Source organism: Aptenodytes patagonicus, chromosome 7 (genome assembly GCF_965638725.1).
Source record: "Aptenodytes patagonicus chromosome 7, bAptPat1.pri.cur, whole genome shotgun sequence".
In the NCBI taxonomy this organism is placed as follows: Eukaryota; Metazoa; Chordata; class Aves; order Sphenisciformes; family Spheniscidae; genus Aptenodytes; species Aptenodytes patagonicus.
In genome coordinates this window covers 43,930,475-44,001,420 of record NC_134955.1, presented here as the reverse complement: position 1 = coordinate 44,001,420, position 70,946 = coordinate 43,930,475, and the positions used below count along the sequence as shown (strand labels likewise).

Here is a 70,946-nt window from a genome sequence, read left to right as displayed (position 1 = left end):
TATGTGGCTGTAGGGGACATATATGAGAACACGCATTAAAAATGAGTGAAAGGTCTCTTTATGAAATTAAGTATCTTTATACAAATAACTGCTTAGTTAAAAAATACTCAGTTCTTACTATATTCATATCCAGTGCTTGATACCCTACTGAATTTGGGCATTTCCCTGCCTCACCCCCCATGCTGTAAAATCTACGGTAACCCCCATACATCTTACTATTCCTTGCATTGCTTATCTCTGCCATCTACTAACAATATCTGAAAAAATACAAAAGTGAAAAAGCCTTTCATAGGAAATTCAAACAGGTAACAATTTACGTTGTTTATTTGATGATATGATAGAATTTTCTTTTTATATTGTAAGGCTTACAGCAAAAATGTGCGCTATTTGGAGGCACTGAAAGTAATTCTGACATTGCCTTTTTAATACCTCACTGTAAGTCAATATTTCTGTTGTCAGGTTTACTTCATAGTTACTTAGAAAACTAACGATTGGAAAAGAAACTTGAAGGTGCTGCTGATTATTTTTAAAAGTTCCTAAATGTCAATTCAGATGATAAAAAAATATACCAACGTCAATTTCCTGCTGTTAGCTTAATTTTTATTCTTGTGTGAACAGGCTTAGGAATGTGCCTGTAGCTGTAATCATGCCTTCTCCTCTTCCACCTCTTTATTTTTAAAAACAGCTGTGTCACTGCAAATCCCTACCATCTGCCCACCATCTTCTGTAAAGCTTTACGGACAATCTCCACTTGTACCTTTTAGTATCTATTTTTCCCCTCTCTTGTTTGTGATTGTAGGGATTTGATTTAGAAAAACTAAACGCTGTAATACTATGCTCCTCAAAAGCTTTTCTATTATGCAGAAAGTTAAAAGCATCAGTTACTCTCTGGTGAGCACAGCTGCAGGGTATACATTGGCTTGAAAAAAGAGATGTGATTTTGACAACCGGTTTAGAGAGCCTTATTTGTGTCTGCTTCCTCTTAGTGGCAGCGCTGCTTTCATCTGTGACCTTCTATTAAGGCTAATGCGAGAGCTAAGCTTTTCTTCCATTTTAGCTGTTTCAACAGAAAATTGAATGTGCATGTAGCAAACAAGGTGCAGAGAAGCAGAGGAAGGTTTAGAAGAAGCAGTTTTTCATAAAGACCTGTACATCTGAGGGGGGGAAAAAAGGGTTACAGCACAACAAAACAAGGGTTACAGTTACAACGAAAGGATTTGTTTCCTTTTAATTTCAGCATGAGCTTGCAACTGTAAAGACTGGCTTATGTTATCTTTTGCTCTGCCTGAACATACTGATTCCACAGTCTCAACTGTCTCCATGCTTTTAAGGAATGAAATGTGAACACACAGCTCTGGATCGGTGAAACTCGTTTTACTCCTATAAATATGAAGCCATGCCATAATGGTGCTTTTGGTTAGCGATATCGTATAGGTGGTGCACCTCAGCTGCATTTGAACAACCCTTTAAAAATGCGTATTTTTTTATTATACCAAATACAATAATTAAGCTATTACATTGGGAGTGAGGATGATCTGGTGTAGTTCTTAATTAGGTGACTGCAAGTGACAAATATAATTTATGGTCATATTTTAGAGTCTTAGCCCTGTTGTTTAAGCGTGACTTAGAGATGAAACGCTTCCCGGTCTACAGAATTCATTGCCTGCATAAATTCTTTTAAGAAGCAGTAGCATAATTTTAGCTCTTTGTTGACTATTACTGATGCAGAATCTGTCACCTGAAGGTTTTTATTCTTCTGCGTTGGTGAATTCCCTTTGTAGTGCTGCATTGTTTCTCTGCATCCACACTTCAAAATCAGTTCCCAGAACTCTCCTTCCAAGTAACCAGAATTCCTAAACAACATTTATTCTGCATGACTAAAGTAGAAAGGCATCTTGTAGAATGCCCATAGGAAACAAATGCATGGCATTAGCCTACGTGGCCACTGAACATGTTTGGCCCTGCATGCCATCGGTGACTGTTGGGTTACTCTGATGAGAACGTCAGCCCACTCAGGTTTGTGTGCAACAGCCCAACCCAGAAAATTTGTGGAACCAGAAAAGAATGTCTTAATTTTTCTCAGATAAAGGCTTTACAAGCTGGCTGAATGCCTTGTTCACTGGTAAGGCTGAATGAAACAGCTATCAGGGTCACAGTGATAACCACTTGTTTTTAAAATTTTTTTACCTGTTCTGACAAAAACACCTGGCTTTGATTCTAGCCAGTTTTATAGATTTACTTTGACAGGTGCAATGGTTGGAAGTATCTTCAGGACAAGCTATATTTAGATATATAACCTTTTGATAATTCTGGTAGTTGCTTTGGTCTCATTATTATTTTAATTCAGTCACTTCAAATCCATTACAATTTTAACTGCCTGGAGTTCAGTATTGCCAATATAATGCTCACAACACAGCATAAACAACATTCAAAAGTCATCATCGTCAAAATCAGTACTAATTTAAATCAATTTTATTTCTATAGCCTGGTCTCAGTTTTGCAAGGAGGATGACAACTCTCTTAAAAGTGAAGTGGTCTTCCAGTGAGCTCCTGACTGAACACCTGCCATAGAGCTTCATGACAGGGTTGAAGAAGTGTTGGAGCATTCACATAGAGCAGTTTGCTTTGCTTTCTTGCGTAGTTGGATAAATTTCCTATCCTGGGATATGTTGAGGTTACTGTGGCATCAATGTCTAAAGCATTTCACCTCCTTTTTCATTCTGAATAGAATGGACAGACTGCAGTTATAGCTTTTTCTTATGGTAATACTGTCAACCATCTCAGCTATGAATTTTGTTTTTTCCTGATTACCAGAAGGGAGAAAAGAATGCTTCTCATAGCACTGTGCAGCACAAGGCCAAAATACAGCACCGGAATTACATGCAGGCATCATAATTGTTTTCAGCTATTGTGGCTGTTGTAGCAGGTACAAAACGTGATCTGGTCAAAATTGAGTTGTGCATGTGTCTTGGTAGACTCCAGAAAAGAGCTGTGGTGAGAGTCTGAGTTATCTGGCACTCTAGCTCTGTCCCTGCAACATCTCTGTAACATCACGAGGCTATGCCTACTCTAGAATTTCTCTTTCAGGAATCGTACACTGCTGCGCTACCCTACTTCAGAGGTCAGAGTGACTGATAGCTCAAGACATCTTCAGGAACACTAGGACTGCTGTTGCTCTAATAGTGAAATACAAAGTCAAGATATTTCCAGTAATAGCTTTGTGCACACCAGGTTCAAGAAGCACATGGCTCTGTGTTTATCTGCATTTATCCTGTGCACAAAGTAATAATGATACATAAAAATATATTTAACAGTGATAGTAAGTCAGAATCTTACTTTAACTTAACAGCTGTTTTCTCTGGAATATAGTGAGGATAAGATTTTTCCAAAGTTTTACTAATTAATATACAGGAAATGGAAGAACATATTTTCATGTATGTGCTTTAAATATTATTTGTCTAGATATTTAAGGAACCTGGAATTTCCTGCTTTTACCTCTTCTTTTTTTTTTTTTAGAAATTGTGTTAATAACCACTCTTTCCGCTGTAATAGCAAACTGTGGGAAGATGAGAAGAGTTATTTCTCTTTGCATCAGCATCTTACATTGTGTGCAAATACGGATCCTCTCAGTTTCTACTTAAAATAGTGTTGGATCACATTCAGTGGTTAACAGACAAGAACATAGGATTTTTGTAAGTCATATTTTACAGTATTAATATGAACATTCATATGTGTTTGAGCTATGAGATGAAAAATTTTAATTACCTAAGGGCATATTTTGGGGAAAAAAAATAGTAACTTTTTAAAGCTTCTATTTTTCTCTGCTAATAAGTTGCCCATGAAGTTCTGTTCTTTCTGTTTTATTAGTTACTTGGTTTTGGTGTTGTGCTGGTTTTGGCTGGGATAGAGTCAATTTTCTTCGCAGTAGCTAGTATCAGGCTGTAGTTTGGATTTGTGCTGAAAACAGTGTTGATAACACAGGGATGTTTTCATTATTGCTGAGCAGTGCTTACACAAAGTCAAGGCCTTGTCTGCCTCTCACACCACCCCACCAGCGAGTAGGCTGGGGGTGCGCAAGACGTTAGGAGGGGACACAGCCGGGACAGCTGACCCCAACTGACCAAAGGGATATTCCACACCATACGACGTCATGCTCAGCGTATAAAGCTGGGGGAAGAAGAAGGAAGGGGGGATGTTCGGAGTGATGGCGTTTGTCTTCCCAAGTAACTGTTACGTGTGGTGGAGCCCTGCTTTCCTGGAGATGGCTGAACCCCTGCCTGCCCATGGGAAGTAGGGAATGAATTCCTTGTTCTGCTTTGCCTGCGTGTGCGGCTTTTGCCTTACTTATTAAACTGTCTTTATCTCAACCCATGAGTTTTCTCACTTTTACTCTTCCGATTCTCTCCCCCATCCCACCGGGGGGGAATCAGCGAGCAGCCATGTGGTGCTCAGTTGCTGGCTGGGGTTAAACCACGACAGTCCTTTTCATACTGTTTACATCATGCTCAGGTCCCACACTATCCAATACATCCTCATTAACCACCACCCCCCCCTTCCCATCCTTTGACACAGTACACAGATATCATTCCCTTAGTCTATGGACCACCCTTGTAAAATGTCCATAAAATGTCCACAAATGTCCACAAAATGTCCATTGCGTCATTTAGGCCGTAACTTTGGGCTCCATCTGTTACGGTGGTCACTCAGGACGGGAGAGGTGGTGTGTTGTGTGGAGTTACGGGGCACCAAAGCCAGCTCAGGTCGGGTCACCGCTGCACTTGCACTTGCACTGCTTCTTGTAAGGTTTGTCCTCCATTGGTTCAGGTGGTTCCTGCTATAGGAATTCCTATAACATGCAACTCAAATCCCGGGTTACAACAGTTTAAAGGTATTTCCATTGCAATCTCCGCCCCTGGCCCCTTGGGACCAGACCATCGGGTTTAACACTGCAATGAACTCCTCCCCTTGCCCCTGCTCGGGCTTGGACTTATCCACAGGCTGCAGTCCCTTAGGGATGTACCTGCTCCAAGTGGAGCCTTCTCTATGAGCCACAGTCTCTCCAGGGCTATACCTGCTGCGGCATAGACTTATCCACAGCCACAGTCGCTCTGAGGTGCACCTGTTCCAGCGTGGCCTTCTCTAGGGGCCACAACGCCTTCAGAGATACACCTGCTCCAGCGTGGCCTTACCCACAGCCACAGTCCCTTCAGAAGTAAACCTGCTCCAACGTGGCCTTACCCATGGCTGCAGTCCCTCCAGGGCCGTACCTGCTCTGTCGTGGGCTTATCCATGGCCACACGCTTTGAGGTGCTCCAGCATGACCTCATGCACAGCCACTGGTGCTTCAAGGTGTACCTGCTGCAGCACGGACTTATCCACAGCCACAGATGCTTCGAGGTGTACCTTCTCTGGCATGGACTTATCCTTGGGCCACAATCCCTTCAGAGGTATACTTGCTGCGGCACAGACATAACCACAGCCACAGACGCTTCGAGATGCACCTGCTCTGGTGTGGACTTATTCACGGCCACAGATGCCTCGGAGTGTCCTGCTCCTGTGTGGACTCATCCACAGGTCACAGTCCCTTCAAGTCGAGTTCCCACTGGAGTTCCAGCCTGTCCCGTACAGCAGCACAGGCACAGCAGCGATGCCCTGGCCATCTGCCAGCCCAGGCGCATCGCCATTGCTGTTATCAAAATGTTCCCAGGCACAGCAGAGTAAGATGATAAGCAATACGGCAGTGCAGCAAGCAGCGAAAGCAAAAAGCAGCCACTAACAAGCACTAGACTCTAACATACAGCGAGGCAAGCAAGCCCCATGGCAAGCACAGGAGCCTGCCGATTAATACCTGAACAGCAATAGCAGCTATAAGTTCAGTCTAGCACATTCCAATCAAACCTGTCGTTATCTCGAACCCTCCGAGCCCCACATCGGGCACCAAAAAGGACTGTTGTGGTTTAACCCCAGCCAGCAACTGAGCACCACCCAGCCGCTCACTCACTTCCCCCTGGTGGGATGGGGGAGAGAATCGGAAGGGTAAAAGTGAGGAAACTCGTGGGTTGAGGTAAAGACACTTTAATAGGTAAAGCAAAAGCCGCGCACGCAAGCAAAGCAAACCAAGGAATTCATTCCCTACTTCCCATGGGCAGGCAGGGGTTCAGCCATCTCCAGGAAAGCAGGGCTCCATCACACGTAACGGTTACTTGGGAAGACAAACGCCATCACTCCGAACGTCCCCCCCTTCCTTCTTCTTCCCCCAGCTTTGTATGCTGAGAGTGACGTCATATGGTGTGGAATATCCCCTTGGTCAGTTGGGGTCAGCTGTCCCGGCTGTGTCCCCTCCCAACATCTTGTGCACCCCCAGCCTACTCGCTGGTGGGGTGGGGTGAGATGCAGACAAGGCCTTGACTGTGTAAGCACTGCTCAGCAACAACGAAAACATCCCTGTGTTATCAGCACTCTTTCCAGCACAAATCCAAACCACAGCCCCATACCAGCTACTGCGAAGAAAATTAACTCTACCCCAGCCAAAACCAGCACAGGTGTTCTCACTTTCCCCACACTGCATCGTGTTTCAGTCTAATATGGACTGGATGAAATTGTTATCAAAGGAAGGAGGTATTATGTATATAAAATATACAGTTACTGGAGGAAAGAGGAAACTGTTTGCTTGGCCCAGTTTTATGGAGCTATTTCTTTCTACAGGGATGGGATCACAGTTAAGGAAAAAAGATGAATGGGTATGCTGAGAGTATTTAGGAGCCCTCAGTGGGAATGAGATTATTATTGTAGTGCTTAATCCTGAAATAATCATAGACCATCTCATCAACCTTGCACCAGTATTTCAGAGAAATGAATATTCTAGCTACTTTATGATATTAGTCTGAGATCATTTTCCCTTGTTATAAACTTGGACCTCTCCTGATAAATACAGAATAGAATATTTATACCTATGATGAATGTTTCGCCGTTTTCACATATGTTATGTTTTTTAAAAGATGATTCATAACTACTGGAAATGTAGTTCTTCAACATCTTTTACGGGGCTGAAAATTAAAGTGAAGGTTATAGAAGCAACCACTTCACTTAATCTATTTTGGAGAATTGCTATAACATTATCAGGCTTGCTTTTCCATCTGTTGGGCACAGTGTGAAAGAGTGCATAGAAAGGGTGTTGTGGTGACATAGTATCTGTTATGACTGACGTTAAATGCATTTAATGGTAGGGAAGTTACAAGTCATGCTGTATGCAAAAGGAATAAAAAATATTCTCAGATCAGAATTTGTCATTTTCATAGTAACATTTTGTTCCCTTTGAACAGGTATAAGTGTCCTGCTGTGTCTTTGTTCCTTAAAGAGGAAAATGACAAAATTGAGCCTTTCCCCTCCCTCGGACTTGCTTTCTGTGTCCCTTCTCCTCCAAAGCATTCTCCCCCTCTCTGGCCTACATGGAGAAACTGCTCACCTGCTCCCTCTAATCCTCCCATTTATCTCAGTTAACTCAGTTTCTCCTCCTCTCATCACCGCCCTTTTTGCTCCCTGCTAGCTCTGATTCTCCTCTGGTCCTGTTCCCCCATATTAGCAGTGTGCTTTAGTCTTCATCATAAAAACAGAGTAAACAAGAAAAAAAACCCCAGCAAAACACTTTTGATCTATTTACTGGTTTCTCTTGTTAAAAATATGTAACCTTATGAAGAAATTGTTCAGAGTAAACTTGGCTACAGTTTACCAAAGTGGTGAACAGTTTGAAATAATCTCTCAAGGTGTTTGAACAGTTCCATTCTGTCCACAGGATTTAACTCTGAAATCCAGACTCCACCATTTAGATGGGGAATTGCCGTATTGGGTTATTTTATGCTTCCCTCAGTGCCAGAAGCCTAAACTGTCCTTTTTTGCAATCATTAAAGCATCTGGTTTCAGCTGTTAACTTCCACAAAAGTGGTAAGTACTTACAGTGTGGGGAGATGCTACAGATGCATGAATTTATGGTATATTGAAAACTAAAGCTGCAGAAATAGTATGAAATAAACTGTGTATCAACACAGAAACCTGAAAGTTAATTGCACGGCTCATTGGTTCATAGTCAAATGCACTGCTTCATAGTCAAATCAAGAAAATCTCAGTATTATAAAATGTATAGAAAACCGCTACAAGGATTAAAGGCCATATTACAACCTTACATGTTCAAAAAATAAAAAAAAGGTTCAATAAATCATGAAGTAGCCTTTTGTATAATCAGAAGTTATATTAACAGAATATCTTTTAAGAGTTTTCATCTGCTTCCTTTTCTGAAACCTTGTATTATGCTTATTCATCTCCTTGGGCTTTTCTCTGCAGTCAGAAGCACTAGAAACCGACAGCATGGCAGTGAGGACTTATTTCCTTTTCCTGATCTTAAAAGGAAAAGAAAAAAAGTCTGATGAAGAGATATATGAAGTAGGGCCATCTGAGGGTGCTGTTCGACAACATAGTGAAGGCAGTCTAATGACACGTGTGGGATGAGAGGGGGATTCCTGCAGAAGCTGGGCTGAATGCTCCCCCTCTTTTCTACTGGTGCTTATACCTGCCTGACCAGGCAGTGAATTCAGGAATCTACACTTCTCACTTATTTTGGAAAGGTTATTTTTTTGCTTGTTTAGGAAGGCACAATGCCTGGAATTTTTCAGATGTTTGTGAGAATGGCCTCGGTCTTGGTAGTTCAGTATATGGTATGCAGGGTGTCTGTGGAGGACCTAAGCTTACTTTGTGTTCATGACAGCCACCGTGCTCCTGCGTGTTGCTCTGTGCATTTCCAGGCGACGCCGGGCTATTGTATTACTTACATCTTGTACAGTAAGTCCAGCTCTTCCAGGAAGAATTGGACATTCTCTGTCTGTGTATTACACAGCAGACGTGTACACTCACAGTATATTTAACATAGACCACAAGCATCGGATGTTTGAGTCTATGTGTTGAGGTAGTGAATGATTCTGACATAGTCACACGTGTGTCTGCTGGCAAATCTCAGGCAAAAATCTGGAAAGCCTGATGATCACTTGCATCTCAGCTTCTTGTCATGTACATACTTTAAACTGCATATTCTTCAGTACTCTGACTCCTGTACATATATACATATACACATATATACAGCAGTGGTGAAATTCAGTCCATCAAATCTCAGCTGCTGATAATGCCGCACAAGACATGTAAAGGCATTTTAATATTTAACTTCATGTGAAACTTGGGAGTTACACTACATCAGCCATGTGCATGCCTGACTCCAGCTCCTGCTTCCTCTCTTCACTCCTTTTAACAGTGTTCTGGCCACCCTTCCCCCATGAAGATCCATGATATGAATTAACTGAATTCCTTAGATTCTGAAGTCCTGACTACAAGCTTTTCAGAGACTGGGAGTCCTGCCATGCCATAGTATTCCTAAGGGTGTAGGCAAGCGTGCTCCGTGCACAGCACGTCACAGAGCTTTGAATATCCGTGGGCCAGCACTTCTAGAGAGTTTGGGTTTTGCTTTGTTCATTTAGTTAGTGAGACAAACTTTGCTCAACTCAGCTTTCTGTTAGCATTTCAGGTGAATTGTATCTAGTGGTGTTTTGAGTGGAAAAGTAAATTACGAGTTTACTACAGAAAACAAGAGTAATAGGCAAAATAGCTCACCTGATGTGTATTTGGAATCCAACCGGTGCACACATGTGCTAAGTATAAATGAAGTTGGGTTTTTTTGGTCAGGATTGATGTAATCCAGGCATAATCAGGGGTAGCTCCATTAAAATCAGTGGAAGTTAGAAATGCTTATTACAAGTTCTTTAGTGTCTGGAATCATTAGAACAGTATGGTGTGATGTTAATGGCAGCAGGGGAATGCTCAAAATATTGAAGACAAATATTTTACCAGCATGGTGCGTATTTCAGAGCATGCATCACAGATTTGCAGCTTTAGACAACAAAGATAATATAGTCCAGACTGAAATGTGATGGGTCTCAATATATACAAGAAATGCAGCCATGATTCTTTTAATCAAAAGGTTATTTTAAGTATGCATTATTAGTTTAACCTAATAACCCTCACTTTTTAAACGCACAAAATGCAGTGATAAACGCTGTTGTTTTATCATGTGGCCATTTATAGCTATTATGACCTTTTTGGATCAGCACCCATGTACTGTCTCCTCGTGTTCTGTATGTGCACAGAAGCGCACCTTATTTTTGTGAATTTAAGTTCAGAAAACAGCATTGACATCAAGGCCCATTTGTAAGGCAGAAGCTGGGCTCTCCTGTCTGAGTCTCCCCGGTGGCCCAGTGTAGTAAGGGTACTTTAAATGTGACTAGCATACACTGACAGCACTGGATTCAGCACAAACATTGCACAGCCCAGTCTTATTGCCATATTAACTAGAAAATGGGTGAGTCCACTCCATTTTTTATACAAAACCAGAAGAAAAACCATTAGAAAATCCACCCATTATGGAAGAAGCCTGAATTCACCTCACTCTCAACTAGTTATGGTTCTAATGCACATGTTAGTGCCCTAACCAGGTCTGTGGACTCCAGTCTCTGTTTGGACTGCAGGTTAGGCATTTCACTGGTATTCCTGCATGTCAGCCTGGCCTGATGGCCAAGACTCATCCTTTGACGCTGCCAAAGTACCAACGTCACCCTCTCAAGTGCTTTAACACACAGTCACCCTCACACTGAATGCAGCAGAACTTTACATCTTGAAGGACACTGTTTACTGGTTAGGGTCTTGTTTGCCTGGTTTCTGCCTCCAGAACTGTACAAATGTTTTGATGAAGAAGTCACCAGTTAGTGATTAGGGAGCAGACACCTAGAAATCAGACATGGTGATGTCTGTATCATCATGGTGATGATGTATCGTCACATCCAGCTCACTTTGCACTTCATAGATTCAGCTCTTAAAGATTATAACATGAACATCTCCACATCTAACACATACCTTACTCATGTTATTTGTCTGTTTACTACTTCTCTTTAATAAGCCTGGTGGGTTTTTTTCAAGAATCAGATTCAGTTGTCAGAAGAATTCTTTATTTATTTTTATGGCATAACATCACTGTGTGTTTAATTTACTTCCTCCAGAAATCACCTCTCGATCACTGTCTTTGATCAGAGGTGAATGTGTTTTTCTCAGCCAAAGCTCCAATGATGAGATGCCAAGAAGTATTTCCATACACTCACAGTCTGGGAAGTGAGAGAGGCGTCCCTGTAAGCTATTTCTATAAAAATCAATTCCTGCTGCAAATACAGCAATACCTACGTTGCCAGGGCTTGCAGAGTGGACGCACTGAACAGGTCAAAGCTATTTTGTTCACTTCTTCCCACATGGGAACTGGCTGGTCTTGTGCATTGCTGCAGCATAGGGCTGCCACAGCCAAAGGAACACAGACTTCCCCTACCCATATTCTGGTCATATGATGTTCCACAGCACCTGAAATGTCTGTGAGTCTGATCACAGAGCTCCAAACCTGCAGTAAGCAGATGTGGTACAGGTCAGGACTCCATGCTGTGCATGTGAAAGTTTGCCTATCGTTTTTCTACGCAAATCCGGCTGACAGGGAATGGAGAACCTGATGCTATCCAATGGGTCTTTCATTCCAACCACTTGCTATTGCCAGCTGTCAAGCCATATAGCCCCCCACCCCTTTTTCCCCCCCAAATTTAGCAAGTTCACCTTAAAATTAGCTAATTTTTTTCCTTCCACTACTACCATGGAGATGATGTTCCAGAATCCTGCTTTGATGTTTTGAAGCCTTATTTTAATTCCAGCCTAATATATTCTTGGGCATTTTATTTTGTACCTGTATTGTTCTTTACTTTGAATAGCCTTCCCTTTCCCTTTTTTTAGCTCCTGATGTTAAATTCTCTTCTTTCATATGTTCACACTGAGATTATTTCTGGTAAAATAGCCTTCTTCATCCCCTTAATTATCCTAGCAGCACCTCTTGGTACCTGGTCCAGTTTGAATCTATCTTTCCTGAACATGTTTGACCAGGCCTTATCACTACATGTTATGAAGATACTAATGCATTCCTTTCTCTGCATCGCAGGATCCTATGCCTTCTTCCATTAAAGTCTGATATATATCACGTGACTGATACATCTATTTCTTTCTCCTCCTCTGCTCTTTCCTCCTGCTTATAGAAATTTCTTTTGGCTCTTAAGATCATCACTTTGCATTATTCACTACGAAATTCCATCCTATTTCTGTTACTGCAGTCTTCAAGGTCATGAAGGTCTTCTTGTGTGATACTCCAGTCCTCTTCTGTATCAGTAGCACCTTTTAGTTTTGTGTTGTCAGCAGATTTCATTAGCTCATTTAGTTCCTATTTTTTGTGCCAAGGTCATTAATGAGAAGATTAAATAAGATTGTTCCCAGAGTGAATCTAGGAAACTCCATTAATAATTCCCCTTTCTCCTGACAGAAGACTCCTCTTCAGTCAGTTCCTTATATGCTTTACAGTTCATATGTTAGTCTTGATTTTCATCTTAATTAATGTTATACAAAATACATTCAGGAGTCCAGCAAGATTAGGTCTAGTGTCTATCTCTGTAAAGAACAGGCAATCATTTTATCGAGTAACTATATCAAACAAGTCTAGAGTAATTTATCAATGATAAGTGGGTATTTTTATCCCACTTCCATATCCCTCTTTCTCTTTTATTACGTTTCCCTTCCAAATGTGTCATAAAATCCTGATCATTATTCAGCTCAGACATACATGCTTTGGCAGCTGCCTAGTTCACTTATTCCCTTTCTTGAATATATCTAAAAATTAATATTAAGAGATCAGTATCTCACTTTCATTGTTAATAAATTAAGCCCCAAATATTTGGTACTTCATTCAAAATAAAAATGCTAAGAATTAGAACAAATTAAGTGATTTTCTAATATTCTATAAATAATTATAAAACAGTGTCTCAGAAATGTACAAAAGAGGGAAATATGAAAACAATGAAACAGCTATAAACTTTATTGTGGGTGGCATTCACAAATTCTATAAGCATCATTTAGCCAACTTTCAACCATGGGGCATGCTGTTATCTTACTGGAGCAAGCCCTACATGACAGCCTTGTTGCCCGATATGAATCAATAGCTGGCAGCACTTCAGACTAAGCTGTGACATTGCACATCCTTAAAATAAATTTCAGCACTGATGTGTTTTAGATTCAGAACCAGATGTGAACTGCAGGTGACCCAAAGAGGAGGGGGTTAGAAGAATTGCTAGAATGCTAGGAGGGGACTTGAGCTGAAAATGCGTAGATTCAACGAAGAGCCTTACTGAATCTGATTGAACCTTACTTGCTCTTGTTATTTGCTTTAGGTCATCACAAAGATCACGCAGGTCACACACAATCACATCTCAAGCAGCCAAAACATTTTATGATTCATGTGAAAGACAGAGCCCCGTGTACCTTAGGGCATTGGTTCAGAATTGTTGCAGAGGGAAGAGCATCACCTAATGAACCACCAGTACGACACCTTGCTGTCCTTTCCCATACACTTGTCCCACAGGCACTGACTTGGTATAAACTCAGTTCTGTTGTGCTTGCAGGATTTGATACAGTATTGTACCACTACAGCACACTGGGGTGTTTTATGGAGCAGAAATTAATGTACATTCTAAGATAAAGTAGTCATGATTAAGCAAAAGTGTTAGCTGTTGGTGGCTCAGAGCTGATTTTGTGACTGTACGACTGGGAGACAGGGTTAGATGTCTGTCTAAGATCTAAGAAAGAGCTAAGAAAGGTCAGCCCAGACTGGAGGGGGAATCCATTGCCAGGACGCATTACTGGAACTCCTCGGTCTTCAGTGCTACAGTTGGGTGATTATATGGAGATGTAAAATAAGAAATACAGCAAAGAAACTCTTTTTCTATGAGATGTGAAAGGCGAAACTTAACCTAAAACTTTTATTTGGTGCATTTGCAATTGGGCTTTACACTGGTGTCTACCTTTGTCCTAAAGCACTGATTCTCTGGGTGGGGAGATTTCAAAGTGCGAATTCCAAGAATAGCATTGCCTTAAATGGTGGGAAATGAGCTGCATTGCAGGTTTGGTAAATCTGAAGGTTTTGTTCAGCCACTTAGTCATAGCTGCCCCCTCAAGTGAGAAATAACAAAAGGAATTTTTTGGGGAAGGTGCGACTAGAACCAAATATAATGATCTGAAACTGTATGGGTCCTTTGTGTTTTATAAAAGAAGCAGAAGTAGAAGATTTCCCATTGTAGAGTATTATCAAATGACTAGAGCCAATAAATTGTACATAATGATCTTGACTTCATGTAATCAGCAAAGCTCCATTGACTTTAATGGAAAAACATTGATTTGCACTAGCAGAAGAGCTGAGTGGAAGGAGGTGCATTCCTGACTGTCTTGCTCATGTGGGTAATCTCCCTGAAATAATTCTCAAAAATAAAGATTATTAAGGGTCTGTGTTTCTTTTGTAGCTCCATTCTGTAGGTCCTTATACTTTCAGTGCCAAAGCTGTCTTTAACAGCCCTAGCGCAAGGAACCCACTCCAGGGGAGGGTCTGAGTTTATTCCCTTTTTTTCCCTGGCCTCGATGAGGACGCCTCACCAGTCCTGAGGCCCAGCTCCCTGCTCCGCTCCTGGTATGTATTGCTTTGTGAACTTGTACCACAGGGGCAGAAAGCTAACAGGAAGGCCTGGGAACTCAGCAGCAATGAACAGGACACTGAACCCCCTGCCTTTTGCATGGAGTCAAACACTGCCCTGATTGATAGAAGAATTTTTGGTGGCCATGGTATTCCATGTATCAGAAGGATTTGGCCCTACATGTCACAGTTGCTGTGATAATTGTGGACAGATCTGAACACAACAGTTACGATAACACAGGTGACCTTCCCAAACCCAAACTAATGTTCCGGACTTGTTTTTGTACCTTGGGAAGGAGAGAGCTTGTTCCCAGCGGGAGGACTGGAAGCATTTCCTAGGCTGGTTCCCATCGCTCAGTTCCCGCTCACAGAACCACCCATGTGGCCCAGCATTCCCTTTGGCCACATGTAAAATTCTCAGTGAGGCTGGTTCACCTGTTCACCACCAGATCCACCCACTCAGATGCAAAAATCCATAAGTCAAAAGGCACGGGTGTGGAAAAAGAAAAAAACAAAGTCAAAGCACCAGTGCTTTCCTTTCTTCCCTCCACCATACGTTGACAAGCTGGGACAAAAAGCATCTATAACACTGCTCGGTTCTTCTCTGAAGACCTGATCCTGTGACAGTGCTCAGGTCTTCTCTGAAGAGCTGATCCTGGACCTGCTCATGAACATTACAGGTATCTCTCTTTCTGACCACACGCAGTACAGGTCAGTGTCTCAAATACCGAACGCTTCAGTTCCCCACATTGCAACACAAGGCTTGTTTGCTCTCAAATACAGAATTACAGTTCTAATTTCTGCCTACAAAGATATGACCTCTCACAGTATCATATTATCTTTGCCTTGACTGCGGGACTGTTGCAACTCAATAAAGTGCTAATGGAGATCCAAATGCTATTCCATTAGCCTTGATTCCAGATTATAGCCTGGTCTGGTCGACATCATAAAGTTGTGCTGGCTAGAGGCTGATGGACAAGTGCTTTTGTTATCTGTAGCCATGCACGCCTTGTGCAGACCTCCGTGGTGATGCAAGCTATCCCAGCTGAATTTGTGCTGAGACAGGCTCAGTGCCTTTGCCTGATGGCACGTACCATGCATCAGTGAAAACCACCACACTACTCTAAAACACCATAGCAGGGGCCACATGAATTTTTCCTGGTGTGCCCACTGAGTTTTCACAGCAGGGTGCTTTATTGTAATGTACCTGTGGGCTCATCTTCACTGAAGTGCAGCTTGAAAGAATCCATTAGTAATGCCACAAGAGGTTTCCTGATTGGTTTAAGCCAATCTAAAACTGCACTGCTGCTGAAAAGTGGGGTGCTACCCTTCATACTCTCCCTATGTTCCTACTGTGCTGGCTCAAGTGAGCTAGCTAGAAACTGATCCTGCAAGAAAAGCAGGTAAATTGGGTCAGCTCCCTCATCTGTCTGCCCCTGGGGCTGCACTGAGGGAGTGCTGGGACAGCAGAGGGAGTTGCGGCACAGGCGGAGGCGTGACTTCCCCTCCAACAGCAGCATGGCCTTTGATGGGCTTAATCCAAACTGTGCTCTATGGTTGTTTCATGTTCAGCATCTCCAGATCCAGAGAGACGATGTGATGAACCAGACAGAACTGGCCTGTCTGGAAGCATGGGCTGCAGCTCAAGTGCTGGCAGTTACACTGTGGGAATCACTTATTCAGTGCAGCTATTACAATCGCCCTGCACCTCTTGGCTGTTTTGCAGTGAGCACCATCAGTCAAGTCAAGCTGTCTCAGGAGATGTTAACTCAAAAGCAGACAGCTGGAAGTGAAACTGCAGTGAAGCCTAACAGCGAGTGCTCTGTGCGGCTGCATCTTAACCCATGCCTCTTATTGCAACTGGCTATCCAACACAATTTAAAATTAACAAGCATCCACATCTCCATGGCTGTTAAGTCAGGAAAAAGAGAACCAAGAGGGTGATATGCTTGGCCAGCCAATGTCTACGTGGCCTGAATTTTGGTTTTTTTTCTGACTTACCCCTCAAGTCAGTCCTAAGGCCTCTGGCTCTGAAGATACTATATAGAAAGGAACACATTTGGATGCAGCATAGAATTTTATTTTGTTTTCTGGCTGGACCATGGGCAAGCAGGCATTTGAAACTGCGAATGAAACATAGGATGTGTCTTAGGGTGGCTGCTCCCATGCAGCTGTGCTGTAATATGAGTGTCACAAGAGATTCACCTGGAGATGGAAGCAGCTTTGGTTTTGAGTCAGATGTCATCATGTTTGAAGAGCTGCCCCGGCCATTAAATAATGCCTCAGCTGATTGTTGTTTTAATGCTGGTTGATGGCATCTATCAAATTCAGCTTTTTCTCTGGTAAACATATCAGAAATAATGTGGTTTTCTTTTTTTTCTTGGCTTATCTTTGATCATTTGGAATGAGACCCCTTTGGTCAGAAAGTCTTTAGGATGCTGGTCAGATAAGGCTCACCTGATATGTGTAGGAAGACAAAGGACACCCAGTTATTGTTTGGCAAGCTTGTGAATGTTGCCTCAAGCAGACCAGGTCAGTGGTCATCACATTCTCTCATGCTGCAAGGGATGCTCTGATACTACTGGCATTCATAGCACGTGCTAGGAGACATCCAAGGTTTTCAGGGGAGAACTCAGAAGAGTGTGGCTACCTGCCAGACATGAAAGAGGGCAACAATGAAATTCAAGTGAGCAAGAAGCCAGCAAGGAGCACATTAGGAAAACAGAGGACTGAATGTAAGACTGAGAGTAAGAAGACACAAAAATGGAATGAGCTGGGACTGATTACAGAGAGGACCTGAAGGCTTGGGAGTGAGGGGAGAGGTGTCATTTTGCGATGGGCTGGAGAGAACAGACAGCTGCCCTCAGGCAAGACCAAAGGAAATCCGGGCACAGAATGGGGTGGTCTAGCAAAGAGAAAGGGAAGAGGCAGGTTGGAAGGGGAATGAGAGATTAGGAAGGAAAAATGCTAAATATTAAAAAAGAGGAAAAAATAATTGAAAAGCAAACAAAAGTATTAGGAGAAAAGGAAGTAAGGTAACAGGGAGCAAAAGACAAAGAATAATGACTAATAGTCCCCAACAATAGGTATTTACTGAATTAGGCAGAAAGTGTCATTCAGTCTGTTCTGGCAAACTAAGCAGCATTGTGCAGTCCTTCCTGATACCCATTATTGTACCAGTGACAAGACATGACAAGAGCGGCTTTGTCTGCCCCGCCTGGTGCTGCCCTGCTGGGGCAGAGCTGGCCTTTGAGCAATGACGTGTATGAGGTCAGTGTTAGCAAATCTGCTTTTTATCCTTCTTGGTCACACTTTTATCAACAAGGCCTTATTTATACCGAGGTTTTTTTCTGAATCTATTTTACTATTCCCTAGCCCTGACAAGAATCATCAGTGCTAGCCCTGACGAAAGCACTACTGTAAATGGCTGCCTTGTATTTTTACCTCAGACTCGTCAACATCTGACATGAAAAGAGTAATAAAACTGCTTCAGAGAAGTCTCCCGTAATGCTCCTACCATTGCAGTTACTGACTGATAGAGTTAAGACTCTACCATGAGGCTGATATCCCAAAGCATTCCTATTGCCCTCCACAACCCAGGGATTAAACCAGGCAGCTCTAAAATTAAAAACCTGAGAAGCAACATGGGTAAAGAATCTCCCTGGTTTCAGCTGTGATGTCAACAAAAAGGTTTTTCTGTTTCTAGTAATAAATTCTGTTACAATAATTTGAAGAATTTTGTGCCAGTACTTGGTGCAAGTAAAACCCTTAGTCTGGAGCAAAAGTGAGGCCAGAAATTCTGGCTTTCTCTTAGAGAAAGACATATTAAGAATTGGGAAGAGTGATAAAAAAGGATTCTCTCAAAATATTCTCTGAAGTGCTCCGTGTTTCAGCTGGTTTATAAAGGAGAAGGGACTGGAGTTTAGGAAAAGAGATGAGATCAATGGCTTTAAAGCCAGAGTAGGCAGCTGAAATGCTGATCAGTCTGTGATTTTATTTATAAACATTTCTATGCGTCCCTGTGTGCCAGGGAAGGAGAGAGCTTCTTTATAGGCTTTTTCCTAGACAATCGTATAGGAGCTACAGGAGATGCAGTCTCCTTGTGCACCCATTTGCAATGAAGTATTTGTGTAGAGCAATGATTGCCTACAATCTGTTACAGAAATATGACAATTAGGTTAATAACAGTATGCAATCCAAAGAAGAAAAAAACCTTCAGAAGGCTCAGAGCTTGGAATAAGTGATTTTTACCTCTGTTTACTGGATAATATATTCTTCCCCCTACAGCTTCTTAGCATTAGTTCATGGCACTGGTGAAAAATGAGGCTTTAGATGGTTCAACTTTCTGCATCGGTGTAGCTGTGTACAGGCATTAAGTCATTCATGGCAGACAAAGACAGCATGTGTCTATAATGCCATGTAAATGAATTTTTAAAAGGCAAAAAGAAAAAATATGATTCTTTACTAGGGAAGAAGTGTGCTGAATTGCATTACAATGTATATGCATACGTATAGTCAGCATCTGGCACAAGGAGGCCAGGATTTTTAAAACTGCAGAGTGAGCCTTTTCAGGGTCCCTGCAGTCTGAATAGAAACCCACATCCTTATTATTTGCATATGGCCCCATTATGCTTTGGAATTCACAGAAGTCTATTCCACACTGAGAAACAGATTTTTTTTTTTTCTGATGGAAATTATTGTTCTTCAGAGTGACTAGAAGTTACTAGGCACATACTGTACTAAGCTATATTTCGCTTTCTTCTCTAGAATAGAGAATTTTTTTCCCTCTCTGTTCTTTTAATCCTACAGCTCACATTCTCTTTGTGTTCCTAAAGGAATATGATTGTCATTTTTTGCTGTAAAGTGATCTATCTCCATAACAGGTAAAAAGTGTCTATTGCTAACTGAGCATTTTAGACTGGTTTTATAATAAGATTTTTAAGCCTTTTCCTCCTTCAGCCTTAATCGTCTGAAAACGTTATACTTAAAAGCTCTAGTTTTCCACAGAAATAAAGGGTAAATATTGATTCATCTTTTTAAAATGTAATTATCTGCTCTGCCACAAAGAAGCCTTGCAATATAGCTTTAATGATATGGTTCCTTAATACAGTTTCAGTTAGCAGCAGTAGAGAAAATTTAATGACGTATGTAAGGGAATAAAATATTTTCATCTCAAAGATGAAACAAAAGGAGAAATCAATCTGGCACTGAGATACAGGAAAGCTGGTCCTGATGACCACAGTTTGTCTGCAAGATGTTGTATCTGAGCTCCACATGAACAATACATAAGGTTGTTTGAAGGAAACTGAGAGTAATTAGGTTTAGAGAGGGAAGTCGAGAGACTTCTCAAAAGAGAAAAGTGCATGAAGAATAGTTCCTCACACTTCTTAAAAAGATATATCAGCTAATGAAATATCAGAACTACAGCACTTGCATACGTCAAGCGCTTGCATTCATTGAATCACTCCGTGATTAGTCACACAGTACAGGTAGTACTATATGACATGATGCCACGGGGTGGAAAGCCTTTAGATCCCTGCAGTGATTCCCTGATAAAAGACAAATATTTCTTAAATTGTGTGGCTTCTAGGTTTCCAGGGGTATCACACTCAAACACAAAGGAAATGTTACTGGTTGGGTAAACCTCGGCTGAAAGGCACTCCTAAAAATATGTATATAGCACCATCTACTGACATTATGAGTCTTTGCAGGGGAATGTTTTTAAAAATTCTGAAGACCTGTGGGTTACAGTAGTGCAGCAGTTTTCCCCTAATTGCTGCAGGATCGGTCCCTCTTTCTACTTATGGCTCTGTAAACTCAGAACAATGATGATCCTTGCCTCAAGAGCTTAGCAGCTAAAAATGAGAAAAAATAAAACATGGTAGCCGAAAAGAAAAAATGAGGAAAAATGGGAGGAAAAATGAGACAAAAAATGAGTAGCTGAGTGAGTCAGAGTGTGTCCTGGAGCAAAAGTGAGATGTTGTCGGTAAGAGGAATAATTTCTCAAGATATCATCTGAAAGCCCCAAGACTTTCCTTTCTTCTGACGTCAAACTCCTGCATCCTCCTCTGGGCCATCCATACAGCTTATCAGAGTCAATGCAACTCACCCGTCAAAACAGTTTTCCCTTCCTTTATCCCATGTAATTTTTCTGCTGGTGAGACAGGCTGAGTGGAGTCAGGACCCACTGAAGACCAGAGTTGGTGTAAAGTAGACAGCCAGGTGTGTGGAGAAGGAGGGGAGGAATGTCATGGTACCAAAGGGCTGTCAGATTGCGTCAGCTACAATGTGTAATTTCATTCTTGCTGGGTTATATTTAGTTCATTCATCATTATTGTTATGTAGACATAGAGGAGAGTGTGCAAACAGCCAAGGTGGAAGCTCCTTAGGTGGGGTGAGCTCAGCTGTCAAAGGAAACCGAATGTGATCCTGCAGCCTCAGAGCAGGCTTATTAAACGCAGTCTTGACAGAAGAGCACTGAGAAGAGGTAGGGCTCTTCTCCCACCTACTAGCTAGGATGTCCCCATGGCATATATGATGTGTCTCTCAGCCGCTGAAGCAGAAACAGCGTGCAGCAAGCACTGCTCTGCCAGCGGGGCGGAGCATGGAGACAAAAGTAGGGCAAGACATGGAGCTGGGATAAGTTGATCAGGGCAGGATGAAAGATTAGTATCATGGATAGTATTGCTGCTTAGCAGTTTTGGTATCATTTGGTACAGAGCACCTTTAGAGCCACGGTACTGCCGTTGTTTTGGAATGTGTCCCTCATGAGCCTCTGCGCCATCCAAGACATGACTGAACTGCTCCCAGAGCCACACTGGAAAGCCATATAACCTTATTTTTTGTAGATGCACCTGAGATGGTCATCCTGCTGGCTTCACGCCAGTCAGCTGGACTACTTAGCTGTCCCCTGGAAGAGGGAATTGTCTATTACTTGTGGAGCTTTTTCTCAACACTTTGACTTGGGTTCTTTGGTCCTACAAAAACGTATTAACAATAAATAATAAACATTTTAAAAAAAAGCTCATTCTGTCACTGATTTTAGTTTTTCCAGAAAAAACAGATGTTTGCAAGGTGGAGTGGTAGTATGGTACTGAGCCCAGACTGTGCACAGAACAGGATGCTAACGCATGCAGGTGAACTCCCAGAAATCAGTTTCCTGTGTGACTTTGTCTTTACCCCTTCAGCATGACAAGGTCAGTGTTTAAACAGAGGTCACATACTCTTTCTCAGTATCGTGTAAAATATTCTTACTTCTCTTGACCTCAGTAGTAAGTCAGTACCTTGGATGATGTTGCATGTGTCTGTATCAAGACAGAAACAGACTGCATACATGAAAACTGTTTAAAGAACAGCTTTTTTAATTATTTACAAAACACATATTCAAAGGCCTCTTTCCACAGCCGTACTAAGAACAGTTTCCAAGAGACAATTTCCATTTCCGAAGTCCAAAGCACACTTCTAAGCAGTACAGAGCTCAGAAAGCTTTCTCTTCACTTATCTTGAGGCTGCATGAGTGACATTTCTCAAGGTGTAGTTTCCTGATCGGCTTAGTCCCATCTAAATCCACGGTGCTACTGTGGCAAGCAGTGATCCCGTCCCACTAATGCTTGTGTAACTAACTATGGGCTTGGCTGAATTATGGAGCCGACTCAGATGGAAACTAATCATTTGTTGCAGGATTAATTTGCAGCTGGATCAATGCCCTCATCTGTCTGACTGTACGCCCATGGGAGTGCTAATGTTCGCACCTGCCACCATCTCTCAGCAACGGCACACACGTAGATCGGTTTATGCTGATCATGAAACCCCACCCTGAGGCTATTTCTTGGCTGTTTTAGCTCTGATTCATAGAAAAATGCAGTCTCAGGCATGGGCTCCCTGCCCTCCACGCTTACATTGGTTTAGTCTGCAGATGCTGATGTTTTTCACTGCCATTAGACAAAGGGACATTTAAGGGCTCCATTTCTTAGTCTGAATGAAAGGCAGTCATCAATCTTAGTCACGTAACTGCCCACAAATCATAGGCATATTATAAACCACTTAATTTCTAGCACTGTGTAATTCACTCACAGCCTTGTAAAAATGCATGTGGTGAAAGGTTGGTGCTGCGAAGCCCATCTCTCACACGAATGACGGAAAGAAGAGCAGGACAGCATGAAAGCGATGGGTTACGAATAAAGGCCAGGGATGGCAGCAGAGTTCTGCCTGTTATGCACATTTCCAGAGGTTTTGCACACTTGCCCTCAGTGTGCCATGCATTCAAGTTTTGCACGCATGAACAAAGCCACTCTCGCTTCTGCAAACCGCGCACGGGAAACATTCACCACGGAAGCGCGTATGCGCTTTGGTCACTAGGGTCTCGCAGCTGGCCAGACCCATCGGTGAGCCCTGACAGCGCTGCTGCTGCAGCAGCGCGGGCCAGCGCACGCCCACGGAGCGAAGCGGAACACCGAGGCGGCTGCCGCACCCGCGGCCACGGCCGCAACCTCCCCGTCCGGGGGCGGCTCCCCTCCTCTCCCCCCGCCGCGGAGAGCCCCATCCCGCAGCCACCGGGCCTCGCCGCACCCACGGCGAGGGCCCGCAGCCAAAGCTCCCGCCCGCCCTGACAGGCCTCGCGCCCTCGCCTCAACGGCCGCCCGGCGCGCGTTGGCGGGGGAGGGGCGGGGAGGGGATGGTGAGGCGCGCGCGGCCCGCGCCGGCCTCTCCCTCGCGAGAGGTGCCGCTCGCCGCCGCCGCCACCCCGCGCGCCCGGGCGCCCCGCCCCGCCCCGCCCCCGCGCGCCGCAGCCCCGCCTCGCCGCTGGGCTCCGGGCGGGCCGGCGAGGGGAGGGCCGGCGGGCGCGGAGCGCTGCGAGCAGCCATGATGGTGGGTGTCGGGGCGGCCGCGGTGCCGGGGCGGGGCGGGCGGGCGTGTGCGGCCGGGTCGCTAACCTGTGTGCTTTGTCTCCCCCCCACCCTCCCTACTGCCGGCCGTGCCCCTCCGGGTCCCCCCGGCCCGCTCCGCCTCCTCCTCCTCGCCCCCAGCAGGAAGGCTCGGACGACGGCCCAGATTTCCTCTCGGAGGAGGACCGAGGTGTAAGTGCCGCGGGGAGGCGTTAGGGACCCCGGCGCCTGGGGGTTGAGTGGGGGAGGGCGGGGTTGGCCCCCTCCCCCGGGGGCCCTCCCGCTGCTGCCTGGCCCGAGCCCGGGGCGTGGGTACCAGGAGGAACGCGGGATGCCGAGGGGCGGCAGGCAGTTGGGGTCCGGAGTGTTAGTCTGCCGGGATCTGCTAACGTGGAAGTAGCATAGCCTCCCTCTGAAATTAGTGTCTATGTGTGTGTCTTTCGCCTTGAATTTTTCATTGTTCTGTCACCCAAGTTTTGGAAGGGCAGTTCTTTCGTGCTTTTGTTGGAGTAACTTGAGGGGGGTTGTGTACGTTGCTAGAGATCCATATTCTCTCTCTGCGTCCTTCCCTGCTCTGATACGTGCCCCCCATCCCCCGCACACACCCAGGCTGTGCTGTGGTCCTGATCAGGCTGACCAGCCTTGTGGAGAACCTGACCAGGTTCCATCTTTAGTCGTGAGCCAGGGCCTAGGTGAAATAGTCCTGCACTCTCTTCTCTCTTTAGGCCCCAGAGGTTCTCCCATAGATAACAATGGGACGTTTACATTGCAGGCACGCGCGTGCTGCATAATAAACTCTTTATTGAAAAGATGTTCTGTTGTTGGGACAGGATGCCATGATTATGTTTCTTCCCGAGAAAACCTTTTTCTCTGCCCTGCTGTTTCTGGCCTTCGTTTCTCTTCTAACTGCTGCATCCATCTTTCTTTAACTTGCCTGCCTCACTTAAGCAACAAATCAGCTAATCTAGTATAACTTATTCAGACCGATTACCCCTATCTGTCAGTATCTTGAGAAAGACTGACTCTGAGCAAGGTAGGAGAGCAGCTGCTGGGTTGCTTAGGTTGCCTTGGCTATTGCTGGTTATTAAAGTGGCTACATCCAGTATATTACTAAAAATACAAAATCTGAAAAACACTCTATTGGTATACTCTTTTATCATGCATGCCATACTCAAGTGTGAAAAATAATGTTAAAGCACTAAGCAGTTTTTGACTGTATGCATGTGGTAGGAATTCAGTGCATTTTATGTTCCGATTTATGATCAGAAATTAAAAAAGGAATTCTAGGATTGTATTCGGCCAATTCTGGCCACTGTAGAGCTTTTGCCTTTAACTATACAGCTACTTCAGTAAGCATACTGGATAAAAAAGAGAGAAGGTGGAAATTGTTGTCCTTTGAGTGTCTTCAGAACAAGGACTGAAGAACTTGTTAATTATGGAGTTGTATGTTACATAGGTTGTCCCTGGTATTTATGAACAGACATTGAAGTGCACAGTTAAGTTGTCTTTATCTGAAGGTGCAGGTAGAACACAACAATGCAGATCTGATCCTGTTTGTTTGGTTGGTTATTAGTTTTCCCTCTAAGGCTACAGGTTCAGAGTTCACAAGGTAATTTGAAAGCCTTAAGAAATCTCTTAGCAGGCTTGTTTGTGCTGTTGGACAACTTACATCATCTCAGTTGGCCAAGTGCAGTCTCTTTTTTTTTTTTTTCCCCTCCTCCCTCCCCCATCTTCATCCAGCACTGAGGAATTAAATCCGAACAGTGTCCTTCTCCTTTCTCTAATTTTTTTAGGTTTCTTATTTTCAGTCACTCTGGGTTTTTAATTTTTTTACTGCTGTGTAAATCCTTGGGGTTAAAACACAGGTTGTTATCTGCATGATTTTGGTTGTGATACAGAAAATCTAATCAAAAGCAATACTGGCAGTCTGTTCATGAATGGATTTGCTGCGCTTTAATCTTCAAAACCATTACTTTTTTTTTTCTTAGTAGCAGTAGTAAAAATAAATAGCTTTTCATAAAGTGTTTCTCTGGTTCTGATTTGTCACCTTCCTCTGCGATTAAAAACTGAGTAGGTCAAGCCTTTATTTGAAAGCATGGATGGCAACTTCTGGTTAGAGTAATTGAGCTTTTAGTTTTGAAAATCAGCACTCTTTCCTCTCTAGAATTCAAATATTGCTATGAAAACTGTACTTTTAACTCTTCAGAATCGTGTTGGTCAGCTACAGTTGTGTTAAGTTTAACGTGGGGGTGATGGGATGAAAAGAGGGCTGGAAATTATGCTGATGCCACATGAAACAGTAATTTTCAAACAATTGTGTTATACCATATGGAGCCTTTTCCGGAAAATTGTAAAACAGAGCACTGAGAATCATCTTTGAGGAAGTAGCAGTGGGTGGTCTGTAGAAGGAACTTATTATAAGTGGTCTGCATAAAACGAACTTGAGGGAATTGCTTTTCTAAATCTCACTTAGGAAGATACTGTTGAATTCGCTTGGAGTAACTCAGTTCCTGTTGGGTTTTTTGTGGTCTCTCTAACATAAACAATACATGCTTTGAAAGGTGCTACAGTATTGCTCTACTAGTACTGACTTGTGTATTTTATATCTATTCAAACTTTAGCCGACTTGGCTAATGCTCTTGTCTACTCATTTAGGGGAAATGAGCTATCCCTTAGAACAGGTCTGCTAGAAACTTAATGCTGTGATGACACTTTGTAATCTTTTGTTGTAAAAGTATTGTTTGTTTCCCTTGCTCTGTGTATTTATCTGCCTGTAAAGAACTGGCTGAAGAAAGGGTCCTTTTTCTCTAATGTTTTTGAAAGAGCTTAGAATAAAGAAGTTACTGTTGTTAAAGGATGACATTACCTAAGAATGTAAGGTTTGGTTGTTTCCCTTGTCTCTACCAGCTTCCTTCCATTATAATTTTGAAGTATAATTGATCCTTAAGCAAGAGCTTAGGTTAAATCCTCTCCTTGCATTGTGTTCTCTTTTAGTACTGTAACATTGCTTAGCTCTGGTTTTGGCTTCTGGTGTTTACTAGACCCTTTGAATAAAACAGAGACTTTCTTGGTATAGCATGGGAAACTGTAAAGCAGCTAAGTTAAGTTAGCTTTTGTTTTGCAAGTTGTTCAGCATGGGTGTAGAGCATGTATCTAAGCATAAAGTTATTGTGCTACGTTGTATGTATTAGATTGAGGGGACGGGGGGCAAGATACAAAGGGACTGTATCCAACCTCCTTTTTTTCCAGAATTTAAGGTACTTACATTTCGGTTTTCATCCAGATCAGGTTTTGTAGCATTTTATTTTTTCATTTTCTGCTCCCTTCCTGACTAGAAAAGCATCCATTGGTGGTGGTTTTCTTTTGGAAGTAGTGATGAAGAGATTGCTGCAGTTTGTTCTGCGATGATGTTGTTTGTGAATTTAATTCCCAGTAATACAACGTGAACCATTGTGTCACATGAATACATTTAAAGTCCTTCAACTTTCTGATTGTCTGTGACACCTTTCATAAATGCTTCATTACCATTGCAGATGAAAATATTCCCTGTTGGCAGTCAGGCTACACGGCATAATTTAACATATGATTAAACTCTTCAGAACTGTTACAAAGTTAACCCAGTATAAATCAAACAAATAGTCCTTTACAGTTGTATGTCATGAATGAAGTTGTCATCTTTAGATAGTTCTTAATTTTCTCAGCACAGGTAAGCATTTTGTTTCTAAAGTTGTGAATAGTGCATATGGCCAGGGTACACTGCACTAGAGACTCCATGTGCACTAGTGACAAACTTGAACAGCTGTTATACTGAATCTTAGAATTTTGTATTGTACCACTTTTTTTAAAAAGGGAGGAAAAAAGCATTTTAGTAGAAATTTTTGTGACCCGTGAAAGACTATAAAAATACCATTTTGATAATCCAGATTATTTGCTGAGATTACTCTGTTTGTTAATGTATTCTGGTGGACTGGAGAAAAACATACAGTACCCCAGACAGTGTAACCACTAAAAACTTTTTTACAAGCTGAAAAATGTGGTGTCATGACATAAGGCACACATTGGTATGTCAGATTATATTTTTCTTTCCTAAATTAGATGTTAAGAACATTGGAAACTCAGTAGGAGCTAGGAGATTCTGCCTCTGAGAAGTGATCTGCAATGGATTATTGCATGATAATATGTCTTTGTGTGAGGCAGTGACCCCCTAAACCTTGGGAAAACAAAACAAAAAGTGATGCCTGAATCACATGTGTGAATATGTTACTGTGCGGTGGTTTTAATGATTTCCAACTTTGCTGTAAGGAAAAGCTATTACTATTTGTGTAATAGCTATTGAAGTGTTACATTTTGCTAGTCTAGCAGAATATGCTAGACTGTATGATTTTGGTTTACTTTAATTCTAAGATATATTAGTCTGGTTGCTGCTACATAAGCAGCAGAGTTGCCCGTGCGTTGAGGTTAACAAGAAAACTAGAGTGGGAGCTGACCACTGTGATTTAAGATAAGGATTAAGATAACTGGTGGAAAACAAGATGTGGCAGTTGATGCTTCTCTCCTAGTGCAGTTCTAGTGCCTTGCAGCGTTACCTTCAAAGTCTGCACGTCTAACCTTTGTACTGTGTGTTGCTGATACTTAAAGCATTTTTGTACTTGAGTACGGACTTCAAAACGCAGTCCTGAAAAATTTTGTGGGAAAAAGCCTATATCTTTGTATGGCAAAGCATTTTTATACTGTAGAATGTGATATTTCTAGAAAAAAAGCAGCATCAAAGAAAACACAGTGTCTCAGTAAAAAGTAAGCCTCATGAGCATGATGTTAAAATACTTTTTGACTATGTGATTGGGGAAGATTTCAGAGTTAGTCTTAGTACTTGTAAAAATATTCTGAATGTCTGTTGATCATGATGATTAAATTGTCATGGGACAAATTGCTCTAGAACAACAAGGGTGCAAGGCTGAGGGGACTTGAATTTCCAGTTGGGGTCTAGATGACCAAGTACTGTTGAAGCCGTTGGTCCAGTTACTGTCAAACGTTGCGGTGCTCAGATAATCTTCCAATTTTTCTATATTTGATCATTGTCTCATTTTCTTTTCAATGTGACTTTGGAATTATTTTGGGAGAGAGTTCAGGTTTCATGTCTTTTGGAAAAAAAATGCATATTCCTTGCATTTTTGCCATTTCTCATGCTGATTTGGAAGAGATTGAAATTTTGGGTTTGGTGGGGTTCTCCCCCCCAAAAAAACCTACTTCCAAGGAGACTTAGCTCTGTGAAGTTCAGGATATTTTTTTTTTAAGCTTTTTCAGTATATCATGGGAAATGTTAAACAAAAGAATAGTGTAAGACAATGTGAGTAAACCAGGTCTTTAATAGCTCTTGCTTCTTTGAAATATAGGACCACTTTTCTCCTTAAAAGTACCTTTCCAACTGTTAGTACCTTTATAATTACCTTTACAAGTACATTTACTTACAGCAGGTTGTCGATTCAGGGGAGTGGGGGGAATGAAGAGAAAAATGAAAAGAAAAACCTACAGAACTTGCTGCTGTCTGTAAATATACTTTGTCTTGACGATCTCAATTACTAGCAAGTTAACAATACACAGAAATGACAATAGTGCACTAACAAGGAGTACAGTAAAAGAAATTACTTGTGTGGTCATCTGCGCCATAAGGAGTACTACTGGAATTTCTTTTTCCGCTGGAAATAATCTTTTAATGTTGGGTTTTTTTGTAATCTATCTTCAGTCTTTTAAGGATGTTCATCATTGCAGGATCAGGGTTCTTCTCAAGGGAAGAATAAGGGAAATATAACTAAGGTTTTTTTTGTTTGTTTGTTTTAAATTTAAGCTAAATAGATTTTTCTTTGTTTAGCTTAGAGCAATAAATGTAGATCTCCAGACTGATGCTGCTCTGCAAGTGGATATCTCAGATGCACTCAGTGAGAGGGACAAAGTGAAATTCACTGTCCATACAAAGGTAAAAACCTGGGTTTGTACACTGAACACTTTCTTAATTATATAGAAAAGAAAGTTTGCTTAAACTGTTCATTGAAACAAGTGTAACACAATCCAAAGGAAATGAGAAATAGCATTATCTCATGTTTAAGAGACTGTGTAGCTGCAGTGCTTAAGAAAAAGATGGCTAAAAAGTTAAGAAGTTTAAAAACTGTTTAGAAAAAAGTTGACGTTCAGTTTTTTGTACTGATGTGTTGCATTCCATTCCCATGCTTATTAATTGGCCTATTTGCAGGTAGAATCTTTAATATACCTCAATATTCTTCAGTATAGTTTTTTATTAGATTAGCCATGGTTTCAGATTCTAAACATATGTTTCGTAATGGAATTACATTGAAGAATCATTTTTAGTTACTGTTTGTTTATGGCTTTTCTTCTTTTTTTTAGATTTGAATGTTTATTGATCGCAGAATCACAGAATAGTTGAGGTTGAATAAAATTTCTGGAGAGTGTTTAGTCCCATCTCCTCCCTCACTCCCACCATTAAATCAGGGTGAACCAGAGCACATTGCTCAGGACTTGTCCATTTGGGTTTTGAATATCTCCAAGTGCGGAGACTCCACAACCTCTTTGGGCAATCCATTCCAATTGATTGTTGCACTAATTAAGATGGGGGTAATTATTGCTGTATGAACTTTTTTTGGTCAAATCCTTACTTGGATTATTGGATTATTTTTACAGGGATGTTTTTGTTGTTCCTTCAAGGTGTTTTTCATATAATAATGAAAAACATTTTGGTTTTTTGGTGTGCGTGGGTTTTGGGTTTTTTTGTTGGTTTTTTTTTTTTCATAATTCTTCCTCCTTTTCGCCTTCTAGAGTTCCTTACCAAATTTCAAACAAAATGAATTTTCTGTTGTCCGGCAACATGAAGAGTTTATTTGGCTTCATGATTCTTTTGTTGAGAATGAGGACTATGCTGGCTATATCGTAAGTATTACAGTTCTTTTGGTTTATGTGCACTGTTTTCTGTGGACTGTATCGTGACTGCTTTTAAATGCAATGGAAACGGCAGATGTTCATTCCTTCTAAAATCAGATCAGATGCTCTAATACTTATTTTATGCAATTACACAAAATTAATGGCTGAAGCAAGCTTGGAGGAAAGTTACTGTAGTTGTCATACTTTCTTGCCTTTCACTCCTAATGAGTGAGTAGTTTAATCTGTATCCAGGTGTATTTTTAGTCCACCGTATTAAAAGTGTGGGAGATAGGTGAACTGTATAACTTAGTGGTATTGTTTGTGCAAGCTAATGTTTAACTTAGTTACAAGTATCATGTTGCCTTTGTTTTAGCTGGAATGGCAGATTGCAGTAAGTGAGCTCTAGTAATTAAACTTCTCCAGTTTTCATTATGAAGATCAGAATCATTTTACCATACATCAGTTGGAGGGGAAAAAAACAACACAAATACCATCTAGAACTACAGAGAATACACAACTTAACAACTTATGGTTTGAAGTTTATTTCAGGCCTCCAGGGAACAGAGGTCCCAAAATAGTCACCTTACGATACTGCCTATTAAAAATGGGTGCTGCTGTTTATACTTTAATTACAAATAGGAATATTTATCATCTTGGTGTGAAAGTTAGGTATTCATTTTGTGTTTGGGAGGGCGTCTATTGATTCAGAAGGTAAACATATATTTCTAATTGACTGGTGGGTACATTATGATGACTATAATCTGTGATGTGTCATACCATTCTTGAGCTAGTCTTTTTTTAGTCACAAAAGCTATATGAAGTGACTAGACCTTCAGTGTGGTAATAACTAGTTTCAGACAGTTGACTGCGTAGATGATGGATTTTTCTTTTCTTGTAATGCATTAACGTAATGGGCAAATATCAGTGAACTAAAATTTAAGCATCGTTTAGCTTTGTTCTGTGTCCCTTTATTGATAGCAATTCGGGATTAGTTTGACTGCGGTGTTTTCTCTTTCAATGTTAATATACTATATTACAAGATTAACCTAGAGACTTGTATACTGTGTGCTTTGTTATTTCAACAGATCTATCTTTAATGTCAAAAGTGCTGCAAGAAAGAACTAGTGCCTGCAAACAATATGGAATGGTTTTTTTTGGTTTAAAGTTTTGGGGAGTTATAAATGGATGGTGTGAAAACAATTGTGGAATTCTTTTTTTTTTTTTTTTTCTCCTTTAAACAAGAAACAATCCTTACCAAATAAGCTAAAACAAAACTAATTACAAAATAAGGATTTCAAGTTTTAATTCATTGTATTGGGAAAGCTAGGTATTATTTGGTTTCTGTTGTAATTAAACTACTGAAGCCGTTAGTTAATTCTTTAGTAATCTTTAAGGACACTTGGCCAAAATTCGTATAGTAATGCAGCATGTCTAACTCATGAATGAGAGAATTTATCCATAAATGCTGTAATGAATGATGAAAGAGAGAGCCATATATTAAAAAGCTGCAGGCAATTTACAGTTCCTGTACTGAATGGATGTTGTTTGACTGAGAAGATGAGCAATTAAAAAAAATTTGATTCAATTCCAGATTCCACCAGCACCACCCAGGCCTGACTTCGATGCCTCAAGGGAGAAACTGCAGAAACTTGGAGAAGGGGAAGGATCAATGACTAAAGAAGAATTCACCAAGATGAAACAAGAACTGGAGGCGTATGTAGACTTGATTACTACTTTTTTTTTTTTAATCCCTCAACTTTTAACGCTTTTTGCTGTCCCATGTTTCTGATCTCACTGCAATGGTTCTCTGTGAGATATAGGCTTGAGAATCCAATTGCTACATAACCAGGGTTATCTTAGTGATCATGATCAGAGCCATTAGGAAAATTGTGGAAATAATTTCATGGAAGATCTTCTGAAACAGGAAAAAAAATCAGCTTGTTCTTGAGCATTCTTTTGTAAGGAAAAAACTAGTTAGATCCTTTTCTTCACAGAACACCTGCAAAGGGAGGAGATAACATCTATTTTTTTAGTTCTGGTGTTCCACATTTTATAAGCATAATGAAACTTAAATTTTTATACATGTAGTGTTTGAACTAGGGATTTTTGCATGTGGTTGGTACTGTAAACATAGATGCCAACCTTCTGTTCCCCAAGAACTATGGGGATTACTAGAAAATACTTTTTTTTTTCTGACACTCCCTTTTTTTTGCCACTCATTTTTTTGCACAAGGAGAATATACTTCCTGAAAATAGTATTTTCCTTTACTGTGAATTTAATGTGTATTGAAGTATCTGCTCTAAGGCTTTTTGTTCCATATTGAGTTACACAGTGAAGTTTCTCCTTGCTTCATCCACTTTCCTTATCATGCGTTCACTTCTTTGATCTTTTTCCTGTCATTGGTTTCAGTTTTCAAGTGTATATTTACTCTGCTTCTAGACTGCTTCTATCAACAGCTCTGAATTGGCAAGAAAAGTACATAGAACTCTTAGAACTGCTGCTTTCTCTCCGAACTCCAGCTGCTGTGAGAAAATGTCTTAAAAAGCTCTGTATTAGTGTTACGTACAACGTAATTTATAGCAGAGTAGATATACACTTCATATGCAGAAAACTGGAAATTAGCAAAACACTATAGATTTTAAAGAATCTGTGGTTTTCCAGCGGCCCTGATCATGATTCTCTTGTGGTCTGGTTAGGGGTTGGATAACACAGAAAACTTTGGGTTTCTTCTACTGCCACCTCCATCCTCTGCATCCTCCTTTTTTGTCTTCACTGAATGACTACTACTCTCACTGAGATCAAACATCTCCCAACACTGGCCCTGCTGGTTTGCTGGTATGTAAATCTTAACCTCCTTGCACATAGTGGAAGCAAAAGTGTTGATTATCATTTCACCGTTTGATGTCAGAATGGGGAAAAGAGACCTTTCCTCATTTCTAGACAAGTTACATCTTATTCATTGAATTTGCAAAGCAAAATGGATTCTAGCAAACTTGTACTGATAAGAACGCCTTCCTTGTAATTAAATCACAGACGAGTAATTGCTTTAAAGCTGAGTTGGCTGAACTGGGCAACTATGCGATTGTCATGGTTAAACATGATTTTTTTGGTTGTATGTACCAAATGCAGCACTTAATTTCACTTTTAGAACCACTATGAAGCAAGACATCCATGTAAGATTCAGCCCAAAAAGGCTAGGTGCTTTAACATGGAATAAAAGACTGCTATCTAAAGAGCTAACAAAACTACATGAACATTTAAATAAGTAAGGAGGGTGCAAATAGGCAAGGGGATGGAGATGGGGAGGAAGGAATTTGCACATCAGCTACATAATGCCTAGTGACTGTAGCCTGTATCTCAGTTTCTTGATTTTTTGGGGATTGGGGAAAGGACAGTTAAATGAGGTTACACTTTCAGCAAACCAGTCTGTGTTAGCTAGCCTTAAAAATCAGAGTGTATTTGTTGAATCTTCATTAAAAGTCTCTCTGTAATATGTTAGGGCTTCAAATTTCCCCCAGTATTAACATTGTACTATTTATTTATGTATATATCAAATATTGGAGTGATAACCTCTACTATATTAGCTTCTAATTTTGTATCCTTACTGAGGATCTCTTAAAGCTGCTCACTAGGCTTATCTCAAACTTAATTGCTTCATGTGAAATTCTTATGTCTGTCTTGTTTCTTGTTTTCAGTGAGTATTTGGCAATATTCAAGAAGACGGTTGCAATGCATGAAGTGTTTTTGTGTCGCGTGGCAGCACATCCTATTTTGAGAAAGGATTTAAATTTCCATGTATTCTTGGAATATAATCAGGATGTGAGTATTGAAAACTGAATTCCTGGCAAGAGAAATCAAGATGTACTTTTATGGTAGGATGGAAAATTGATTAAGAGGGCTTTACCTCCTGGAGCAACTTGCATCAATTCCTTCATACCAGACATATTTGTATTGTAAAAGTTAGAAATTCATTTAGTCTGTAGGAGCTCATTTTGCTGCCACCTGGGGAACTAAATGCACTGTGTGCTCTAGCCTCAGCATCAAAAATGTTAATGGTAATCCAGTACGTTTTGGATGAAAAATATTAGCTTTTGGTGGTGATTTCACGTGACATTATACTTTTGACTGAATTTTTTTTTTTTTTTGTGGAGAAGGATGATGCAACAAAGATGGAACACTAATTTTTAGGATTTGGAACCGTGGTTTAAATTCTGTTGCTAACAAAACTAGAGAGGATTTCTAATGAAATGTTCTGAGAAGTAAAGCCTTTTTGTTAATAATGTAGGTGAAAATTTGGTTAATTTTTTTCTAGATATTGGACTAGTGTGGCTATCCACGTTACATACTGAGTTGCTATCTAATTTTGAGTTAATGGAGAGGACTTTCTGGATTCATAGTAACTCTTTGGTGTTAGTGGTTTCTCATATTCTGCAAGCAGTTTTTAGTTGCTTTTTAAAATTGCAGAAATCGGCATTGAATGTTGAAGAAATCATTACAAAGATTGGCTCAACTGAGTACATGCTTAACTTCAAAATGTTACAGAGGATCCTCTTGTTGCTTGATGTAGAAATGCTTACTGGTTCAGGAACTCAGTTTACCTAAATTGGGCAAATTTAGGTGGACAGGAATCATAGAATCATAGAATAGTTTGGGTTGGAAGGGACCTTTAAAGGTCATCTAGTCCAACCCCCCCTGCCATGGGGCAGGGACATCTTCAACTAGATCAGGTTGCTCAGAGCCCCGTCCAACCTGACCTTGAATGTTTCCAGGGATGGGGCATCCACCACCTCTCTGGGCAACCTGTGCCAGGGTTTCACCACCCTCAGCATAAAAAATTTCTTCCTTATATCTAGTCTAAATCTACCCTCCTTTAGTTTAAAGCCATTACCCCTTGTCCTGTCGCAACAGGCCCTGCTAAAAAGTTTGCCGCCATCTTTTTTACAAGCCCCCTTTAAGTACTGATAGGCTGTAAGAAGGTCTCCCCAAAGCCTTCTCTTCTCTAGGCTGAACAACCTCAACTCTCTCAGCCTTTCTTCATAGGAGAGGTGTTCCACCCCCCTGATCATTTTTGTGGCCCTCTTCTGGACCCGCTCCAACAGGTCCGTGTCTTTCTTATGCTGAGGGCTCCAGAGCTGGACGCAGTACTCCAGGTGGGGTCTCACCAGAGCAGAGTAGAGGGGCAGAATCACCTCCCTCAACCTGCTGGCCACGCTTCTTTTGATGCAGCCCAGGAAACAGCTGGCCTTCTGGGCTGTGAGTGCACATTGCTGGCTCATGTCCAGCTTTTCATCCACCAGTACCCCCAAGTCCTTCTCAGCAGGGCTGCTCTCAATCCCTTCATCCCCCAGCCTGTATTGATACCGGGGGTTGCCCCGACCCGGGTGCAGGACCTTGCACTTGGCCTTGTTAAACCCCATGAGGTTCACACGGGCCCACTTCTCAAGCTTGTCCAGGTCCCTCTGGATGGCATCCCGTCCCTCTGGAGTGTCGACCACACCAAGAGTGTGAGGAGACTGAAACCAACATTATCCTCAGTGCAGTGAGGGGTAAATGCTTCTGTAGTTTCTGAAAGTCAAAGATCTGCCATTCTACACTTAAAAGAGTGAAACCTGGTTATATTAGATTAACTCAACAGCTATACTGTGTGTGATAAATACTGTATTATTGATAACTGAAATGTGCATCTTGTACATTTGGTATTATCTGTAGGTGCTAGAATGTTGCTGATTTTTATTTATTTATTTTTTCCTGGAATAGTATTTTAGGTGATAAAGAACAGTCTAGTAAATGAGGTAGTCTTGTCATTCTGGGTGCATGGTGCCCTGTCCCCATTAATGCAGAGTATAAGACCAAGCCAAGAGCAGGAAAACTGGTTTAGGAGTAGCAAGTTGTGGTATGTAGTTCTATTTTTTTTTTTTAAAGCTTTTATTGCCTCCAGAAAATGAAATAACTTGATAAATGAATTTGTTTTCCAGTTGAGTGTTCGTGGGAAAAATAAAAAAGAGAAACTTGAAGACTTCTTTAAAAATATGGTTAAATCAGCAGATGGTGTCATTGTTTCAGGAGTAAAGGTGATTACTGCTTAACATATCAAGATTTAAAACGTATTAACATTGTTGTCCCCTTTTTTTAATGAAGCAGAATTTTACATAGCTACAAAAAATGGATTTTTGTAGCGACGTCTAACTCAAGAATTAGAGGTAGAGCATGGGAAGAAACCTGTGGCCCTGGATACAAGATGACTGAGAGCTATCTGATTGCTTCTGTGAAAGAGAGCTTTCAGTACTCTTTCCGCTGTTTTATGAAACTAAGCATTTTTTTAATCCATAGATAACTGATAATCTTGTCTTCTGTTCTGGCCTGTCATTTTATATAGTGGGAAGGTGCAATAGCTTTGACAACAGCTGCAGCTCAGAAGTTACTCACGCTGTGAATTTTACCAGCCTTGTAACATCCTTCTACTGTTTCAAAGCTAAGAACAGCAGTAGAGGTGATACTGGTTTTTCCCAGTAGATGGAAGAATGTAACTGAGACCAAAAAAAAAAAAGCATTTTAATGAAAATTCAATTTCATTTCGACTTTTCCAAAAGTTGAAAGATTGGGTTTATAACAAGCATAAATTCTTCAGAAGATTATTTTGATCTCCTTTCTTTTTAGTGGTAACTTTCCATTTGTAAGCAAATTAGAGGAGCTGAAGTTCCTGGTTGTAAAATCTTGAGTTTTGAAACTGCTGGAAAGTGGATATAACCACGGATTAATTACGACTTGGAGAAAAATATAAAGTCCAGTCCAAATGACCAGCAGTTTTCATAAGCACATTGTTCAAAGCCCATATTGGAGGCTATTCCATGGTATTGAGCATCTGTGCTATTTTAGAGGGTTTTTAAAATAAATATAAACCAAATATCTCAAATTGTGATACAGAAAATATTAAAATTTACCTACATTTACCAACTTGAAAGAAATCTGTCATCAAGATCAGCATTCTGAGCTAGGAGTTCATATTGTCTCTGCTATGACTGCAGCATTTGTGCAACTGGGTGTCTTTCTTCCCCCTCCCTTTTTCTAAGTAGATGTCCTTTTACTAAATACCTGACATTTATTCTATTTTTCTGTCACCAAAGTGGTAGTTAGTAGTGAAATTATTTCCTTCACTTCAGGTTTAGTTATCTAGACCTTTAAGATGCTTGTTACAAATTCTTAATTCTTAATAAAACTTCAGATCATGATAAAATAAGTGAAGAAGAAATCAGTTTACATAAATGGTGTTTTAGACAATAAAAATAGATTGCATTTCGTGTCACAGCAACTGCAATTGCTCTGTACAGAGTGAGTAAAATCCTGTTTTTTAACTTGTTCTTGTTTTTTGTAGGATGTAGATGACTTCTTTGAACATGAAAGAACATTTCTTGTAGAATATCACAACCGAGTCAAAGATGCCTCTGCCAAATCTGATAAAATGACAAGATCACATAAAAGTAAGTTATTTTTGCAGGGTGAAAATAGTACTAGTTAAAGTGTACAGAAGTGGTTTGTGAGGAGCAGTAATTTTTAGTTTTCTTTTTGCATGCAAAAAGTTAATTAATTTCTCCAAGTGTAGTTTTCGGATAGTCTAAAGAAGTTTAATCTGACTTTCAAAGTTTAGCCTTTGCTGTAATAGACTAGATGGAGTAAGAACAGCCTGATGAGACACTGAAGATATCTCGATTCTTCATGCTGTCCCTTTGAAGAGAAACATACTTTATGTAATAAAATTTTTTTAAGTATGATTCTTAGTCTTTAAAGCGTAAAGGTGGGTAATATAGCAGTATATGTGATTTTACTCCTAATGAAGTTGCTCTTGATTGGATGAGCTTGCATTCATCAGAGTGCAATTTCTTGGCACACTAGGCATTGTATTACCTTGCTGAGCAGCAAACTCCTATTTGGGCCATTAGTTGTAGACTGGGAAGTCGGGTTTCCATTTTTCAGCCTTTTAGAGTGGAGACTGGAATGTGTACATTCAGTAGCTTGGTTTGCAGGACCCCTTTTCTTACTGAGGTGAGATTTTCCACTTAGCTATTGATTTCTCTTCCTGAGCTGAGTGCTAGCTAATGTGATTTCTGGAAGCTCTAGATAGTCTTCTCAAGTGCAGTGCATTTATTTGAGAAAATGGAAAATCTTTGGTTTAGGACTACTGTGTTTGGTTTAGGATTACTGTGTTTTGAGAAGCTCAGAAAAAAGTTGACCTTTATTGCCCTTGATTTCAAGTTTTTGTGCCTAGATAAATAAAAATTGAACTACTAGATTCTATCCATTTTCTTGAAGTTTGTGTCTGATTCACAGATTCTGTCTTTGCTATCTGCAGCAATACAGTTCACACAAAACCAGGCCACAAACCTTTTACGAATCTCCATTGGTAAGGACTCTAAAGTGCATATTGAATGAGACATTAAACCAAGAATTTACTGAGCTCTTCAGATGCTTCTCTTGCCATTGTAGGAAGACTGAGTCTTTTGTAGCTTTAGTATCTATGCTAGGAGATGGAGAGAGTCAGTTACGGCTTAATGAAGTACTAAGGGACCCTGTGTCTTCATTCAGTTCCCACCTTCAGTGGTTTCTGGTGTTTTGCTTGCTTTCTTAAAATGAAAACTGAACTTCATTCATGGTGGTTAGGTACCAAACTTTAGGTAGTGAGAGCGCCTTTCACGTTGGTTGTAGAACCAGGAAAATTGTTAGAAATGAGGTTTTAGAGGATCTGATGGCAAAGGATTGATAAAACTCGTGACAAAGCTTCACTGGTTTTCAGACTCAAATCACCTAGGATGTTTATTGACAACTTTTATCAAACTATGAATTGGGTCAAATGGCACCTTTTGAAATTCTGGCTAGAGGAGTAGAGCAACAACCTGGGAAGCCTGTTTTGGAAATGGGCAATCTGTAGTTTATGGATAACTGATCGACAGAGCGCTGCAGGGCTTGCAAAGATAGTGACTTCCTATTTCCAGCAGAAAATCTGTTTTTACGTTTAAATGGGAGAAATAGAAGGGGAGGTTAATGGCTTCCTAAGACCATTCTTCATTGTAACCAACTGCACTGATTCCCTTGGGGTGTATGGAGTAATGAATTGGGTGGAAGGTGACCCACTCAATCTGTTAAGGTTGTGTTATTTTAAAAAAAATAATTCTGCTTAAAAGCATATAAGCTTCAAAAACAACAAGAAAATATATTTTCCTGCTCATTGCTTGGATCTGTTAGTGTTTTCATCATCCATTGAGTTTATACTAAAAGCTCTTTAAAAAAGCCACCTGTGCAAAGATTTGATTCTTATGATTACTGTATAGCAATATCTCACTAGTCAAATTATGCAGCCTTCTTTACAAACCCTGCTTCTAATTTAATTGTTTAAAATGCTTTAACACTAATGCTACTTCAACCAGTGACCAGTTGTTGATGTTGATGTTGGGTTTCCTGAAAATTAGGCGTGTGCTAGAAAAGGTGTTGTGCATATAGCGCTGTATTTTGGTAGTTTGGAGTTTGTATTCAATTCACTGTTCTCAAGCACACAGACTGACTCTTTGTTATTGTTAGACTGTGATTTTTTTTTTCAAATAGCTTTAGACTTTAGATTCCTATTTAAATTCAGACTTTAGCCATTGAGTTTGTACATCTACCAAAATAAAACCTAACAAAGTTGCACAATAAATTTACCCAGCAGGTGCTAATTGTATTAAATATTCCTAGATAAATTACAGACTTCATGATTTGATGAGAGCGCCATGTTTATTGTGTGAAGTTATCCTTAGTAAGTGACATGATTGAAATTTTATTTCTGGTTTTGTGTTAAAGCATGTTCCTTTTAGAAAAACACCTACTCTTGAAGAAAGAGAGGAACTTCAAAATTTTCAGAAAGAAGACGAATGAAATAGTAAACCAAATGCTTGTTTGTTTTTCTAGATGTGGCGGATGACTATAATAGAATTGGTTCTTCATTATATGCATTAGGAACGCAGGACTCCACAGATATATGCAAGTAAGATCCTGTTAATAACTTACGGGGGAATTTGCTAAGTAGCAGTCTTAACGGTGACCTGCTGAGATCGGTAGCTCTCTTGTTATGAGAAAACCGGAATTTGTTATAGTTCTATCACATTAAGAGATTTTCTTCTCTAGTGTTTCATTTCTGTAACAGGCTGCTTTAATATTTTTGCTTTAATATTTGTCTGGAAAAAAATGCTGTTTTCTGTAGTTTGTAGAAAATTACACAGCTGAGATGGAAAAGGCCTTGTAGAATAAGAAAAAAACCCAACTCTTTCACCAGTTTGTTTTTTTTTTTTTAAGTGTTTTAAGTGCTTTGACGTGTGCAGCAAGAACAGGTTTCAATCTGAGTATACTGATTTTTGTGAGCGTTCCCTGTAGCAACATCTTGAAAAATAGTTTTGCTGTTCTGGCAATTTTTCTGCCTTTAGGAAAAGAAAGGAATCTACAGAGATCCCTAAAACTTTGAAAATAGAAGAGGGTCTCTATGTCCAGATGTTTGTCCTTTAATCTTTCAGTGATTTGCATGAATATGAAGTTTGGTGTATCTGAAAGTAAAACTTAGTTAACTAGCTTAAAGATGTTGATGCTTGTGAACACACTTATTAGTGTGATGACAGGTAGGAGATGAGTCTGAAAGTTAACTTATTTTATTAATTTACCTGAATTACAGTGTTAAACTTCCAAATGTGCTGATAGCTTATATATCGATTACTTTGATTATAGTATTGAGATTTGATGTAGTCTGTTAGGGTCTGTGAGGAATTGCGCCTGTCTTCTGTCAAAATAGTATGATTTGACTGTAATTCAGTCTGCTGTTATACTAAACCCTTGTATTGTCTCCTGTGATGAAGATCTGCCACATTGTTGCTCAGCCTCCCTGAATTCAAAGTAGGGCACGCGTCATGTTTACTGTGTGAAGAAACGTACATTCAAATTTGAGTGAAGGATGCTTGATAATAGCGTAGGACTGTTAACCAGGGTGGTGGTGTTTGGGGTTTAATTCACAGAACCATAAAGAATCCCTGAGGAGCTGTGCAATTATTCTTTAGTAAAAAACATCCATCCGTTATGCTTTGTTTGTCCCTTACCTTTTCTTAAGTTGTACAATTCCCAGATGTTTGAAGTGCTACAATTTGAAACTATTAGGTTCTCTGAGTTCTGTGAATTAAAATTGTAAGTAGTGCCTTTACAGTCTTTATTGCCAGATACAGATTACATTTTGAGTTCTAGAAAGTAATTAGACTGTTCAAATTAATGTTGTAATATAAGCTGTTTCCTTTGTGCAGGTTTTTTCTGAAGGTATCAGAGTTATTTGACAAAACAAGGGTATGTACTATAAAACCTTTTTAGATATATTCTTTGTGTACATCCTGGAGGTGTCAGGCCATCTTGTGTCAACTAGACATTAATATGTGGATGTTTTATGGATGCTTCTATATGAAGCATTTAAGCAATGTGTGGTAGGGACTGAAAAAAGCATAAAATTTCAGTCATCTGTTTTGTAAAATCATTGATCCTTAGGAGTCTTCAGTCTACTAAACATTTCTAGGCAGTCTTCCTGTCTTCTATGTAATACACTAGTAAAGCTGCTGTTCCTCTAAAATGCTTAGAGACCTGCTATACTTGTTACTGGGTATCGCAGAACTTGTTACGGAAAAAAGAAATGAAGAAATGTAATCCTTAATCAAAAAAATGGCAGTCATGCTGCTTTTTTCTGGAGCCAAGATCTGTTTCTGCAGTTATTTAACTCAGAAATACTATTGCTGATGCTCCTAACCAGATTTTCAAATATCTTGTCTCTTTTGCCTTATTTGTTTGGCTTGGTAGAGCAGAAGATGCATGCCATGTATCAGGAAAACTTTCGAGTGAAAAATGTGTGCATTTCCTAAACACAGGCAGTTACATCTGTATAAATACGTACTTTAAAGAAAATGAAGTTAACGGGATTACTTGCTTTGACCTAAAATACTGCCTTTTAGAATTTTTTTTTTAATTAAGATTTAAAAAATGCACTTGCAGACTCTGTTTCTAAATTTACAGAAATGTCTCTTTCAAATACAAGCAGATAAGTTTTATTGGGCTTTTGGACCATTTAATACATGCAGTTACACAATTAGTCTGCAAAGATGCCTTAAAAATTTGTTTTCCTTTGATCTCAAAAACAACACACAACTTCTTGTGCAACTCTTTATACTAGATAAATTTTTGTTTCTCTGCTGTTTTCCTAGTGTATGATACATATAATTGAAATTGGGAAGAAAGTGTTTAAAATAGAAAGCTAGTTGTCGATTACTACTCGCACAGTAGGTTATTTGCTTACATTTTAATACAAAATCCTAATGCTGCTTCTCGTGATGCATCTTTAAGTATTCTGTCACAAATGCATGATCTTAGTTTCTGAAAAAGACAATCTGTCATGTATTGTTGTATATTTTATGTTGTATTTACATCATACAAGTGAATACCCAAAGTCTGGATGTTTTTAAATTGATGCTTTTACTTACTGTTTTTCCAGAAAATAGAGGCCCGGGTATCTGCTGATGAAGATCTTAAACTTTCTGATCTTCTGAAATATTACCTAAGGGAATCTCAAGCTGCTAAGGTGAATTTAAGGTTTTTTTGTTCGGTGAAACAGTGTTTCTTTTAAAAAAAGGAGGAAAAAAAAAGAGATAAGGGATCATCTTGAGAAATACACAGTAGATAGGTTAAAATGCTGCCAGCTCTAGCCTGCAGTTTCTCCCTCAGCTGTAAAAACTGGATCTCTGTTGTACATAAGGAGTAACAATGCAGTTGCTGACTGTGGGACTGACTATTTGGAACTGTGTGATCCACTTATACTGTATGATTTGGCCTCGATAATTAAAAATAGTGGAAGAACTGTTGGTGAATTGTTCATGTGTTTGCAGTGTGTTTGCTGCTTGTAGACTGCAAGCAATTGTACTTTTTTAATATTCAAAATGGATACTCTAGATGATCTGCAAGTGCTGATACAATAACAGATGGGCCAAACTTGATATTCTGTACCTACAGAAAATTTCATTCTTAGTGTTGTTTGATATAAGATGATTAAGTAATGTAATAGAATGAGGAAGCATTTGACAGAAAATGTCTGTAGTTAGAAGATCATGGCAGTAACTGCTGCACAAAAAATGCTACTGCTGTTTCTTGGGCCCTGTGTGTATTTCAAATACATAATCTAAATAGAGTTTGTTTCTAATCTAAAGAAGCTGTGAAATTTCCCATGATTGCCCTTTCTTAGGTTTTTTGGAGTATCATCTGAGCCATCTGTTGCTAGCTTCTGTCAGACAAGATGCAGACCAAACAATATTAAATTGTGTCTGATCCAGTATGGACATTCCTGTGACTTACAGGATGAAGTACAGCGAATGCAAACAAATTAGTAAGAACTGAAATACAGCAAGAAAGACTAAAATTAACCTGATTTTTTTTTTTTTATTACTTGGTATATAATAAAATCCTTGGGTAGATTCTTGTAAACTCTACTTTATGGTTTTTTTTAATAGGATCTCCTATATAGAAGATCTAGGTCGCTAGTGGATTATGAAAATGCTAATAAGGCATTGGATAAAGCAAGAGCAAAAAATAAAGATGTGCTGCAAGCTGAAACTACTCAGCAAATATGCTGTCAGAAATTTGAGAAAATATCTGAATCGGCAAAACAAGGTATTTGGGTGGTCTTTAATCCTATGTTTCTACTTCAAAATTAACAGATTTTAGGATATTAATGAGAATAGATTTTTGTTCTGTTTCCTAAGCTGAACTATTATCTTTTAATCAGTATTTACTTATTTTAGAAAGTTCAAATGATATTTTCCTTTGGCTCCTCATAGCTCCATTAGGCAGAGCAAAGTCTAAGTGCAAATTATTTGTTAACCACTTTTTTTATATGAATAGGATAGGATACAAAATGATAATTGGTAGCAGTAAAGGCAAACCTAATCTTTTAAACTATTGTTGAAATTCCCCTTCTGGTTTTATGCATTCTACTGTGAAGGCAGCAGTCTGTTGCAGAGATGATACTACATTAGCAAAGGGAGAGATCATTAAATGAGATTTCACTGAAGTTGCAGCATTACAATAGCTCTAGAGAAAAGGAACCTTATTTACATGTTGCCTTTTTCCTGGAAACTTACTCTCTTTTTGTTTAGGCTGAGATTGTTGTGAGTTAGTAGTCATCTGACTCGTTATTTGGGGCAGATTTGTTCAAGGTTTAAACACCACGCTCTTCTGTTTTTATAATTTAAGAGTTGTTTGACCCTGTAAATCTGGCTAATGATTCCTATAAATGAGACAGTGGAGAATGAGCGATCCTGTTAGCTACAAAGGTATACCCATAAAGCATACTTGCTTCCTCTGTTCTTCATGCTAGTTTTAGCTTAGTCTCTTCCCTAGATACTTTTATGTATCAGCCTTGAAAGAACAGCGCACATGGAATAAGAGAACTAAATGTTTAAAAGCATCCACACTGCAGTCTTTTCAAAAGAGCTTTGTGTCCACAAAAGGTTAGCTAGAGGTGAGAAACTGCAATGATGGTTTGCTTTCATCCAACAGTGTAGCAGTATCTTTGACCCCGAAGGTGCTGAGATTAAACTTGAGTTTTTTCCTGTTGCCTTCTCTTACCTTTTACCTCTTCCATCCTGAAGGGAAGTCTGTTAGCGGTTGAGGGCACTAGCAATAATACTGTTAATGAATCCATTTATATTTTCTATAGAACTGATAGACTTTAAGACAAGAAGAGTTGCAGCATTCAGAAAAAATCTGGTGGAACTAGCGGAACTGGAATTAAAGCATGCTAAGGTAATTATGATCCTTTTTGGCCTGTATTTCAACTGATTTTAAATATATGCTTGAATGACCAAAATAGCTACATTTGTTGTGTGGTATGCACTTCACATTCAGGAAGGGGAATTTGAAGGTAAGCATCATCCAGAAAAGTGAACTTTCTTGAATAATAGGGGGAAAAAAAAGTATAGGTGAAATATCTCCAAGGGACTGATGTGCTTGAGGTGCCTTTGGAAAACTCATCTCCTTGAAGACAATTTTGGTTTCAGTTTCATGTTTCTCTAGCTGTTTGATATTTATAGCTGCAGAGTTTGAATACCTGCCTATTTTTAAAACCTCATCTCACCATTTTATTGTGAGATAGGACGTGGTTTCTCCTGTTATCCAGGTGTTGGGGACTTGATGTATATGATAGGCTAACTGTTAAGCATGAGATCACACAGGCCTTGTCTGAAGTCAGATCAGTGTTACTCTGAGTATGCTGTTTGAACCTTTTTGCCTTTAAACTATGAAGTGCTAACAGAAGAGGAATGTTGCAGATAGCCTTTGCAGTAAAATAAATTTTTGCAGGAAAAAAACTTTAAGGGGCCTGTACTGCCCTTAAATTTCACAATGTATTTGACGCTTTTAATCCATATGAAATCAATGTTTTTGGTTAAATCAGGTTAGCTGCTCTGATTTCATTTCAAGTACAACAGTCTCTTACTTTAACAGTCCTATAGCAGGAGGCGGCTTTCTTTTAAAAGTCAACTCTTTGGCATTTCTCATTCTCATCACAAATCTGAAAGTGCGTTGACTACCAAGCTTTGAATTAACTCGGCATATATCTGTTGAAAGGACTAGTTAAGAGGTGTATAGTGTTGCTGAGTTACCTTGTTGCTGCTTTACGCTCTTTTCAGTGGTGTTGACGGTGTCATTCTTCACTCTGCCAAACCCATTGTTTGTAAAACTAATGCATGGTAAAAAGGGTTGTTTCGGGAACTTTTTTTTTTTAATCTTTGTAGGTATAAGTTCAGCTTGATGGGATATTTAGCTGGTAAAGTAATCAGTAAGGTCTGGAATACTCGACTCCTTTTTTCAGATGAACAGTGCTTACTTTAATGTGCTGTATCAGAAATTCACCTATATTTCCCCTGAAGTCTTAAAACTTCTCATAATACTTGGCAGTATTCAGCCTTCCTACTTCTTTGTGTGTAACAGCTGTCTATATCCAGTTCTGAGTCTCCCAGAAATCCCCGTGTTTGGTCATGAATGTACTGGTTACGGGTTTTAGTGAAATTAATAGTCCTAACAGTCATACTTGCAACAGTTTTTATTGATTTGCCATATCATACTTTAATAAGGGAATGAATCCACAGCACTTCTGTCCTGCTTCAGTCGTTGACTCTTCATCATCTCTTGTAACTGATCCTTGCTGAAGTCCCGGCATGCCTTGGAGTGGAATGCTTAAAAAATATCTCTATCTTCTAAAGTATCCTTAAAGAATCACTTGTATTAACTCTCTGTGCAAGTCAAAATCTTGTAGTAATATTCTCTTGAATTTTGACAGCTCATAACTGCAGAAGGCAGGGGGGAAATGCTTAATTTCTGTAGCTTTCAACTTACTTGATACGTGCTGCTTGGTGTCCTCAGTTTACCTGGAAGAGCTTGAAGTTTTTTAGCTCTTCTTCATTTCTCACCACAGCTTGTGTATAAGACGTAGTTCTTCAGATAGTCTGTCTCAGTCTGTGACTTACCTTGTCTTAGTAAATTTACTAACAAGGAGTATGTAAGGCTGTAATAGAAGCTTTGAACTGTAGTCCTGTTTTTGTAGTCCTGAGCCTTTTCACCTACTTTATCATGGAGCACTGTAAGATTCAGCAGACAGTGGTGAATATTTAAAGCTTTACAATATAAAAGGTCGTGTTGACTAAAGGTGACAGTTCTTGAAATGTTAACAAATGTTGTGACTTGTTGAATGAAAGGATATTTTGTTTCTTACTAGATTTGAAAGTTCTGTTTTCTCAAAGCCAGTGTTTTGTATTTGTTCGAAACAAGCTCCTACAGATGGATTGGTTTGGTTGCTGTGCTTTTATTTCTACAGATTCTGAGTTGGATTATTACAGAATGTACAAGTGCAATAGATCATACTTTTCAATGTTATATAATGGGAAATTTTCTTATTAATGCTATAACCAGCGTATTTGAGGATAGTCTTATGGATAGGTTTTTATTAGTCTGTAGAGAATATTGAAGGATGAAATGGTTTGGTGGAGACTTTCTGAGGTAGTTCCATAAAAGGAAGAAAGAGGATATGGAAAGACTTGGGGGTTTTTTTGAGATAGCATTGTGCCCTAATGTGTGAAGAGCAATGTTAGGGGAATATGAATGTTTCTCCTTGTCCCAGAGAGGATGTTTTTATGCTTATTGCAATATAAATCATGAACAATGCTCCCATTTCAGGGAGGCTGTCGCCCTGGTTTTGGCTGGGCTAAGCTGGGGTGTTTGTAGACACCTAATGCCTCTTGCAGTAGAGCCAAAAGAGGGCTGGTAGAAGCAAAAAGAAAGCTACTTTTTCATGTAGGCAATAAATTAATGAAGTCAGATCAAAAGTCCCCTGCTTTAAGGTTCTGGACAAAATACTTTGCCGGATGCTGCGGCAGTCCCTGTCTTCATGCTTTTGCAGCTACTGGAGGCAAGTGAAGTTTTAGCAGCCCCAAACTGGAAATTGCTTGGCTTGTCAATGGCATGTGGAGCACAGCACTCCCAAACTTTGCAACGTGACCTGTTCTTCAGGTCTAAGTGCTCTTTCCAGCAAAAAAGCTAACTGGGGAGCGGGGGCTGGGGACAACAGATAACACTGCTGCAGGCCTTTGCTACAAGTCTTCTGCTGCAGTTTTTTTGCTGGAATGAGTACCTCCAGACTAGATGTCATGCAGATGCATCTGTCTCTGAATCGATCTAACCATGTGTCTTCTGGACTTGAAGTTGCCTGGCACAGAAAGCATGGAGGTGAAATCTGATGCAGCAGTGGGTGCTGGAACTCACCTGAGAGGCTGTCTTTGGGAGGAATTCAGCCACAATGAAGGCTGCTGCTTGACTTATTGTAAAAAGTTATTTGCTCTGTGTGGAAAGAAAAACACAAATCCCAAAACACAGAGATCGCTGCGCTGAAGAAGTCAGAATGACCAAAGTATCGAGAGAAGGTTCTGAGAGACAGCTCACATTTCCTGACCTATATCAGGCTGTGTGGCTCTGCAAGACTGGAGGGTGTTAGGGAAATCGAGCTTTTAGTAAATCAAGGACACTGCATATACAACTACTAAGTGCACCTTTTCTGCCCAGTTATGTTTATACTACTTCCTCGTAAAATACTTGTTTTGATCTGCTAATATCCTCTTATCCTTTCCTGGTTGCAGCTCAAGACTTCTGAAAAAGCTAAAAACAAGACAGTGGGTTGAGATTGCTTTAAGTTGATGCAAGTGCAGACTACTGCCAGGAAGGATGATGATGCATGACTGTTCCTTTCCCTTATGTTGGCACTATTGTGTGCAGCTGCGTAGTAAGATGGAGCTAAAAGTTGCTCTGGGTTTTTTCTAAGCTTTACTTTCACTTCTCACAGCATCCCTTGTGTCAAAACACAGAGTTTTGGCTGGGAGGGTCTGAGAATGAGAGCTGCATTCTTATCAGCAGCATGTACCCTAGACTTACCTAAAATAGCTGCCAAACTGCAGCTTTAGATTCTGCTTGGTCTCTGACCTATACTAAATGGATTGATGTTTCTTTTTCTATGGTCATTCTGTCTGACTATCCCTCTAGGTAGTGTTTAGCTTCTGTTTTGCTAGCTCTGTGTTTCTTCATGACTTCATGCAGCTGTAGCTAATGTAAGACCTGATTAAGTGTTTGGGCTTTTAGTGCAAAAGCTGCATTAAACCTATTCAGTATTTTAAACAGTTGGATTTTGAGGTGTTCCTGTGTTGGACTTCATGTTCAAGAATGGAGGTTTGATAGCTGGTGAAACTGCTAAGGTTATAATCATATACTTAAAGCATTTATAGCGTTGGCTATACTTTTAGATTCTTTTGACAAATGAATTGTAACTGAGTAAGATAGCCACTTACTTCAAATAAAAAAAATCTAAACATCTCTTTCCACAAATACTAATATATATGCTCTTGCCTCTATGGGTTTTTGTGGAAAAAGAATTTGTTGCATTACTAGCAACAGATGTCTGTCTGGAACTGACAGAAGAAGGGAGCAAAATCCAATGCTAAGGGATTTGGTTAAATGCTGTGTCAGTAATTCTTTCTTTCCTGAAAAGGATGTTTCTGTCACCATGGTTCTGCCAATAACTATAATATGTAGAGCTTAGGAGTCTTAGTTGGCAAGAAACACTTTTCTGAATCTGAATTTATAGGACTTTCTTGAGCTATGCTGATATAAGTCATCTGTCAGATGCTGCAGCCAGAAAGAGTAATGGCTCACAGCCTCTATTGTCCTTGATTTATTGTAATTTAAATAAGGTTGTTCTTGTGAACTTTGTAAATTTGATCTAGTGAAAATGAATGATTTCCCTATTTGGAAAACTTCAGTAGATGGGCTGTCTGAGTCTGGAAATGACTGATGTATAAAGGACGTTGGTACCCGTCTTTTCTTTAGAGTGCTACATAGTGGCCTGTGAATTGCAAATACACTTCATGCTGCTGATGGGCTGTAAAGAGATTGCCAAAAGATCACTGTCACACTTTTGTTATAGGTAACACGCGTGCAGTCCACAGTTATACTTCACACTGAAGTATTCTGTTTGAAGACTGAAGACTTCAGCCTGAAGTATTCCTTTTCATTCATTACAGTCAATAATCAGCTGTTCAGTAACAGAGACCTTAGATTTATGAATCCTGTACGCTACAAAGATGGGCCACCAAGTCCCCATGCATCTCATGTATATTGAACTTGTTCATATCACAGAATTAGAAGCCTTTTAAATAGCTTGTGACTGTCCTCTGCCAGTATAGGCATAAAAGGACAAAAAGCTGTTGAAGCTGTAACTGAAATCGCTGTCTTCTGGAGAAGACTGAAAAGGATTCAGTAGACATACTGGGAATCTTCTACTTTGAAGCCTTGAATTTAGTTAATTGCTTAATCTGGATTATAAGAACCTTAATGGGGGATAGAATTACAATTTCTTACCTTTTTGGGCTGAGGGACAAGTGCCCTTCTGCCTATCTACCACAGGTCACTTGGAATGCTTTCAACTGAAAAAGTAAAAATTACAAATTCTTTAGTACTTGTGTGGGCTGTTTATCAAGGACATGCAAATCACAGCTACTGATACTGTTTAATTACATGCTTTTGTTTGAAGTTTTCTTTACAGGTTTCGTTTTGGATCCAAAAAATTTTTAGAAGGAAGCAGTTTCTCCCATGTTTATAACTGGGCATTCAGACTGTTTTGGTCTTGCTGATAGGAATTACCCTTAACGCTGTCAACAACCTAACATTGTTTCTTACACAGAGATTTCAGATTTGGGAGCAAATCTAGTACAGCTATTTAATAGTGAATAGCCAGTAGTTTAAAGTGATCTAAACATAAATGAATGCACAAAACAATGTGAATAGTGTGAATACCAGGGGTTTTTTTCCTGGAAAGTAAATCCTGGCTTACTTGTCGATGACATCTGCTTAATTCACAAGGGTATCTTTTTAAGTGTCAGTTCTGTAAATTCATTCATAAATCTGAAAGTCAACCTGTATGATTTTATGGTAGAGTCAGAACGCTTTAAATAGGATTAAAAACTGACCTACACGTGTTTGAAAAGAAGGGCAGAACTTGGCCTTAGAGATAAAGCTTAGTTAATGTTCTGATAATCATTTCTGTAGCTCCGGCTCTAATGGCTGAATCACCTGGCTAAGCATGTAAATCAGTCTGTTGTCTTTCAAACAAGGCCTGTCCTTGAACAGAGCTACGAGCTTAGATGGCTGCTATAGCAAGGAGATACCGAGTGCTGTGAATTGGTTAACACTTCTTGATGAATTCAGTATTCAGTATAATATATGAATACTTCTGCTTTGGGAATAATATTACAGTGACAGAGTAATGGCAATACTATATAAAAAATGAAAACTTTGTAACTTTGAACTGTATTGCTAAGATAGTGCTCTGCAGTGAATAGTTTTTGTGGCCAGACTAGATCTTTAGTAAAGAAACTTGTGAAGAAACATGGAAAGGGTACTAAATGCTTATTTTTCAATCTCAAATTGGCTCCGTTTAGTTACATGACACAATGGCTCCTACATTCAGAAAAACTCTTTAAGATAACAGTTACTTACATAAATATTTCTACATAAGCTTAATACCTGTCTGTTCTTCTTTAGTGGTGTCATTGCTATTTAAAAACCATCTTTTTGCCACAAGCGTAAAAGAAAGTAGGGAAACGTGGTCATATTTTTCTTTATTTTTACAGGGTAACTTACAGCTGCTGCAGAGCTGCCTGGCAGTGTTAAATGGTGACACATAAGCTACGCTCCGTCCTCCCACTAACAAGGGCTGCCCTCCTCTGGATTTTGTTTTCATGACTTTAAATAGGCATTTACAGTTCCCTGGAGAAAACATTTGACAAAATGCACATAAGCAAGTTCCTTCTTTCAAAAGAATTAAAACAAACACCTGAAAGTAGCTCCAGACTATATGAAGCAACAGCATACTTGTTATACATACATATTCATGTTTATTTACTCATTATATGCTTTCATTGTTCAGAAACCAAATGCTCTGTTTTTGTGAAAATAGCCAATATAATTATGTTCATGTTATGAATACTATGATACGGCTGCCAATCTTATTTACCTTTATAAGTAATTTCTGAAGTTCACCATTTGAAGCACATTGTTCAAATGGCCTAAATATTACCATAAGATATTTGAATATTGTTACTATAATGGCATTGTATACACTTAGTTTTTTTCCATGTACTGATATCAAGAAACTTAATCTTTTTTTCAATTGTGAACATTTCTTAGAAATTTTGGAGAACTTTGTGTAACCTTTATAACTATGATTTAAACAGAAAAGCAAATGCATTAGTATGTTTGCCTTAACTTGTAGACTAATCCAATTATTGTAAAATAAACCATGAAATCGATGATTTTTCTAAAATTATGCAGACATTGTATCATCTGTAAGCTTAATACTTTCTAGTCAATCAGATTAATTTAATTAGCTTTTTCTCTATTCATCCTGTAAAGCCATTGAGTAAGTATTGGATTGGTCGGACACTAAATACTCACCCAGTAGTTTTTCACTTGCATTCTCAGGTTTATCTGTTTGCCTGTCCGTTTGTCTGGGACTTTCCTATCCAATGTACTTAAATTGTTTTGAGCTTGGTGGCTGACCCTGCAGTTTCTTTGGCAGAAATGCTTTTCAGAGAACTTCTTGGTTTTTTTCCAGAAAGGGGAAATAAAGTAGCAGAAGGGAGTTCAGAAAGCGCATTAAAATATCAATGAAAGGTAATACTGCCCCACTTTGATATGGATAAGAAGCTTTGCTTCAGAATATGAAAAGTAGAGGTATACCCAATAAAGGAATGCCTGAAAAGGATCTCATTCTGCTAACTGGACTTAAAACTTAGAGCTATGAATCCAGTTTTATTTGTTGTATTGCTTTGTCTGTCTTACTTGAACCATGAAACTTACCCAAGAGGTGCTGTTCTGTTGTGTAATTTCAGGATGTCATAAAATTAGGCTTTACTTGATGAATTGCTCTTCACGGTGGGATTGGTGCTTTATATGGGTATGTAGACCTTCAACGGAGCAGCAGAATTTTGGGTGAATGGGGTGTTTGGAGATGCAGATCAATGTCAGTCAATGTCTCTGTGATTACAGACTCCCTGTACTGCCGCACAGAGGTGTGCACTTTGTTTTGGGTTTGGTTGTTTTTTTTTTCTCAGACAGGGTGAATTGCACAGCGTAGTATAATTCCCTGCCGCCTCGCACATCAGAACACTTCAAAGGCAGAGAAGTTTCTTAGCTGAACATGCTGTTTGCATTGTGCGTTGAGTTGCATACGCATCGCCTCAGACTTTGATTACCAGTGCCTAATGGCTATTAGCAACTCATCTAGTACGTCTAAGATTTTCCAGCAATGGCTACTACAATACTACTGTGCTGTTCATCTTCCAGATATAACAGGTATAATTCCTAAGGAACTGATCTATAAATAGACTATAAGGGACAAAGATTACGATGTATATACAGTTAACAAAGTTGTAAATATTTTAAGTAGGATGTGGGAACCATTTTTAGATTAGTCCTCGTTGTTCAGTGTTACTAGCTCATTAAATTTTTTTCAAGCCTCTTGGTATTGGGTGTGTCTCTTAAAGCTCTAGCCCGACTGTGTAACTGTGAAGAAAAATATTTAAAACGTGACCCGAGGACTTGCAACTCCAAGGGGACAAGGAAGGGCCGGGCCGGGCCGGGCGGCCGGTACCGCCACCCGTGGGGGGAGGCGAGGGGGAGCGCGGGGGCCGCGGGTCTGCCGGGCCGCGCCTCCGCCCCCGCAGGCGGGCTGGCCGCGGGGCTGCCCGAGAGGCGCCGGAGCCTCGCCGCGGGCTGAGCCGGGACGAGGCCGCGAGGGCCGTCTTCCCCCGGCGGGGCGGGGCGGGGCTCGGCCGCCGGAAGCCTGTGGGGCGCCCGGAAGCGGGCGGGGCCGGGCTGGCTGCGGCAGCGGGAGGGCAGGCGGGCGCCGCCATGAGCTGCCTGCGGGAGGAGGACGACCCGTACGTGGTGGAGGAGCCCAGCGACGAGGAGCGAGCGCTCAGCAGGTGCTGCAGAGCCCCCGCCGCGGGCGGGCCCAGGGCGGCCTGTCGCTGCCCTGCCTGAGGCGGGCGGGCCGGGGGCGCTTCCTCCCGGCGGCAGCGGGCCGCCGCTTCCCTCCGCTCCCCGCTGTCGCCTGGCGTCTCCTGGCCGCAGTCCGGGGTGGCGCCGCGGGGCCCGGCGGGACGGCAGGCCCGGGTGCTGGGCTCTGCAGGCGGCGAGGCCGGCGGTGCGCGGCGGGGCTCCCTCACGGCCCGGGCGCTGGGCAGGGCCGCGGGGTGCCGCCCGGGGGGTCGGAGGAGGATCGCTTCGCAACAGCCGCGGCGATTTTCTTCCTTGAAACCGGAGCGCTTACATTTCTAACCCTACAGATGCCAGTGTGTAAACGGGTCCCTGCCCCTGCACGCAGGCTCGCTGGCCAGAGCTGCAGAGGCGTCGCGGCAGGCCGCGGCCGGTCAGCTGATGCTCCTTTGCATCAAAACCAGAGTTTTAGCACCAGCAAGCTAATAGAACATTTTAATAAATACATTTACCATAAACACACGAATAAGTGCTTCCCAGTGCACCTGCACAATTCAGATGTTCGTTCTCCAAATGACTTGGTCAATGTTTTAAATTGGTTATCATAATTAGGTGTGTAACGCTTAAATATTTGTAGCTCAGAAGATGAGGTGGATGTGCTCTTACATGGCACTCCTGACCAGAAGCGGAAGCTGATACGGGAGTGCCTGACTGGGGAGAGCGAGTCTTCCAGTGACGATGAGTTCCAAAAGGAGATGGAAGCGGAACTGAACACCACTATGAGGACTATGGAAGGCAAATGGAAATCACCAGAAATGGGTAAATCACACTTAACATGCTTGCATATGAAATTGTGAGTTAAGTGGCGTCCAGTTAAGGTGTGAAGTTAGTGGATTATTCTTGTGGCTAGAGGTGTGTGTGGTGACAGTCGAGTGCCGTTTGAAGCCTACAGAAAATCTGAAAATGGCCGATCGCTTCTGCAGAAATGGTCACCGGATGCCAGTGAATGCCTCTCTTTCATCTTTTCTAAGACTTCGATTTTGGTGTTCCTGAACTTCAGATTTCCTGCTTTAATATGATTTCTCTTTGTTGGATCAGTCCCCTTTTTTCCAATATTTCTATAACTTGTGTTTTAAGTTGTTCTTTCACATGTATTTAGAAGTCTCTTGAGCAGGTTTGCGGTCTCTTGTACTTTGTGTAGTGGCTCCGGATGCTATCAACATTTGGAGCCCTTTCTTGAAGAAAGGAGTAGCATGTGGTAGACTGAGATCCTAAATCAGCTGGGGGAAAAAGTCAGGAAAAATATCAATCTCTTCCTCCCTTACCTGCTTATAATTACATGTCACATCAAATAGTAAAACTGTACTAAAGAGATATGTGTTCTGGTGTTTGTGTACTATGGGTGCAAGAGATGGATTGCTTTGGCATCTGAAGAGCATTTTTGCCTATTACAAAACACCTAGTGAAGTGTTCTTAATTTCCTGGAGAATCAACATAGTATTCTCTTTAATGTAGGGACTTGACTCTGCATTCAGCAGGTTTAATAGTTTTATCTGTGTTAGTGGGCAAATCTGATCTGCAGGTTTTAGTTGTGCAATTAAGAAGATGTAGCGATAGTTAGACCACCACATCCATCCAGCACAGGATAGGATTTTTGGTGCAGACTGGCTGTGACAGATGTGCTTGGAAATTCGTCTAGGTCTTTTTTGAACTTCCGTGGCCCTGAAATTTTGGGGGATTTTTTGGTGAATTTTACTGTAATCGAAGTTTGTGAAACAATGTGCCACACCTGTATTTCTTTCGCATGACTGAAGGTTTATGGAGTGTCTGAGATTGTGTAGATTATATAGGGCAGAGGCAGGCATATTTGATGTGGTGTCCTCTGTGCCTAAAGGGAGTGTACCTTGGGAGAAACTTTCCTTTGAACTGTACCTGAGGTTCATCTCAGAGGGAGTGAGCAGCTTTGCTCTGAGAGAGCATCTGTAAATGAAATAACACAAGCGACGTGGATGATCAGAATGTGGGAATAAATTGGGAGAGCTGTTACTTAACACACCGAGATAAAGCAGGGTGCTTCTGGATAGAGTAACTTGAAAACGAAGGTTTGTTCTGGGCTGTATACTTGCTGTCCTTTTGGTGGGGTGTTCTTACCACTTCTCTCCCTAATTTCACACATAGGTACTTCCTCAAGTACTGGGCAGACTGGACCCGCTACCACTTCAAAATACTATGATGACATTTACTTTGATTCTGATTCAGAGGATGAAGATAAAATAGGTAAATGGCTGAGGAGAGGAGGACATCTTTACAGTAGCACTCTCTCAGATCCTGTAGAATCCTCTTGCGCGGTCAAGGGGCTGTTCCTGAAGGCGGCCTTTTGGGGGAATTACCAGCCTATATCATCTCAATGTAGTTCCCGCAACTTTGTGATGTATCCCAATGTATGTAAGGTGTGTTAATGCTTTGGGGTGGTGCCTTTGGAGGAGAGATGAGCTAGACCTTTATGTTTTAGTTTAGATCTATTGTGAGTATGGAAAAGGAAAACTGAAAAACTGGTATTTTGATTATTTAAGCAGAGAATCATCATATGTCTGATGGATGTAATGTGCTTGCACAAATCTTTCCAGTCACACAGGATGCCCGGAAAAACAGAAAACATCAGCAACGTCGGATTCTTTCCAATGATGAACTGCTGTATGACCCAGAAGAAGACAGTCGAGACCAAGAGTGGGTAGACTCACAGAGGAGGGGGTAAGAGACCATAAATATTTGAATTGTAGGATGCTTAACATAAAATGAAAAATTTAAATGAAAATTGTGAATATAGAGAAGAAGCCTATGCTGTCAAGTCTATGTAATGAAAATTTATTTTTTTCTTTAGAATTTACAGCATAGAAATTTAAAAGCCTGTAAAATTTCTATGTGTATGTAATGGAAGTTGAGTCTTCAAAATGACACAGTTCTAAAATTTGCAGTTTTTTTAAATCAAAACTTTATAGTTTGGTAAGCCAATTTTGTCTGTAGATCTCATCTAAACAACCATATTGTGGATGAAAAGGTGGTAAGATTTGCCAATTTCAATTTTTAATGCCCTATGGTACTTGGATTGCTAAATTAATACCCGTTCCTGCTAAATATTGTATTTATTGTTTTGGAAAACTTTGAGTTTAGCAAGCCACAAAATGTTCAGATAAAATAGGAACAGCACAAAGCTGCTTTACTGAGAGTTTTTTGACGGGTGAAGTAGAAGAATGGTTGCTGCAGCAGAGGTAAAATTCTCCACATAAATCTGTTGAAAAGGATAGCATTAATGTATGGTGCCTGCAGAGATTGCACTGGAGACAACTGCCTCGTCAGAGGAGAGGGTTATTAGGCACAAATTCTCATGCTAGATGTATTTGTTTCACCAAATAAGAATCCTCTGTACAAAGTAAATGAAGATACTGGTATGTGTTTTTTCCCCCAGTGTATTTATTTATGTGCTTTGAGTTGGTGAAAAAGGTGTCCAGAAGGAGCCAGATATTTGTTGGTGTATTTTGATATAAGAAAGGTTTGGAGGTTGAATTGATATATCAGACAACAAGGGCACGTAATTTCACTTTTTGTCTCTGCTTTCTCCTTTCTTGAATTGGTAGGTACCGTAATCAAAGAAGAGTGCCGCGGCAGCAGCAGTCAAAACCTTCAGCTGTTCCAAGTAGTGATGCTGTTTTGAATTGCCCTGCTTGCATGACAACGTTATGCCTGGACTGTCAGAGGTAATTGGTGAACAATAAGGGGTCTTTTTGGAATGTCTTTTTTTTGGTCAGTTGTGTTTTTAAGTGTATTCGATTTGATCAAATCTGTCTTGTGAGGTGGAGCTAATAAAAGAGAAGGCAGGTATATGTGAATCAGATTTAGGGGTGAATACTAGTTTGTAAGAACGATGATCAGCTTAACCTGCAACGTGGAGACGACGAAGAACAGGGTAGAACTTTAGCATAGTGGAGGAGGTAAACTATAGAAAAAACATTTCACCGAGACTAAACAAGAAGTTCAGAGTGAGTTGTGGGCGATGGTTGTTTTTTTTTGAAAAATATGTTGGCTTGATGTTTAGAAGCATAGAATTATTCCAGGTTAACTATTATTTTTGTGTGAAAGTGCCTTGTTTAGGGGGGGATTAAGCAAAATCAAGATAGTGTATTCTTACTTGGTTTGAGTCTTGGCAGTTGTGATTTTGAGTATATTAAAAAGTGCCTGGAAAGCATTCAGGTGAGAATCCGTAGTGTGGTTTGCAGCTCTACAGTATCTGACTGCACTGCAAACCTAATTAGTGCTGCTAACCCGTGCTAGGGAGAGGACTCTTGAACTGGGAATAAAGGAGAAAGAAATCTTGTGAAATGAGGAATAAACTGCCTCTCGTTTATTGGGTACTTTTGGCGATTGAGGAAGAAATTCCACAGAGCCTAAAATCGTATAACTACTGGGTGCCGTTTCTCACTCTCTTCCCTTTGCTGGCTATGGTATTCCTTGACCCTGTTCTATAGTTAAGTATTTCAGTTTGCTAAGCTGACAGAAGACTGTTCATTTTTATTGTCAGACTGGTCTTCTGTGGTTTTAATAAACTCAAGTAGCTCAGCACAGAATTATACAAGCAGCAAAGCCAGCAGAAGTCAAGACAGGACTTCTGCAGCCACCTGTTACGTTGGTTTAGGCTGCTGTAAAACTGCAGCCTGAGGGACACTATTGAATTGAACTGCAGCCCTGCATTTTGCTACGTACTCCAGCTATACGGTTGTTATACTGATGAGGGCTGAAAATACATTTTATATTTTATTATAGACATGCTTTTTCAAGTGTGATGTGTCAATGTTTGTTATTTATAAATAAGGAATTTCAGGCTGCAAGACATGTTAGGATATAAATGCCAGTATTTGAGTCATTTGCACTCGCAACTTCATGATCTTTTGCCTGTCATCAGCTATACGTAGCAATGCATGATTCTGTAGTACCAATACTGTTGTACTCCAGAGCGTTTATTTCAGCAAGAACAAGCGTGTTTTTAAAAACACCTTAAAAACAAGACAGATGGCTACAATTCTATTTTTTTATGATTTTTGTAGTGGTGACTTTTGTTCTGTTTATAAAACTTCATATTTATTTGGCTTTCAGCCCTTTGGCATGGTACTTCCTATCTTTAATCCCATTTCCAGTGACGATAACCGATTTCTTGGAAGCAGTTTTACCAATGGTATGACTTGCATTTTCTCCCCTTCTCCATAGACATGAATCTTACAAAACACAATATAGAGCAATGTTTGTGATGAACTGCGTTGTTAACAAAGAGGAAATTCTGAAATACAGAAAGAAGCTAAAGAAAAGAAGTAAGAAAATGAAGCGCAGCAAAGAAACTACTTCTATACCATCAAATCAAGAAGAGGAGGAAGTGTATCATCCGGTATTATGTACTGAATGCTCAACTGAAGTGGCAGTAATGGATAAAGATGAAGTTTTTCACTTCTTCAATGTTCTAGCCAGCCACTGCTAATGTGCAAAAGCAGGGGGAAAAAAATCCTGCACCGTTTAACACTGTGTGAAGTATCAGAAATGCAGGCATCTTAGCCTTTTTTAAATATGGTCTTTTAAATGTACCTTTTCATCAGAGAACCATTATAAGGATGGATTTTTGCAAAGTTTACGCAAGGAATACAGCTAACTGCATGCATTTGAGAGCAATGTTCTGTCACACTGCATCATTGAGAATTTAAAATTTTGTAAATATAATGTAAGATTGTGTATTATGATCATTCCCTGTATATATACTATCCATTATCTCAATATGTATTAGAACTGCTGCTTAGAATAAATACTGTATAGTAACTCGTTCTCCTTAGCTGCATTGGTCATTTCTATGGCACATGGTCAACAACTCTCAGTCGGGATGTTTGGCTTCTTTAGGCTGGTATTCTTGGTAGATTTGCACATGGGTAGGTTTGATAAAGAAGGATTTGTCACTATATTTGGATCTTTGGCCCATTAAGATCTCAAAAATGGAAATTTATACAGAGTGGAAGATGAGCTTATATCGAGTTTGCTGGCATGGATCATTTAAATCAACATATCAATGCTTGGCAATACAGTTAAGAGTTTTTAATGTAAATATATGAAGAAAACACTGGACTTTTTTTCTATTGTCCTTTTTCCTTACGATGACACATTTTAAGAAGAAATTTATGGTCAGATCTATGACCATAGAGCCAGTTTGTATGCTTTTTCTGTTTCTTTCTGCAGTACGTTTACAGCTTCTTTATGGAAGCATAAAGAGCTTCCGCTACTCGATATTTAGACTTCTTGCTCAGTCGATGAAGCCACTGCAATGTTAACAATGGATCCTTCCCTTTCTTCCTCCAGGCATGGTCCCAAGAGGTAAACTCTTGTCTTTTATTAGTAAGTAACATCTCCTCTTTATAGCCTGATATTTTTTAACACTTCACTTTGAACAAGGGTCTGTCTGAAAAAAGTCTCATCTTTATGCTTTTTCTTTTAATAGTACTAGGAATAATTTGTTATATGTGCTTTGAGGAAATGTCAGAAATATTTAAACTTAGGAGGTAGGAACCTGAAGAACATACTTCTTTTGTGCCTTAGATTGTAATAAAATCTTGTGACTCTTTGGTTACCGTTCGTAGTCCCTGGTGCTGTATTTTACTAATCTATACACACTCATTCTACACAGTGTTACATCAGGGTAGGAAGAAAAAAAATACATTGGTTCTTCTGTCAGGATTACATGAGGAGAACACTGACTTCCTATTTTCAAGTCGTCAGAAACTTAACCTCTGCTTGACGAAGCAGAGAACTGTTGAGGCAGCTGCTGAACGCTTGGTTGGCTAGTATGGTATACCTTCCTCTGCACATGCAACCTACGATCAAAATTGAGCCATACTTGTTTTGAGGCTTGGGATCTGCCTGAGAGAAGATCTCAAGCTCGTCTTTGGTACCTACAGCCCGGCTGATTAGTGGAGTGTCTGACTTGCATATTGATAGCTATGAGATCATCTAAAGTTGGGATAAATTGTTACTGTGTGCCGTAAGCCAGGAGGTGTATATGGAAAATTTTGAATGTATGAAGAACTGTTTCTTCATAGTAGAAGTGTGGAGGAGCAGATGTGATAGAGGATATAGTCTGTGCTGTAGGGCGTGCTGGCCTTGATATAGCTGTCTTCACGTTCCAGGTGAAGCACGAAGGCTCTCTGTAGTGCCAGGTAAGGTCTTTGCACTGAGCTACTGGAAATACGAGCATGCGGGAATGTAGTTCAAGGGCTTAAGTGTCGGTGCGGGTGGTAACAGGAGGAACAATAGGTGGCGGGCAGTCCCTAAGCAGGCGTAGAATGGAGCTGGCAAAGGAGGGGAAACTATACAGAGGAATATTGTCAATTTTTTTAAGGGGCTAACGCAAAAAAACTCTCATGAGTATGCACCATACCGAAAAGGTGTAAGGGGCCTGGTGGGTTAGGGCAGGTGTAGCAGGACATTTTGAAGCTGGCATGCTTCAACGTTACCTTTCCTCTCATCTCAGGTACTTTCTTGCTGCTGCTTCTTGCTTGCCCTATCACTTGAATTGCAGAGCTGCTTCTTAGGAAGCGCTGGAGCAGGCAGGACTGGGACTCCTTTGCCCCATATTGATAATGTTCCTGCAGCTTTGAATGGGAGTAATGCTTTAGTTGTGCTGAATATCCCACTTGTCCTTGAACTTTGTATGTGTTTATATAGAAAGGAAGCTTTTGTGATTACCACCACTTTTTCAAGCAGCAACACCAACACAAGACTCCTCCAGCAGCAACTGCAACAAGCAGCGGTGGTCTTGGATAGGGACAACAGCTCCTGTTGCCAGTTGTGTGTGGGTATTAATCAAGTAAATGCTCTCATTTCTTCTTCTTGTGCTGAAATAAATCTCTAATAAAGTGTGTCTAAATGTCTTCCGGTTGAATTAAATCCCTTTTCAGGTTCTGTCACATGAACTAGCACAGTATTCAGTTTTCCCTGCCAGCTGCTTTTCTTTTTCACAGTTATCTCCTGGTACTGTAGTTGTATTTTGCAGCTGTGTAAATAACTCATATGTGCACCCTCCTGTGACTGTATTTCCTTGTTTTTCATTGTATAGCACAGGTGAAGGTAGGGGTGGGGTGGCTGCAAGAACAGAATCACACCACTGAGTGACATAATTGCAAATTGATTTACTAAGCAGGGTGAGTAGAAGGGGTTGATAGCAGTTTCTAATCTATGGTGCGCACACTTGGCCTGTGAGGTCCTGGCTGGTGGCCCAGCCCCGGTGCCCAGTGGTTATGCTCCACTTAGTCATGGTGCCTGATTGCCACCTATGTCCCCTTCCAGCAGACTTTCAACTAGTGCCTTCTAAACTAGGTTGCCAGTATAAACTGCCAAGGGCCTTTCTAATCGTGCAGTCCCAGGCCCATCTCTGGGAATTTCTCCTTATTTTAGGCCAATTAGCGCTCGGGGCAGGGGTGTCCCACACCCTCTGGTTTCTGGCCCCAAGTGCCTTAGGGAAGTGCAAAGTTAGCAGCAGTTACAGTACACAGTTGATCTATCGCCTCTTTATTTTTCCCATTCATATGGGATTAATCTAGTCAGAGTTGGCTGATGTTAAGGTCTCATTTATCTGAGCCATGTTTCTGGGTGGGCTTTACCCTCCGACAACCAAAGACACTGAAGACTCCTGCAGAGCATTTTTACCGTACTTCCCATGGGCCCTGCCGAGCAGTCTTCGGGTCTTCCGTAATTCCTAGAATGTCAATTTAGATTAAATAGAATGAGAGAGAATAGGCTGCAGCACCATCTCCTAGGTATGACTCAACGGGCAGTTTACTCAAGTTCATGGTCAGCCATGTAATTTAATCAGATCGGACACAGACTGGCGCAGACTGCTGGATTTTGACGTTCTGCAGGGTATGACAGTCTCGGTGTGCTGGTGTGCGCCTCCGCCACGCCCCGGCATTCAGCGCTGGATGGAGGTTTGCTGCGGCTACGCAGTGAAGCACCGCGTGCGTGAAGGCCCCGGGCCTCACCGCCTCCATTTCGCGGGGCAGCGGCCGCCCGGGCGCGGGGCGGGGCCGGGCTCGGCGGCGGCGGGAGGGCGGGCCTCGGGCTGCCACCGCCCCCCGTCTCCGTTCGGCCTGGGGGGGGCGCAGGGCCGCTGGCGGGCGGGGAGAGCGCGGGGCGCGCCATGGCGCTGGGCTCGGCCTGGAAGCAGATGTCGTGGCTGTATTACCAGTACCTGCTGGTCACCGCGCTCTACATGCTGGAGCCCTGGGAGCGCACCGTCTTCAGTATCCTTCTGCCGGCCGGACCCTGCCCGCGGGGCCTGGCGGGGCGGGCGTGTGTGTGCGCGCGGCGTCGGGGGCCAGGGGGCTGCCATCCCCCTGCCGCGCCGTGCTCGGCGGCGGCTCCGGGGCCGCCCCGAGGCCGCCGGGCGGGTGCGGCGGCCCCGCCGGCCGTGCCGCCGTCTCCCCGGCGGGTGCGCTGCCGGGCGGGGACTCGGTGCCGGGGAAGCGCCTGGGCCGTGGCCGTGCTGAGGGCGGCTGGCGGGGCTTTCTGGGGGGCGAGGGGCGGTGGGAGGAGAGCGGGCCGGGCCGGGCCGGGGAGGGGAGCGGCGCGGGGCCGGGCCGTGGCGGGGGGCAGCTGGCCTGAGGCGCCCGCGGCGGGCGGAGGAGCGGCAGCCTCCGCCCGGGACCGGGGCTTGCCCCCTCCTCGCAGGCAGGGGCTAAAGCTCCCCACCTTCACAAACTAACATGCTGCCCAAGTTGGGGAGTAATCCTCGTGCTGGTGTTCCGCATCCTGTCACTGGGCGCCTAGCGATCTAGTCCATTTCTCCTCGGGCATAAGTTTTTATCTCGAAGTTATTTCTCCTTTAATTTTTCATCTGTAGAGTTATGGTAGTTCTTTCTCCTGTCTTTTGCACTGAGATCTCAAGGTTTGTGTTAAGGACAGGTGTCTTTCATGAATTCTTTTGTATTTTTGCCTAGTGGAAAGTAAATGTGCACGCTGCAAAACCTTGCAAGCTTATGTTTGCGTGGTGCTTTGTCACATGATTTTTATTAGATGAGTATTTAATCCTCGAGCTGGTAAGTTTGCTTGGCTCTTTTGGAGTGGAAGAACTTGATAGATGCTAATGTGAAGGCATCTGTGTAAAGACTATTTATAGTTTGCTTCTTTACCCAGCCCTTTCATGCAGGCAGTATATTCTCTCAAGTGTTGTTATGGCGTCACAAGTATTTTTCTCTCAAGTGTGGCTGTTTTGATCTTGACTTAAAATGATGTCTCATATGAATGACCCTGAGCCATCTCCAATTAATATTGAGAGGCAAAGGGAGAAATTACCAAAACATTAACAAAGACAAGGGTGTAAGTAGTAGTGAGAAGCTCCTCTTACTGAGATGCTGGCCAATTTTGTAAAGGAACTCGCTTTTGTTATATAAAAGTCGTTGCCCAAGTTACACCTGTGCGATCAGACTTTTTTTTTCCCGTGTAAAGTCAGTCGAAGTGGAGATAACTTACTATTTCTTCTAGTATTTATGGACTTACTGTGCACAGTTGTTTAGGTAGGGGTTCTTACTTTCAAAATACTGTGTTCCTTGCTAACATACTTTCCTCTTTTTATGCCATGTCTCTATCACTGAGAAAACGTCCATCTTTGCTTTTGTTGCAATTATATTAGTCATGAGTATTTTTTTTTCTTTTGTGTTAACCATGCAGCTTTTTAACTTGTGCAAAATGTTTGAGTAAATCAAAGTGTGTGTGTGTATGTTTACTTTTATAAAATACTTAATTGCAGTGAAGTAATTGCCACTGAACTTACAAATGTCGTAAGTGGCACAAGTATCGCTTGCAATCTTGGGTCAGCAAGACTTCTTTGTCCTCAAACTGGATGCCCACATAGGTGGGCCAGGTCTGCTGGGTGCTGTACAGATGCTGCGCAGACACAGCGGCCTTGGGAGTTAACGGTGTGTGGCTCTGCTGTGTGTCTCGCTGCTGCTCGTGCTCCAGAATCAGAAGTGAGCGCTGATACGGAAATGTGGATTTATGAGTTGACCTCCATTTTAGTATCTCATACTGTATAATCTTCTGGGACTAAAAATACACCAAGAAGCTAGTATGCTCTAATAAGCGCAGCTAATACCTCTGCTCTGCCACGGGGAAGTCGGTCATAGAGCATTTGTTACACGTGTGCTGTGGTGACTTGATTTCTCAAAGACACAGAGCATGTGCAGCTCCTCTGGTTTCACCTGTGGAAACTGAGTCCAGTGTTATCATGCTTGTTAATCTCCAGTGCTTTTTATAGTGTTTCTGTCTAAGTTTACTGAATCTCTGCAGGTAGTTGGATGAAATCAACAGGTTATTAATTTAGAGTACTTCTTTTGAATTTCTGAAATGTTAAACTTCGAATGTCATAATCTTTCCGTAAACTGATGCCATAATTTCTGTAGATAAAGCTTTGTGAACCCTAGAGCTCGACAAAGGTCCAGCTGTACGTATACATTATACGCTGTCATCTCACTTCTCTCTATAAGTTTTGCAAAAGGTCCCTGTTAGGAGTTCAACTAATAAAGTGGTCTTCTTAAGATTGTTTAGCAGATAGCTTCACATGAAGTTTGTTTTGCAGTGTGGTCTGCTATAGTAAAGTACTGATGAGTATCTATTTGTTTAAATACACAAGTTGACTCCAAGCCATGCTGATGCTCTGAGGCTTTGTGAGTGAAATAGTTAGAAAGGTGCATGTCACAATGTTACTCATACTTTTCATTCCTGCTGCAGTTTCTATTTCCGAAGTACTGTCAAACAACACATAAATTGAGCTGCTTGCCCATGAGGAAGGGTCTGAGCGTCACATGCAGATGGAGAAATGAGCCAAATAATGTAGTGACTTAAAGCATAGAGGACACTGGCAGCTAGAAATGGATTTGCAGTTTCCTGACTTTATTACGGTAACAGTACAACTTTCACACCAGATGTATTTTGTGCATCTTAAATTAAATCTATTAGGTCATGCTATTCCAAGAAGTTGAGGTCAGCATCTAATGCTGTCTGCTTAAAAATGAGTAGTTCATCCACAAATAAGAACTCTTACTTGGTACAGCTATTCATATTACTGTGTTTTTGTTTTGGTTTGTTTTTTTTGTGGTGGTTGACTTTTTTCTGCTTGGCTGAATGGGGCTGGCTTCTGCAAGACTTGCTTGACACGTAGGAAGATGCATGTAAAAAATTGCATATTCTCAGTGCCCGTTTTCTGTTCCTCCGTCACCCTTCCCACACTTCGGCCTGTCCTCTTGTGTCCATGACAAGGCAGTGGATAACTTGCAAGGCATCCTTTCATCATTCAGCTAATCGCTCCTACCAGTGTTCTGGTTTTCAGTGTTCAGTTGGTTCTTCCTGCAGCTGTAATTGTTGAATGCAGTTGACCCCGTCTGATTTAAAAATGTAATGTTACAAGATAGTTACCAGGAAAGTTTCAATGCTATAGTTATGTGATGTCTAATGCGCTTTCTATTTCAAATGCTTTTTTCCTCAACTGTAATTCAGATTCCATGCTAGTTTCCATTGTTGGAATGGCACTGTACACGGGCTATGTGTTCATGCCTCAGCACATCATGGCAATATTGCACTACTTTGAAATTGTGCAGTGATGAAGAACGTATTTTCAAGAAGTAATCGGGCTCTGAAATCTGGTCTACAAAGAAGAATGAACCTCTTAGTTTTAACAAGACTTCTACCGATGTCAGAAAGACACAATTATGACTCTGAAGACTAGGAAACGAGATATGTAGAGCAGGGACGTGAGATGTCCCCTATGTTGTGTTCATTCCTTTTAATTTTACAAGATATGCCCTTGTATAGTAGTTTTGTCTACTTTAACATTGTGATTGTACTTTGATATCAGTATTTTCTTAACTTTGTGACAGTTTCAATATTGCACTGTGAAAGCTTTTCTTAATTGTAATTTTGAGTAAATCTTAATTGCCTTCTATTTTTAATCGGAAAGTCATCTTATTAAATGGGGCTTAAAGCTTTTGCTATTGTATGGTATGTATTTGCCTGGATATTTCTATTAATGCGTTTTGTAAGAAAATACATCTAGATTCATATTAGAGACATGGATATATTCGTCTAACGCTATTTACAAAAGTTAGTTTGTATGACTGAACTCAGGTGTACTGTTTGCTGTCCAAACTTTGTTCAACAGTATATTTGTGCATATCACCTAAATTTGGAATTAGCAATTATTTCAGGTTTCTGTATTCCACCTGTTGGAGGAGGGCGGGGGAGATGAGGCATTGAGACAGAGCGAACACTGCATTCGTTATGTTTGGAGTAGTGCTGTGGTTCTGGGCTTTATCTAGTGGGGGAAAAAAGGACTTTTCTTTACTGACATAGGCCCACATAAAGCTTTGGGATAGCACTTTAAATCAACCCTGTTTTTCTAGCTACCAATTCAAATTGTACTTTTACAATTATGTATTATGTTCCAATGGTTATGGTTTCTGCTAATTTTCACTTAAAGGTGTAACTATGTCTAGTTTTTAAAGGGGTTTTCTATTGCTGCTAGTGTTCCAAACATGTTCTCGCTACAAATGACCAAAACATAGGGGTTTAAATGGACTTGAGTTACAACTACAGCAATAAGTAGCTGCATACTTGGCTGAAGTCCTGTCTTTTTTTTTTTTTTTTATAGGCATTTTTTTCAGTTTTGTATTCTGAAATGTAAGATGGTGACAACTTAACTTTCCTAAGTGGAGGATTTTTTTTGTTGTTGTTTAAAAAATAAAAGTTTAAAAGCAGAGCTTTGATGCAAAACTTTCTTTGAGAAGTTAATGTGTCTCTGAATGCTGCTTGTTTTTTTCAGAACTTTCCAAAAGGTGAAAAATGATACTTGACCAAAGAATTGTGATTTTTAATGGCCCAGTAATAATATGTACTGTTACGTCTTTTATGCAACTTCTACTGAAATCAGGAACTATACCTAAGTTGTACAACTAAATTGTTGTCTTTCAGGTTTATTTGATTTTCTCAAATGCACACTCATGAGAAAAGAGTGTTTTTTCTCCTATATTTAAGAACTTCATGCGTATCTGATTTAAAAACTCTGTTGTCATCTTGGAGCTATAAGCAGTGGGCATTAAACTTCTCAGGTGAACCCGAGCTTTATTGAAGTTGGTAGGAGTCTCCCACTAAATGAGTGCCTTCGCTTAGTAAAAATTGGCTATCTAAACATAGGGTTCGGAGTGGTGTGTGTGGTGTTTTTTTTTTTTTTTTTTAATGTATCCAGAGTTGTACATGAGTATTTTAAATATATATGGTGATAATGATAAGTTAACATACTCTTTTTGAAGTAATGTAGCATAAATTCCTGCTGTCCATGGATTAAATTGGTACTGTGATGTTTCTTTGTGAGCTACTACCGTGATTGATACACATCTACTGCTGAGAAAGGGTTTTAGTTGATGAGGAGGGAAAAAGGCCTTCTGTGTGGTGGCATTAGGAATGTTAAACGTGATTTTTAATTGTGAAAGGTTTTATAAAAGGGCTTTGATATACTGACTTTTATTAGCTGTCTGCTTTTTGTTGCGAAAAAAAGAGTAACCATAACCTGATCACTTGCGATACGTTGGAGTGGGCTTGATCAATATCATACATGAATTCAATTTGCTAATTTGAGTACAGTCTTTTTCAGCATTTCTTTTTTAATTATAAATCAAGTTGCATATAATCAACCAATTAGATTACAGGTGCTTTGTTAAAGATGGAATACTTTCATTAATAAAATACTGTATGTTACTAAATTTTGAATTTCTAGAAGAAAGTTTCTGCAACGTGTCCTTTTCATAAAGTTGATCTAGCGGAGAGATGGTTCAAGGGGTGATAATTATGAAGCAGAGTAAGTTTTCTTTTTTAAAGTAAGGGTATTGTTGAGGATTTAATTAATCATTAAATTTGAATAATAAATGAATCATAAGGCTATCAAGCTGTTTTCCCACTGCAGCCTGCTTTATTGTCATGTTAGTTGGGGGATCATATCCTTCTTATGATATAACTAAGCTTTTTCTGTGTAAGCTGGAGGTCAAAAGCAACTTAAATAACATTTGGAGGCAGCTGGTCAATTATGCTTCTGTTTAAAAAGGGTGATAATCATTGAGCCATCAATGCTTTAGTTAAAGTTGGAAAAAATAACTGTGAGAAATGAGGGGGGGGGGGGGAAGAGCGCCCTTCAAGTGGCTTTATGTTAGTCTTTTAATAGTAATAGCTCTTGGGGTTTAGATTGAGTAATCGGAAATATGTTTAAAAATGCATTAACTGTGTTATAGCACAACTGATAATACCAGCTCCATCAGCCAGCCCCCGCCTGAGGCTGGCAAAAGGTGTGGCTGGAGCATCCCGCCTGGGTGGGATGACTTGCTGTGCTGGTTGCCCTGGCAGGAGCCCACGTAGCCTGCAGCCGTGGCAGCTTCCAGAGCTGGCTCCGCAGAGGCACCTTGGCTGACACGATGGCTGGGTGCTGTAGAAATAATAATTAAAAACCTTTGCAGCAGGAGCTGCCATAACCAAAAGAGGAAACCAAAGCATAGTATTGCAGAAAGTTAGTCTGGAGCCAGAAACAGATCCAGGACGTGTGGGTATGTTGTGGATCAGTTATATTTATGTGTGTGTATATATATACAGTTTATTTCTTTTATATATATATGCATATATATACACACAGTTTATTTCTTTTATATATATATGCATATATATATATAACCTGTTTGTTTCTTTTCAGAAATTATTACGTAGCAATTAGTTTGGAGACAGAGGCTGTGGGTTGGTTGGTTGTTGGCTTTTTTTCTGGTTTCTTAACTACCCTGTGAGGAAAACACCAGAGAATCCTAAATCAACACTTTCTTGGCAAAATTTAGCAAGAAAACCATTTATTTGTGGATTTGTGTAAATATTCAATATTAGAAAGAAATAGGTGTGAAAGGAGCACGGCACTGTGAAGTTCAGTCTTGTGTGATAGATGTGCGTTGTATTACTGCCAGTTGGTGCCACCGGAATGATGTGAAGCATTGCCCTGTTTCATTCAGGTGCAGTAATGAAGTGTGCATTTTAAATACTGAAGAAGGAGTACCTGCTGTTAGCTAACAACAAATAGAGGTTATACTGAGGTGAAGAGACACAACTTGAAAAGATCTGATACCATGTGATTAGTGGGCTGTGCGCAAAGCTGTGGAGATGGCCGCCATCCTCTGAAATACCGGAGCAGCATACTCCAATAAAAGTTTTCAGTGCCAGAAGTTCCCTTCACCTGCTAATTTGCCCATGTTTTCTACAACTGCTATTGTAGGAAAACAGTCTCTTCCCCTCTTGCTGACATGTTATCCTGACACCGGTGCATGATTTTTTTTGTTTTTTTAAAGACAAAAGCATGAAGCTCGCTGTGTGGTTTGCATTGTTTCTCTGTTTGATCTGCTAGGTCAGCCTTAAACAGTAGTCATCACTGAGCCCAACAGCTGCTGTCTTTTCTGCCTTTTGTTTGTATAACTATGGTTTGAGGAGAAAATCTGGCATCATAGTCCAGAGCTGGATAGAGCTGGATAGAGCTGGATCAAACTTCCTTCCCCTGTAATGGGGAGAGATGAAATTCTAGATCTGAAATATCCCAGCGTGGGATTTCAGCAGAAACTCCTCTGCTTTTCTTAACCTTCACGTTCATCACAAGATCCCCAAACGATCTAAAGTCTCATAGTGTGATTGAAGACTAAGAAATCATGACCATCCGCTCTCCCTGAGAGTTTGGCTGGGTAAGAGCTGAATAGGCCTTGATGTAAACCTGATTCAAATGCTGATC

General features: G+C 40.7%; 3 protein-coding genes across 4 annotated transcripts; all 3 read left to right on the top strand.

Annotated features, from left to right (window-relative positions):
- Positions 1 to 23,436: 23,436 nt before the first annotated feature.
- Positions 23,437 to 53,600, top strand: SNX6 (sorting nexin 6). 2 transcript variants are annotated; one of them, XM_076345021.1, is made up of 14 exons: positions 23,437 to 23,494; positions 23,656 to 23,703; positions 29,381 to 29,485; positions 30,340 to 30,450; positions 32,033 to 32,154; positions 34,138 to 34,261; positions 36,418 to 36,513; positions 37,815 to 37,920; positions 40,379 to 40,454; positions 41,749 to 41,788; positions 42,978 to 43,064; positions 43,987 to 44,146; positions 45,195 to 45,280; positions 51,706 to 53,600. In XM_076345021.1, the coding sequence occupies exons 1-14, from the start codon at positions 23,489 to 23,491 to the stop codon at positions 51,757 to 51,759; spliced, it is 1,221 nt and encodes a 406-aa protein (XP_076201136.1). In that variant the 5' UTR covers positions 23,437 to 23,488; the 3' UTR covers positions 51,760 to 53,600. The 2 variants fall into 2 exon arrangements, with proteins under 2 accessions (XP_076201136.1, XP_076201135.1); XM_076345020.1 differs by having other exon boundaries at positions 23,446 to 23,494; positions 23,653 to 23,703.
- Positions 53,601 to 53,960: 360 nt separating this feature from the next.
- EAPP (E2F associated phosphoprotein) lies at positions 53,961 to 59,929 on the top strand. The gene is made up of 6 exons (XM_076345019.1): positions 53,961 to 54,060; positions 54,711 to 54,892; positions 56,252 to 56,350; positions 56,701 to 56,824; positions 57,709 to 57,828; positions 59,333 to 59,929. Exons 1-6 carry the CDS (start codon positions 53,987 to 53,989, stop codon positions 59,595 to 59,597), a joined length of 864 nt encoding a protein of 287 aa, XP_076201134.1. The 5' UTR covers positions 53,961 to 53,986; the 3' UTR covers positions 59,598 to 59,929.
- Positions 59,930 to 63,258: 3,329 nt separating this feature from the next.
- SPTSSA (serine palmitoyltransferase small subunit A) lies at positions 63,259 to 67,901 on the top strand. Its single transcript, XM_076345017.1, has 2 exons — positions 63,259 to 63,396; positions 66,647 to 67,901. Exons 1-2 carry the CDS (start codon positions 63,294 to 63,296, stop codon positions 66,748 to 66,750), a joined length of 207 nt encoding a protein of 68 aa, XP_076201132.1. The 5' UTR covers positions 63,259 to 63,293; the 3' UTR covers positions 66,751 to 67,901.
- Positions 67,902 to 70,946: the final 3,045 nt, after the last annotated feature.

Excerpts from the sequence above, each read along its gene's own strand:
- SNX6 (XM_076345020.1), top strand. Across the intron at positions 34,262-36,417 it reads TCTTGGAATATAATCAGGAT|TTGAGTGTTCGTGGGAAAAA; the intron begins GTGAGTATTGAA and ends TTTGTTTTCCAG. Across the intron at positions 44,147-45,194 it reads ATCTGAATCGGCAAAACAAG|AACTGATAGACTTTAAGACA; the intron begins GTATTTGGGTGG and ends TATTTTCTATAG.
- EAPP (XM_076345019.1), top strand. The coding sequence starts at position 53,987 with ATGAGCTGCCTGCGGGAGGAGGACGACCCGTACGTGGTGGAGGAGCCC. Across the intron at positions 54,061-54,710 it reads GAGGAGCGAGCGCTCAGCAG|CTCAGAAGATGAGGTGGATG; the intron begins GTGCTGCAGAGC and ends AAATATTTGTAG. Across the intron at positions 57,829-59,332 it reads TTATGCCTGGACTGTCAGAG|ACATGAATCTTACAAAACAC; the intron begins GTAATTGGTGAA and ends CCTTCTCCATAG.
- SPTSSA (XM_076345017.1), top strand. The coding sequence starts at position 63,294 with ATGGCGCTGGGCTCGGCCTGGAAGCAGATGTCGTGGCTGTATTACCAG. Across the intron at positions 63,397-66,646 it reads CTGGGAGCGCACCGTCTTCA|ATTCCATGCTAGTTTCCATT; the intron begins GTATCCTTCTGC and ends ACTGTAATTCAG.